Source organism: Bos indicus, unplaced genomic scaffold, assembly GCF_029378745.1.
Source record: "Bos indicus isolate NIAB-ARS_2022 breed Sahiwal x Tharparkar unplaced genomic scaffold, NIAB-ARS_B.indTharparkar_mat_pri_1.0 scaffold_63, whole genome shotgun sequence".
NCBI classification, from domain to species: Eukaryota; Metazoa; Chordata; class Mammalia; order Artiodactyla; family Bovidae; genus Bos; species Bos indicus.
This window is the reverse complement of record NW_027223726.1, coordinates 112,530-184,618: the sequence shown is the minus strand read 5'-3', so window position 1 is coordinate 184,618 and position 72,089 is coordinate 112,530.

The following is a 72,089-nucleotide window of genomic DNA, read 5'->3' as shown; positions in this document are numbered from 1 at the left end:
ACACTCCCCTCTCATAGCACTGCAACCCTTGCCACAGAGGAACAAGAAGAGCGTGTTCTGGTTAGAAAAATAACAAAAGGAGCAAATCTCCAGACTGGCTGCTTACAGAGATCCAGGCTACCTCCAATGTGCCATCTGTTCCATCACATTTAGTAGCGTCTCCTGCCCTGCTTAAACAGACCTTCTGGTCTGAGACCTCTTGGTCCCTCACAGCTGATCACTTCCCCCAGCTTATGTTATCCCTGCCCTGTTGAAGAGTGTGCTATTGGGCAGGTGAGGCCCTCATAGCCTCTGTGCACATACTGGGTCATCTGCTGTGGCAGTCTGGCCTCCATCATAGATCAGGATTTCTCCAGATACGCTGCCTATGTAAGTGCCCTCCATGAGCATGACCCCGGCTCTACCACCCACATGCCGCCCTGGGCCAGATGCACCTCTGTTGCCCACATCCCAACTGTCTGCCTGGTCATGGCAGCCCCTGCTCCAGTGCAGATCGACCACACGGAGTAAGCATGGCGTGTGTAAGTATGGGAAGTACTTTGGAAAACAGGTATCCACAAATGCGGTCTCAATCTGTCCTCTTCCTTGTGGTTGGGAGCAAGCTCCTGAGCACTAGCTCCTGGAGGGGGGATTCTGGGCTTCCCACAGACTTCCTGTTAGTCCACGTAGCCCTGCAACCATTAAGGGTGTTTCTCTTCCCTGTGTCAAGCCCCAGGACTTGTGTGTCCAATATATGGCTCGAACCACTCACACCCAGGGCATACCTCCAACCATGCATCTCCCTTATATTTTGAGTCCTCTCCCATGGGCACACGTCAGGACTTGAATCATCCTTTTCACTACATACCCTGCTCCCCGTCGATCTTATTTTGAAAGTAAGTTTGGGAATCTTTCTGCATTTTCCAATTAGATTTTTGAGCTAACTGTTCTACATGTTGATGAATTCTTTTTATTTTTTTTCATTCGAGTATATTTGATTTACCATGTTGTCTTTCAGGTGTCCAGCAAAGTGATTCAGCTTTACATATACATGTATTTGGCTTCCCACTTGGCTCAGTTGTTAAAGAATCACCCTGCAATGAAGGAGATTTGGGTTCAATCGCTGGGTTGGGAAGATATGCTGAGAGGGACAGGATGAGCCTCTCCAGTATTCTTGCCTGGAGAATCTCATGGACAGAGGAGCCAACAGGCTACAGTCCATAGGGTCACAAAGAGTAGGGCACATCTGAATCAACTGAGCTTGCACAGGCACACATATATATATCTATTCCTTTACAAATTCTTTTTCCATTTATGTTGTTACAGAATTTCTAGCAGAGTTGCCTGTGGTTTTTTAGTATTCCTTATTGATTATCTATTTTATACATAGTGGTGTCTATATAGATGTTAATCCCCAACTCCCAATTCATCCCCCCGCCCCAACTTGCCATTTGGTAACCATCAGCTTGGCTTCTATGTAGATGTGTTTTTGATATCCTTTGGGGGAGGCAGTTTAATCGTTTGATGCCGTCCTACTTTTCTATTTTTGCTTTTCTTGCCTATGCTTTCGGTGTCACATACATAAAATCACTTCTTAGGCCAATGTTTACAAGTTCTCCAAGATGTTTTCTTCTAGTTGATTTACTGTTTCAGATCTTGCATTTAAATCTTTAATGAGCTCTGAGTTTATTTTTTTATGTTGTATTTGGTAAGGTTCCTATTTCAATCTTTTGCATTCAGATTTCTAGTTGCCCACGGCAGTTAATTGAAGAGATGGTGAGGTGAAACTTAATCATGATCATCTCAAGGCAGTAATGAGTGACAAGCCTGTAGGAAAGGCACTGGAGTGAGGGACTTGGACAGGAGCATGTAAAGTTTGGGGACTCCCACTTGATTCCCGCTGATACGTGGATGTGATCCTGGGCAGATGCATTCTGACCCTAGGCACATAGACTTGCTCTTGACTTCTGCCAATCAAGAGAATCCTCAAGGCCAGCAGTATTGTGCGCTCATCGTGAGTCCATGGGCACTGCTTTGGCTTTTGCATTTGGTGTCATGCAAATGGGTGGTCTTAATACAAAGACATAGAGTTTCTCTTGACGACTGATAAAATAAGCTTCTCATTTACATTCCTTTGCCTTCTGATTCACTCTCTAGTTTATGGTTTTTACTATCTTTTCAAACAGATTCTTGGACATACTTGGGAGAATAGAGTGATTCTCTCCCTTACAGTCTTAGATAATACAACCTCTGATTATATTGTATATCACCACACTGTTGATTTCTAATGTGTTTACCCTTCTAGCATGCATTTCTGATAAGATACATACTCAAAAATCTATCCTACAAACTGCATGTAATGAACTGCAATTGATTAGAGAACGTGAAAATAGTAATACACAATAGAATCATTAAGAACATTTACTTGGGAGGTGACCATTAGGCTGGCCTCAGATTGTTGCTAGTTTCTGAGTCACAGAAGATAGGATGGACACAGGCATAGAGGAAAGTAGAAGGTCCTAGGTAAATCATTGTATCAATCAATAAAGGTTGTTATGGCCACAGCTAGAGGGGTCAGTTGGAATCTATTCATAGCGAACCTGTATAAATGGAAGTATAAAGAGTTTCTACTACTCTTTGTGAGTGCTAATGAGCAAACCCCCCACCCCCATAAACACAGCATTTGCAATAGGACTTGTGATGTTTGAATCACAATATACTGTCCTTTTCCAGGAGAGCTACAGGCGTCTGATTTTGATTTATTGTTGTTGATCTAAATGGATATACAGTTTCTCAACTCATGACTTAGTGTTTATGTTTTTCTCTGTTAACCCTAAGAGTCTTTGGATCCTTTTTAAACTCTATGCATCCTCAATTCTTTCTGCAAGGTGGCAGTATATCCATGGATATTAAAATATATACCAGCGCTACTTTAGGGAAACAAGGCCCTCTAACCTCCACTTTTGGTCCACCTCAGGAATTTCCTGATAGCTCAGTTGGGAAGATTCTGCCTGCAAAGCTGTAGACATCAGTTCCATTCCTGGGTAGGGAAGCTCTGCTGGAGAAGGGATAAGCTACCCACTCTACCATTCTTTGGCGTCCCTGGTGGCTCAGCTGTTGCAGAATCCACCTTCAATGTGGGATGACGGAGCTTGATCCCTGGTTTGGGAAGAACCCCTGGAGTAAGGAAAGGCTACCCACTCCATATTCTTGCCTGGAGAATTCCATGGACTGTATAGTCTATGCCGTCTCCAGCCATCTGACATGACTGAGCAACTTTCACTTTCAGCTCTTCAGGCCTAGTCATCTGTTACCTTCCCCTAGCAGCAAGTATTTCAATCAGTCCTACAACAAGGCATTAAAGTGTGATAGTGTTAAATGGTGATACTATATACAGATCTGGAATCACAGCACCCACCTATAAGGTCTCTCTGTCCATATCATCCTGGTAGCTGCTTACCTGACTAATTTTCAAAGGCAGAGTTGATATTTCTCCACTTCCTTTGAAAGGACAACAAACCCAGGGTCTCCTTCACTCTTAATGATTTTAAATCATATTCAGTGACTGACTTTGAATGATGAACTGTGTCTCTCAGGAGATAAAAATGCCAGAAGATTTAACTAGGGAGCTGCAATCCAGATAAAAGATACCATAGCATTGACATAAAATTTGAACCCAACTCTTTTGATGCTGATGGTGAAACTGTTTTTAGTGTTTCTAAAATGCTTTCTGAAAACACACGGGATTCCTGTGGTAGAGACTCTGCCTTATATATCTCCATATTTGATTGACTGCTCCTTGAAACTATTCAAACACTTCCAAATTAAAGTTAACACCGAATTAAATATTTGATACTCTTCTTTTTAAACCAAGAAAATTTGTAGAACTTGGACTCAAAAAAGAGTTTATTGCGGAATACTGTTTTACGACTGTAGTTATTTAGAAATACTAGGGGAAGGTGAAAAATATAAGACCAGCTTTTGCACAGTCTTATATTAATACTTTTATCAAAAGTCTCTGTCCTGATTTCTCTGGCTGTCCAGTGGTTAGGACTCCATGCTTTCACTAGAAGGGGAACCGGTTCAATCCCTGGTCAGGGAACTAAGATCCCACAAACTGCATGGTGTCCCACACCCAAAAACATTATCTGTGTGTCATGATCCTGTTAGTCATCTGCACCAGGATTGGGCCCCCTTCACTGCCCTGCGCTTGGGAACACACTGTGCCCACAAATTTCTTAGGATAACAGTGGCCTAATTGATATTTGGGCTGATCCCTCCAAATATTATTTTAATCTTTGGGAGTGCTAATTGTGGGTTTTAGTTGTATCAGCATTTTGTGCCTCCTGAGCACCTTTAGCTGACAGCATAGGTGAGTGATGCAACAAAGTCCGTTATGACGTAAGTGGCCAGGAGGTGATTTCTGCATGCCTCACTCAGGGGAAGTATGACATTCACCATCCCCATGTGAAACCCTCTTCCCATCTGGGTTCTGGCAATCTAGACCCTAATGTCACTCGACACCGCAAACAATGGCAGTAACATCACACCACTACTCCTTGCCACTGAGATCAATTGTTAAGCAGGGTTATTCACCTTCAGTGCAGACTCCTGACCCAGTTGAGACCTCTACTCTCTGGCTAACTGGGGACCTGAGGGTCTGTTCCCTCTGCTCTTGGGACACCACATCCCTCCCCATTCAGGTGCCCACGTCTTTGCATCCTTCCCTCCCTGCCCATCAGAAAACTCACACACACACAAGTATCATCTTTTCACCATTTGATGTGTATTTTATTTATTTTTTTTGTTTTTGTTTTGTTGTTTTTTTTTTAATTTTATTTTATTTTTAAACTTTACAATATTGCATTGGCTCTGCCAAACATCGAAATGAATCCACCACAGGCACACCCGTGCTCCCCATCCTGAACCCCACTATCCCCCCCGCCCATACCATCACTCCGGGTCGACCCAGTGCACCAGGCCCAAGCATCCAGTATTGTGCATCGAACCAGGACTGGCGACTCATTTCATACATGATATTATACATGTTTCAATGCCATATTTTAATCACAGACATCAGTTTACTATGTTCGTGTGAGAGTCAGTCTTTTCCTGGTTGGCCATTTCTAAGAAAGCAGACCTCTGCAGACACAATTCTAAATGGTCTGACTTTTTCTATTCAGTTACTGGCTGCCCAGGTTGTACTTCTGCAGGGTCTCTCAATCTGGGGTGGCTGAGCTTACCTTCTCTTTTGATTCTGCCTAATTCTTTGACTCTGCCTCATATTTTGGTACCCTTTTTGGCTTTGATTCAGTTTCTTACGTGCACAGGAACAGAAAAAAACAGTTTGGTTTTCTTGTTTTCTTCACCTTATTCGACTGAGTGGCATATGATCGGATTTTCGTTCTCAAGGTTCCTTTCAGAGGTCTTCTGACCCTCATGGTCTTATTCCGTACCTTGAAAGACAAGAGAAAGGTATTAGTTTTGAGGAAAGGATATAACATCTGAGTTGGGAGAGAGATTTCATGAAAAGGGATGTGGGCTGATGAGGGCTTTTGTGGCAGGCAAGGACAGTGTAGAGGTCTTGGGCAGCAAAGTCAATGGAGAACATGGGGAGCATAGATGGAATCATCTTACCTTCACACTGCCTCTGTATCTCTGTGGACAGAGGGTCTTCTTTCATCCTTTCAGCCTTGAAGCACACTGCATTGAAACTCTTCTTGGCTGCCGTGGCTTCAAGGTTACCTTATGATAATAGCATGAAAAGGCCTAACCCAGAATCTCTGCCTCCGACCTCCCTATATATACCTTCTTAGGACAATGAGGAGCCACAACCTTCAATCTGATTGGTCAGCTAGGCACTCCTCCAGCCAATGGCGGCTTTGGGCTCTTAGACACGACAATGTACCACTGTGCCCATCAACATGGGTTAGTGGGCGCTGAGGGAGGCCATGATACAACTTTCTCACCCCTGACCCCTCTGTGTGTCTGATTCTGGGGAGTGCTGATTCAGGGGCATGGTGTTTCTTCTCATGACCCTCCAACATTCCTTCAGTGCCCTTTATTCTTTGACTTATATGTCCCCCTTCAACACTCCTGCCTCCTCCATCCCTGTATGAATCTCTACCAAACACTTTCCAATCCAAATCTGTTCCTCAGAGTCGTCTAACCATTTCATCTTTCGACCACCCTCTTCCTAGTGGGGATTCTTGAGAGGCTTATGGAACTTAAGACCAAGCACTTAACATGGAAAAAGGTAATTAAGAACAGGTTGGATGTTTTTGCTACTCCAATGAGCTTTAGAGAACCCAAGACTTGGTGAACGCTCAGTCTGTTGCCCCAAGTTCTATACACCATCTCCCTAAATTTACACATCAGAACCAAGAAAGTCATAAATGTCTCCTCCACTAATATTGTTGGGGACACTTCAACTCTCATATTGAGTAGGGAAACTCAACTTGCACCATCTACCAGAAATACATTGCCGATTAAAAAAAAAAAAAAAAATTAAGGTGCCCAAAGGCAAGAGTCAGATGAACAATGCACCACTGTTTCTTGACTGAATCACTTCCCCAGTGGTCCCTCATTGACAGTTATCATCAGGTAGGGCCTAATGTGGAGCTGACCAATAGCTGAGGCGGAGAAATACCAGTAGGTATCTCACTGATAGTTGGTTGCTTATTGGCAGCACAGAGGGATGCACTGTCCAATCGCTGGGCAAGACCTGTTGCTTAGTAACAGGATGTGGAGTAATAGGGCAAAGCAATGACTACCTGCTAATGGCTGTGCTCATGCTGCTCTGTTCCATAAGGATACGTTGGGTCCAGTGTGCTAAAATCTTTTTGATTGACTCCTTTCCCACCTCAGATTTTGATTTCACATGCTTGTTTAACTTTTGTACAACATTCTTTTCATTGTATTCCCAGGCATGCCAGTCAGCAGTGCTTATCAGTATGCCCCTCCAGCAGCTGCTACATGATTGCACGTGCCACATATATTATAGCTAATATTTCAAAGCCAGCAAGAATGTCAACGCCAGCCCACCTTGAGAACTACTTTGATAAACCTTAACCTCACACTGATTCTTATTCTATTCACAATGTAACAGAGCAGAGTGAGCACAGCCCTATGCAGTTAGCCATTGATGTGCTTCATTTCAACCCACCCTGTTCCTAGGCAACAGGTGTAGCTCAGCCTTGCTTGGTGCCTCAGATGGCCCCATTCATAAGCAGCCAACTGTCAGTGAGTGACCATACGTTGTCCTGCTCAGCTATTGATCAGCAGCACAGTGGGTCCTGCACCCCAGTTACTGTCAAGAAGGGAGTATTGGGGAAGTGATTAAGGAAGGGTGGTATGATCGTCATCAGCCGGAAAGTGAGAGAAGAGGCAGATTCAGGCATTCTTTTGGAGGGCCTGGAGATCACCCAGCCTTGGGCCAGTGGGTGAGCTGGAGGTCCCAGGGAATAAACTGCGGACGACATCCTGTAGTTCTCCACAGCCCTCACTAAGGCCCTCCAGTAGCCTTGGCCCAGGCCTTGAGGAGCGGTGAGCCACTCCCCCATCCCTGTCTCTGCAACCTACTAGCAGTGGCCATCTTCCTGGACCTCAGTCTCTGAGAACTGGTCTCCTCACTTGGAAAGCCTAAGGAGACAGGACCTATTGGGTTGGGTGGCTGATTCCATCAAGGATGAGAGCTGGGCAGAATGTGGGAACTGTGCCCTGAAGGAGCTGCCAAATAAGATCTGTTTCTGCTTATCCAGGATGGGACATTTCAAAGTGAAAGTTGGGCCTTGAGACTTGGCCTCTCTTAAACAACAGCAGTGACTGGCCAAATGCTCACAGTCATCCATAATATACCCACTGACTATGCTTGGCTAAACGTTAGCTGTGCTTCTCTCCTCTGAACCTCAGCTTTCCCCCAAGCTTGAGCAAGTGCTAAGAGTCAGACATTTCTGACTCCTTTAACAGTTCATTCTAAGAATCAGCTCACTACAGAAAGAAACACTTCCTGTCAAACTGCTCCATCATGCTGTCTGTTCATCCATCCCCACCTCTTTCCCCATCTCACAAACACACACACACACACACACATAAAGAACTTACACACACACACACATAGTTGCTGCGCACCCTCCTTATCTTCCATGTTAACAATATATCTTTTTCTGTTCCATTTTGATACACGTTAAGAACTTGTGTTCAAAGCATTCTCCCTATTGCAATCAATTCATTTCATTTGTTCAGTTGCGTCAGACTGTGTGCAACCCCATGGACTACAGCACACCAGGATTTCTTGTCCATCACCAACTCCCAGAGCTTGCTGAAACTCAAGTCCTTCGAATCCCCGATGCCATCCAACCATCTAATCTTATCTCTTCCCCTTCTCCTTGGCCTTCATTCCTTCCTAGCATCAGGATCTTTTCCAATGAGACAGTTCATTGCATCAGGTTGACAAAGTACTGCTGTTGCAGCTTCAGTGTCAGCCCTTCTAGTGAACAATCAGGACTGATACCACACGTCCATGGAGTGGTGGCTGCATGGGCCCAGGAGGCACTAGAGGAGCTATTCCACGTTCAAGGTCAAGAGTGGTGGCAGTGAGGAGATATACCTCGTCCAAGGTAAGGAGCAGTGACTGTGCTTTGCTGGAGCAGCCGTGAAGATATACCCCACGTCCAAGGTAAGGGAGACCCACGTAAGATGGTAGGTGATGCAAGATGACATCAGAGGGCAGACACACTTAAACCAGAATCACAGAAATCTAGTCAATCTAATCACAATAGAACTGCAGCCTTGTCTAACTCAATGAAACTAAGCCAGGCCCTGTGGGGCCTCCCAAGTTGGGCAGGTCATGGTGGAGAGGTCTGACAGAATGTCATCCACTGGAGAAGGGAGGGGCAATCCACTTCAGTGTTTTTGCCTTGAGATCCACATGAACAGGATGAAAAGGCAAAATGATAGGATACTGAAAGAGGAGCTCCCCAGGTCAGTAGTTGCCCAATATGCTACTGGAGATCAGTGGAGAAAACTCCAGAAAGAATGAAGGGATTGAGCCCAACCAAAAACATTACCCAGTTGTGGATGTGACTGGTGACAGAAGAAAGGTCCACTGCTATAAAAAGCAATATAGCATAGGAACCTGGAATGTTAAGTCCAAGAATCAAAGCAAATTGGAAGTGGTCAAACAGGAGATGGCAAGAGTGAACATCAACGTTCTATGAATCAGTGAACTGAAATGGACTGCAATGTGTGAATTTAACTCACATGACCATTCTATCTACTACGGTGGGTATGAATCCCTCAGAAGAAATGGAGTAGCCATCATGGTCAACAAAAGAATCCAAAATACAGTAGCTGGATGCAATCTCAAAAACTATAGAATGATCTCTGTTCGTTTCCAAGGCAAAACATTCAATATCACAGTAATGCAAGTCCATGCCCCAACAAGTATGGATGAACAAGCTGAAGTTGAACAGTTCCATGAAGACTGTCAAGACATTTTAGAACTAACACCCCAAAATTTGTCCTTTATGTTATAGTGGACTGGAATGAAAAAGTAGGAAGTCAAGAAACACCTGGAGTAACAGGAAAATTTGGCTCTGTAGTATGGAATGAAGCAGGGCAAAGGCTAATAGAGTTTTGCAAAGAGAACATACTGGTCATAGCAAACACCCTCTTGCAACAACACAAGAAAAGACTCTACACATGGACATCATCAGATGGTCAACACTGAAATCAGATTGATTATACTGTTTGTGGCCAAAGATGGAGAAGCTCTATACAGTCAGCAAAACAAGACTGGGAGCTGACTGTGTCTCAGATCATGAGCTCCTTTTGCCAAATTCAGATTTAAATTGAAGAAAGTAGGGAAAACCACTAGACCATTCAGGTATGACGTAAATCCAATCCCTTATGATTATACAGTGGAAGTGAGAAATAGATTTAAGGGACTAGATCTGACAGACAGAGTGCCTGATGAACTATAGACGGAGATTCGTGAAATTGTACAGGAGACAGGGATCAAGACCATCCCTGTAGAAAAAAAAAAAGGCCAAAAAGCAAAAGGGCTGTCTGGGGAGGCCTTTCAAATAGTTGTGAAAAGAAGAGAAGCAAAAGGCACAGGAGAATAGAAAAGATATAAGCATCTGAATGCAGAGTTCCAAAGAATAGCAAGAAGAGATAAGAAAGCCTTCCTCAGTGATCAATGCAAAGAAATATAAGAAAACATTGGAATGGGAAAGACTAGACATCTTTTCAAGAAAATTCGAGATGCAAATGGAACATTTCATGAAAAGATGGGCTCGATAAAGGACAGAAAAGGTATGGACCTAAAAGAAGCAGAAGATATTAAGAAGAGGTGGTAAGGATACCCAGAAGAACTGTAAATAAAAAGTCTTCATGAACCAGATAATCATGATGGTGTGATCACACACCTATGGCCACACATCCTGGAATGTGAAGTCAAGTGGGCCTTAGAAAGCATCACTACGAACAAAGCTAGTGGAGGTGATGGAATTCCAGTTGAGCTATTTCACATCCTGAAAGATGATGCAGTGAAAGTGCTGCACTCAATATGCCAGCTAATTTAGAAAACTCAGAAGGGGCCACAGGACTGGAAAAGCTCAGTTTTCACTCCAATTCCCAAGAAAGGCAACAAAAAAGAATGCTCAAACTACCGCACAATTGAACTCATCTCATATGCCAGTAAAGTAATTCTCAAAATTCTCCAAAGCAGGCTTCAGCTAAATGTGAATCATGAACTTCCAGATGTTCAAGCTGGTTATAGAAAAGGCAGAGGGATTAGAGATCAAATTGCCAACATCCTCTGGATCATGGAAAAAGCAAGAGAGTTCATTAAAATGTCTATTTCTGATTTTTTGACTATGCCAAAGCCTTTGACATTGTGGAACACAGTAAACTGTGGAAAATTCTAAAAAAGATGGGAATAGCAGACCACCTGACCTGCCTCTTGAGAAAGCTCTATGCAGGTCAGGAAGCAACAGTTAGAACTGGACATGGAACAACAGATTGGTTCCAAGTAGAAAAAAGAGGACATCAAAGCTGTATATTGTCACTCTGCTTATGTAATTTATATGCAGCGTGCATCATGAGAAACGCTGGGCTGGAGGAAGCACAAGCTGGAATCAAGATTTCCGGGAGAAATATCAATAAGCTCAGATATACAGATGACACCACCGTTATGGCAGAAAGTGAAGAAGAACTAAAGAGCCTCTTGATGAAAGTGAAAGAAGAGAGTGAAAAAGTTGGCCTAAAGCTCAACATTCAGAAAGTGAAGACCATGGCATCTGGTCCCATCACTTCATGGAAACAGATGGGGAAACAGTGGAAACAGTGGCTGAGTTTATTTTTATGGGCTCAAAAATCACTGCAGATGGTGACTGCAGCCATGAAATTACAGGAAGCTTACTCCTTAGAAGTAGAGTAATGACTAACCTAGACAGCATATTAAAAAGCAAAGACTCTGTGGGAGAGGGTGGAGTGATTTGTGAGAATGTCATTGAAACATGTATAATATCATATATGAAACGAATCATCAGTCCAGGTGCAATGCATGATACAGTATGCTTGGGGCTGGTGCACACGGATGACCCAGAGGTATGGTATGGGGAGGAAGGTGGGAGGGGGGTACAGGATGGGGAACACAGGTACACCTGTGGCAGGTTCATGTTGATGTATGGCAAAACCAATACTATATGTAAAGTAATTAACCACCCATTAAAATAAATAAATTTATATTAAAAATAAAAACCAGAGACATTACTTTGGCAACAAAGGTCTGTCTAGCCAAGGCTATGGTTTGTCCAGTGGTCAGCTATGGATTGAGAGTTGGAGTATAAAAAAGCTGAGCACCAAAGAATTGATGCTTTTGAACTGTGGTGTTGAAGACTCTTGAGAGTCCCTTGGACTGCAAGGAGATCCAACCAGTCCATCCTAAAGGATATCAGTCCTGAGTGTCCACCTGATGTGAAGAGCTGACACACTGGTAAAGACCCTGATGCTGGGAAATATTGAGGGCAGGAGGAGAAGGGGACGACAGAGGAAGAGATGTTTAGATGGCATCACCAACTCAATGGACATGGGTTTGGGTGGACTCCGTGAGTTGGTGATGGACAGGGAGGCCTGGTGTGCACAAAAATCAGACACCACTGATAAAATGAACAGACTTCCTTTCAGTCTTTCAGTGGAGACCAGTCCTTCTGTCTTCTCATTTTTCTCTACCTCTCTGAATTTAAGTGAGTCAATTATCTATTATTGTCTTGAAGGGGTGATCTTGTGGGGGAGCATCACTGTAACATCTGTACCATCATCAGCGGGGGGGTGGTGGTGGGGGTGGGGCTGGATTTGATGGATCACATGTCATATCTTTCCTTAGGGTGTGCCGGCAGCTATGATGGGAAGTTCAGTGGTACCAGGTCTGAAGCCAGATGTGAGGCAGAGACTTCCTTTTCCTCAGTGGCTTTCACTGTCCTATTGGGGGCTGGTGGGATCCCAAGTTTCTGGAGCAGAAGTCCTGAATGTCAGAACAGATCTGGCTGTGTTCCCTCGAGTATGTACGCTCCCCTCTCCCCGCACTGCAACCCTTGCCACAGAGGGACAAGAGGAGCATGTTCTGATTAGAAAAATAACAAATGAGCAAATCTGCAGGCTGGCTGCTTACAGAGATCTGGGCTACCTCCAACGTGCCATCTGTGCCATCACCATTAGTAGCGTCTCCTTCCCTGCTTAAACATACCTTCTGGTCTGAGACCTCTTTGTCCCTCACAGCTGATCGCTTCCCCCAGCTTCTGCTATCCCTGCCCTGTTGAAGAGGGGTGCTATTTGGCAGGTGAGGCCCTCATGGTCTCTGGGCACATCCTGGGTCGTCTACTGTTGCAGTCTGGCCTCCCTCAGAGATCAGGACTTCTCCAGATGCACTGACTATGTAAGTGCCCTCCATGAGCATGACCCCGGCTCTTCCAACCGCATGCTGCCCTGGGCCAGATGCACCTCTGTTTCCCACATCCCAGCTGTCCGCCTGGTCATGGCAGCCCCTGCTCCAGTGCAGATAGGCCACAAGGAGTAAGCATGGCGTGTGTAAGTGTGGGCAGTTGTTGGGAAAACAGGCATCCACAAATGCGGTCTCAATCTGTCCTCTTCATTGTGGCTTGCTCCCAAGCCCCTGAGCACATGCTCCTGGAGGGGGGAGTCCATGCTTCCCACAGACCTCCTATTAGTCCACGTAGCCCTGCATCCATCTAAGGGTGTTTCTCTTCCCTGTGTCAAGCCCCAGGACTTGTGTGTCCAATATATGGCTCGAACCACTCACACCCAGGGCATATCTCCAACCGTGTAATCTCCCTTATATTCTGAGTCCTCTCCCATGGGCACACGTCAGGACTTGAATCATCCTTTTCCCTTTCTACCCTGTTCCCTGTGGATCTTTCTTTGAGAGTAAGTTTGGGAATCTTTGTGCATTTTCCTATTAGCTTTTTGAGCTATTTTTTCTACATGTTGATGGATTCTTTTTATATTCTTTCATTCACGTATATTTGATTTACTATGTTGGGTTTCAGCTGTTCAGCAAAGTGATTCAGCTTTACATATACATGTATTTGGGCTTCCCACTTGGCACAGTTGTTAAAGAATCACCCTGCAATGAAGAAGATTTGGTTTCAATCCCTGGGTTCAGAAGATATGCTCAGAGAGACATGACGAGCCTCTCCAGTATTCTTGACTGAGAATCTCATGGACAGAGGAGACTAACAGGCTACAGTCCATAGGGTCACAAAGAGTAGGGCGCATCTGAGTCAACTGAGCTTGCCCAGGCACACATCCATATATCTATTCCTTTGCAAATTCTTTTTCCATTTATGTTGTTACAGAATTTCTAGCAGAGTTGCCTGTGGTTTTTAGTACGTCCTCGTAGGTTATCTGTTTTATATATAGTGATGTCTTTATATATGTTAATCCCAAACTCCTAATTCCTGCCCACGCCCCAACTTGCCATTTGGTAACCATCAGCTTGACTTCCTTGTAGATGTGTTTTTGATGTTCATTGGGGGAGGCAGTTTAATCATTTGAAGTCGTCCTACTTTTCTATTTTTGCTTTTGTAGCCTATGCTTTTGGTGTCCCATACATAAAATCACTTCTTAGGCCAATGTTTACATCTTCTCCAAGATGTTTTCTTCTAGTTGATTTACCATTTACGATCTTGCATGTAAATCTTTAATCAACTGTAAGTTTAGTTTTTTACGTGGTATAAGGTAAGGGTCTTATTTCAATCTTTTGCATTCAGATTTCTAGGTGCACACAGCAGTTAATTGAAGAGATCGTGAGGTGAAACTTAATCATGATCATCGCAAGGCAGTAATGAGTGACAAGCCTGTAGGAAAGGCACTGGAGTGAGGGACTTGGACAAGAGCATGTAAACTTAGGGGATTCCGACTTGATTCCCGCTGATACGTGGATGTGATCCTGGGCAGATGCGTTCTGACCCTAGGCACATAGACTTGCTCTTGACCTCTGCCAATCAAGAGAAGCCTCTGGGCCAGCAGTATTGTGCACTAATCATGAGTCCATGGGCACTGCTTTGGCTTTTGCATTTGGTGTCATGCAAATGGGTGGTCTTAATACAAAGAGATAGAGTTCCTCTTGACGACTGATAAAATAAGCTTCTCATTTAAGTTCCTTTGACTTCTGAGCCACTCTCTAGTTTATGGGTTTTACTATCTTTTCGAACAGATTCTTGGACATACTTGGCAGAAGATAGTGATTCTCTCCCTTACAGTCTTAGATAATCCAACTCCTGATAATATTTTATATCACCACACTGTTGATTTCTAATCCATTTACCTCTCTGGCATGCATTTCTGATAAGATACATACTCAAAAATCTATCCTAAAAACTGCATGTAATGAACTGCAAGTGATTAGAGAACGTGAAAATAGTAATGCCAAGAGAATGATTAAGAATATTTCCTTGGGAGGTGACAATTAGGCTGGCCTCAGATGGTTGTTTGTTTCTGAGTCACAGAAGATAGGATGGACACAAGCATAGAGGAAAGTAGAAGGTCTTAGGGAAATCATTGTATCAGTCAATAGAGGTTGTTATGGCCATAGCTAGAGGGGTCAGTTGGAATCTATTCATAGCAAACCTGTATAAGTGGAAGTAAATGAGTATCTACTACTCTTTGTGAGTGCTAATGAGCAAACCCCCCACCCCCATAGAACACAGCGTTTGCAATAGGACTTGTCATGTTTGAATCACAATATACTTTCCTTTTCCAGGAGAGCTACAGGTGTCTGATATTGATTTATTGTTGTTGATCTAAATGGATAAACCCTTTCTCAACTCAGGACTTAGTGTTTCTGTTTTTCTCTTTTACCCTAAGAGTCTTTGGATTCTTTTTAAACTCTATGCATCCTCAATTCTTTCTGCAAGGTGGCAGTATATCCACGGATATTAAAATATATACCAGGGCTACTTTCGTTAAACAAGGCCCTCTAAACTCCACTTTTGGCCCACCTCAGGACTTTTCTGGTAGCTTAGTTGGGAAAGATTCTGCCTGCAAAGCTGAAGACATCAGTTCAATTCCTGGGTAGGAAACTCTGCTGGAGAATGGATAAGCTACCCACTCTAGCATTCTTTGGTTTCCCTAGAGGCTCAGCTGGTGAAGAATCCACCTTCAACGCGGGATGTCAGGGCTTGATCCCTGGGTTGGTAAGATCCCCTGGAGTAATGAAAGGCTATCCACTCCAGTATTCTGCCCTGGAGAATTCCATGGACTGTTTAGTCCATGGGGTCACCAACCGTAGGACAGGACTGAGCAACTTTCACTTTCAGCTCTTAGGCCTAGTAATCTGTTACCTTCCCCTAACAGCCAGTATTTCAGTCAGACCTACACCATGGCATTAAAGTGTGGTAGTGTTAAGTGGTGATAATATATACAGATCCGGAATCAAGCACCCACCTATCAGGGCTTTTTGTCTATATCATCCTGGTAGCTGCTTACCTGACTAATTTTCACAGGCAGAATTGATAGTTCTCCCAATTCCTTTTAAAGGACAACAAACCCAGGGTCTCCTTCACTCTTAATGATTTTAAAACACATTCAGTGACTGACTTTGAATCATCAACTGTGTCTCTCAGCAGTTAAAGTTCCAGAAAGATTTAACTAGGGACCTATAGTCCAGATAAAAGATACCATAGCATTGACTTAAAACCTGAAATCAACTCTTTTTATGCTGATGGTGAAACTCTGTTTTAATTGTTTCTAAAATGTTCTCTGAAATCAGATGGGATTCCTTTGATAGAGACTCTCCCTTATATATCTCCATATTTGATTGACTATTCCTTGAAACTATTCAAGCACTTCAAAACTAAAGTTATCACCAAATTAAATATTCGATACTCTTCTTTTTAAACCACAAAATCTTGTAGAACTTGGACTAACAAAAGAGATTATTAGGGAAGAATATTTTACGAGTGTAGTTATTTAGAAATACTAGGGGATGGTGATAAATATAAGACCAGCTTTTACACAGTCTTATATTAATACTTTTATCAAAAGTCTCTGTCCTGACTTCTCTGGCTGTCCAGTGGTTAGGACTCCATGATTTCAATAGGAGAGGAACCTGTTCAATCCCTGGTCAGGGAACTAAGATCCCACAAACTGCATGGTGCCCCCAAACAAAAGCAATATCTGTGTGTCGTGATCCTGTTAGTCATCTGCACCAGGATTGGGCCACCTCCACTGCCCTGCCCTTGGGAACACAGTGCTCCCACAAATTTCTTAGGATAACAGTGGCCTAATTGATATTTGGTCTGATCCCTCCAAACATTATTTTAATCTTTGGGAGTGCTAATTGTGGGTTTTAGTTGTATCAGCATTTTGTGCCTCCTGAGCATCTTTAGCTGACAGCATAGCTGAGTGAAGCAACAAAGCCCGATATTATGTAAGTGGCCAGGAGGTGATTTCTGCCTGCCTCACTCAGGGGAAGTATGACATTCACCATCCATACGTGAAGCCCTCTTCCCATCTGGGTTCTGGCAATCTAGACCCTAATGTCACTCCACACCCCAAACAATGGCAGTAACACCGCACAAGTACTCCTGGCCGCTGACATCAATTGTTAAGCAGGGTTATTCACCTTCAGAGCAGACTTGTGACCCAGTCGAGACCTCTACTGTCTGGCTAACTGGGGACCTGAGGGTCTGTTCCCTCAGCTCTTGGGACCCCACACGCCTCCCCACTCCGGTGCCCACCTCTTTGCTTCCTTCCCTCCCTGCCCATCAGAAAATTCACACACACACAAGTATCATCTTTTCACCATTTGATGTGTATTTTATTCGCAGCCATCAGTTTACTATGTTAGTGTGAGAGTCAGGCTTTTCCTGGTTGGCCATTTCTAAGAATGCAGACCTCTGGAGACACAATTCTAAACTGTCTGACCTTTTCCAATCAGTTACTGGCTGACCAGGTTGTACTTCTCCAGGGTCTCTCATTCTGGTGTGGCTGAGCTTATCTTCTCTTTTGATTCTGCCTCCTTCTTTAACTATGCCTCATATTTTGGTACCTTTTCGACTTTGATTCAGCTTCTTACGTGCACAGAAACAGAAAAAAAAAAAAAAAAAAAAACAGTTTGATTTTCTTGTTTCCTTCACCTTCTTCGACTGAGTGGCAGATGATCGGATTTTCATTCGCAAGGTTCCTTTTAGAGGCCTTCTGACCCTCATGGTTATTCCGAGTCTTGAAAGACAAGAGAACGGTATTAGTTTTGAGGAAAGTTTATAACATCTGAGTTGGAAGGGAGATTTCCTGAAAAGGGATGTAGGCTGATGAGGGCTTTTGTGGCATGCAAGGACAGTGTAGAGGTCTTGGGCAGCAAAGTCAATGGAGAATGCAGGGAGAATAGATGGAATCATCTTACCTTCACATTGCCTCTGTATCTTTGTGGACAAAGGGTCTTCTTTAGTCCATGCACCGTTGAAGCACACTGAATTGGAACTCTTCTTGGCTGCTGTGGCTTTCTGGTTACCTTATGATGATAGCATGAAATGGCCTAACCCATAATCTCTGCCTCTGACCTCCCTATATATACCTTCTCAGGACAATGAGGAGCCACACCCTTCAATCTGATTGGTCTGCTAGGCACTCCCCCAGCCAATGGTGTCTTTGGGCTCTTAGACATCACAATGTACCTCTTTGCCCATCAACATGGGTAAGTGGGTGCTTAGGGAGGCCATGATACAACTTTTTCACCCCTGACACCTCTGTGTGTCTGATTCTGGGGAGTGGTGATTCAGGGGCATGGTGTTTCTTCTCATGACCCTCAGACTTTCCTTCAGTGTCCTTTATTCTTTGACTTATATGTCCCCCTTCAACACTCCTGCCTCCTCCATCCCTAAATTAACCTCTACCAAACACTTTTCACTCCAAATCTGTTCCTCAGAGTCGTCTAGTCATTTAATCTTTCAACCACCCTCTTCCTAGTGGGGGTTCTTGAGGGGCTTAAGGAACTTAAGAGCAAGCACTTAATATGGAAAAAGGTAAATAAGAATAGGTTGGATGTTTTTGCTACACCAATGAGCTTTAGAGACCCCAAGACTTGGTGAATCCTCAGTCTGTTGCCCCAAGTTCTATACACCATCTCCATAAAATTACACATCAAACCAAAGAAAGTCATAAATGTCTCCTCCACTAATATTGATGGGGACACTTCAACTCTCATATTGAGTAGGGAAACTCACCTTGCCCCATCTACCAGATATATATACCCGATTAAAAAGAAAAAAAAAACAAAAGTAAGTGCACAAAGGCAAGAGTGAACTGACCAATGCACCACTGTCTCTTGACTGAATCACTTCCCCAGTGGTCCCTCACTGACAGATATCATCAGGTAGGGCCCAATGTGGAGCTGACCAATAGCTGAGCAGGAAAAGTATCAGTAGGTATCTCACTGATAGTTGGTTGCTTATTGGCAGGACCAAGCGATGCACTGTCAAATTGCTGGGCAAGACCTGTTGCTTAGTAACAGGATGTGGAGTAATACGGCAAAGCAATGGCTACCTGTTACTGGCTGTTCTCATGCTGCTGTGTTCCATAATTATACGTTGCATCCAGAGTGCTTTAAACTTTTTGACTGACTCCTTTCCCACCTCAGGTTTTGAATTCCCATGCTTGTTTAACTTTTGTACATCATTCTTTTCATTGTATTCCCAGGCATGCCAGTCAGCAGTGCTTATCTATATGCCCTCCAACAGACGCCAATTGATAGCATGTGCTACATATATTATAGCTAATATTTCAAGGCCAACAAGAATGTCAAAGCCAGTCCACCTTGAGAACTACTTTGCAAACCTTAACCTCACAGTGTTTCTTATTCTATTCACAATGTAACAGAGCAGAGTGAGCACAGCCCTATACAGTTAGACATTGATGTGCTTCATTTCAACCCACCCTGTTCCTAGGCAACAGGTGTAGCTCAGTCTTGCTTGGTGCCTCAGATGGCCCCATTCACAAGCAGCCAACTGTCAGTGAGTGACCATTCGTTGTCCTGCTCAGCTACTGATCAGCACCACACTGGGAACTGCCCCCAGTTACTCTCAAGAAGGGAGTATTAGGGAAGTGATTTAAGGAAGTGTGGTATGGTCGTCATCAGCTGGAAAGTGAGAGAAGAGGCAGATTCAGGCATTCTTTTAGGGGTCCTGGAGACACCCAGCCTTAGGCCAGTGGGTGAGCTGGAAGTCCCAGGGAATAGACTGGGGACGACATCCTGTAGTGCACCAGAGCCATCACTAAGGCCCTCCAGTGGCCTTGGCCCAGGCCTTGAGGAGCGGTGAGCCTCTCTGCCATACCTCTCTCTGCAACCTACTAGCAGGGGCCATCTTCCTGGGCCTCAGTCTCTGAGAACTGATCTGCTCACTTTGACAGCCTGAGGAGACAGGAACTTTTGGGTTGGGTGCCTGGCTCCATCAAGAATGAGAGCTGGGAAGAATGTGGGAACCTTGCCCTGAAGGAGCTGCCAAATGAGATCTGTTTCTGTTTATCAAGGATGGGACATTTCAAGGTGAAAGTTGTGCCTTGACACTTTGCCCTCTCTTGATGGGGCAAGAATGACAGAAAATAACATTCATCTGGTAGAGATAGATAGGAACATTATTACCTGACCATGACCTAACTTTAAGCACAAAGGATGTGACACCAAGAAGTCTGTAACAACTTACCAGAACTCTCTCTATCATTTGCTTTTAAATGTACTTAACTGAAAACGTTCAGTAACTTTGAGTTCTTAGGGCAAGAGCCACCCACATCCTTGTAGGAATCTATAATAAACCTTTCCCTGTTCCAAACTCTAAAATTTAGTTTTGATTGGCCTCATTCTGCATCAAGCACATGGATTTGCATGTTTAATAACAACCATACTGTCGAAGGGCTGACTTGGCCTCCCTTAAACAACAGCAGAGACTAGCCAAATGCTCACAGTCATCCATAACATACCCTCTGACTAGGCTTGGCTAAATTTTAGCCATGCTTCTCTCCTCTGAACTTCAGCTTTCCCCCATGATTGAGCAAGCGCTAAGAGTCAGACACTTCTGACTCCTTTAACAGCTCATTGTAAGAATCAGCTCACTACAGAAAGAAATACTTCCTGTCAAACTGCTCCATCATGCTGTCTGTTCATCCCGCCCCACCTCTTTCCCCATCTCACACACACACACACACACACACACACTCTCACACACAAAGGCAAACATACACAAACTTACACACACACATGTAGATGCTGTGCACCCTCTTTATCTTCCATGTTAATGAAAAATCTTTTTCTGTTCCATTTTGAGACACGATAAGAACTTGTGTTCAATGCATTCTCCCTATTGCAATCAGTTCCTTTCATTTGTTCAGTTGTGTCCGACTGTGTGCAACCCCATGGACTGCAGCATACCAGGATTCTTTGTCCATCACCAACTCCCAGAGCTTGCTGAAACTCAAGTCCATCGAATGCCCAATGCCATCCAACCATCTAATGCTCTCTCATCCCCTTCTCCTTGGCCTTCATTCCTTCCTAGCTTCAATATCTTTTCCACTGAGACATTTCTTTGCATCAGGTGGACAAAGTACTGGAGTTGCAGCTTCAGCGTCAGTCCTTCTTGTGAATAATCAGGACTGATACCACACATCCTGGAGTTGTGCCTGCATGGGCACAGGGGGGACTAGAGGAGCTACTCCACGTTCAAGTGAGGAGTGGTGGCAGTGAGGAGATATACCTCGTCCAAGGTAAGGAGCAGTGGCTCCGCTTTGCTGGAATAGCCGTGAAGAGAAAACCCACATCTAATGTAAGAGAAACCTACGTAAGAAGGTAGGTGTTGCAAGATGGCATCAGAGGGCATTCACACTGAAACCAGAGTCACAGAAATCTAGTCAATCGAATCACACTAGAACCACAGCCTTGTCTAACTCAATGAAACTAAGCCAGGACCTGTGGGGTCTCCCAAGTGGAGCGGGTCATGGTGGAGAGGTCTGACAGAATGTGGTGCACTGGAGAAGGGAAGGGCAAAGCATCTCAGTATCTTGCCTTGAGATCCGCATGAACAGTATGAAAAGGCAAAATGATAGGATACTGAAAGAGGAACTCCCCAGGTCAGTAGGTGCCCAATATGCTACTGGAGATCGGTGGAGAAATAACTCCAGAAAGAATGAAGGGATTGAGCCAAAGCAAAAACACTACCCAGTTGTGGATGTGACTGGTGACAGAAGAAAGGTCCAATGCTATAAAGAGCAATATAGCATAAGAACCTGGAATGTTAAGTCCATGAATCAAGGCAAATTGGAAGTGGTCAAACAGGAGATGGCAAGAGTGAACGTCAACATTCTAGGAATGAGTGAACTAAAATGGACTGGAATGGGTGAATTTAACTCAGATGACCATTATATCTACTACGTCGGGCAGGAATCCCTCAGAAGAAATGGAGTAGCCATCATGGTCAACAAAACAGTCCAAAATGCAGTAGCTGGGTTCAATCTCAAAAACTATAGTATGATCTCTGTTCGTTTCCACGGCAAACCATTCAATATCACAGTAATCCAAATCTATGCCCCAACAAGCAGCAATGAAGAAGCTGAAGTTGAACAATTCTATGAAGACCGACAAGACCTTTTAGAACTAACAGCTAAAAAAAAATGTCCTTTGCATTATAGTGGACTGGAATGCAAAAGTAAAAGTTCAAGAAACACCTAGAGTAACAGAAAAATTTGGCTCTGGAGTTTGGTATGAAGCAGGACAAATGCTAGTAGAGTTTTGCAAAGATAACACACTGGTCATAGCAAACACGCTCTTCAAAAAACACAAGAAAAACTCTACATATGGACATCAACAGATGGTCAACACTGAAATCAGATTGATTATATCATTTGCAGCCAAAGAATGAGAAGCTCTACACAGTTAGCAAAACAAGACTGGGAACTGACCCTTGCTAAGATCATGAGCTCCTTATTGACAAATTCAGATTTAAATTGAAGAAAGTAGGGAAAACCACTACATCATTCAGGTATGACATAAATCCAATCCCTTATGATTACACAGTGGAAGTGAGAAATAGATTTAAGGGACTAGACCTGACAGACAGAGCACCTGATGAAGTATGGAAGGAGGTTCATGACATTGTACAGGAGACAGGGATCAAGACCATCCCCATGGAAAAGAAATGCCAAAAAGCAAAAGGGCTGTCTGGGGAGGCCTTACAAATAGTTGTGAAAAGAAGAGAAGGAGCAAAGGAAAGACATAAGCTTCTGAATGCAGAGTTCCAAAGAATAGCAAGAAGAGATAAGAAAGCCTTCTTAAGTGATCAATGCAAAGAAATAGAGGAAAACAACGGAATGGGAGAGATTAGACATCTCTTCAAGAAAATTCGAGATACCCAGGGAACATTTCATGCAAAGATGGGCTCGATAAAGGACAGAAATGGTATGGACCTAACAGAAGCAGAAGATTTAAGAAGAGGTGGTAAGAATACCCAGAACTGTACAAAAAAAAAAAAATCTTCATGACCCAGATAATCATGATGGTGTGATCACACACCTAGGGCCAGACATCCTGGAATGTGAAGTCAAGTGGGGCTTAGAAAGCATCACTACCACCAAGGCTGGTGGAGGTGATGGGATTCCAGTTGAGCTATTTCAAATCCGGATAGATGATGAACTGAAAGTGCTGCATTCAATATACCAGCTAAATTTGAAAACTCAGCAGTGGCTACAAGACTGGAAAAGGTCAGTTTTCATTCCAATCCCCGAGAAAGGCAACCCAAATAATGCTCAAAATACCGCACAATTGCCCTCATCTCACATGCCAGTAAAGTAATTCTTAAAATTCTCCAAAGCAGTCTTCAGCAATATGTGAATCGTGAACTGCCAGATGTTCAAGCTGGTTATAGAAAAGGCAGAGGAATCAGAGATCAGATTGCCAACATCCGCTGGATCATGGAAAAAGCAAGAGAGTTCCATAAAAATATCTATTTCTGCTTTATTGACTATGCCGAAGCCTTTGACTGTGACGATCAAAGTAAACTGTGGAGAATTCTAAAAGGGATGGGAATACCAGACTGAGAAAGTCAGTTCCTAGGCAGGTTGATAGGAAGTCTAGGGGTCCCCAAAGAGAGAGGGGTCTGGAATTCTCAAGGAGGAAGAAAGGACAAACTTTTTTTCTTTCTCCACATTCCTTAGGATTATATAACAATAATGTATCCTGCCTGAGGACAGTCTCTGGATTAAGGACAGTCTTTGGATTAAACCTTCTGGCTAATTCTGTTATCTTAAAATGTAAATTATGGGAGTAGGTCTGATGAGGTCTTTACAACCTCCAGACATTCTTTGGATTCACTGGAGAGTATATAACTTCATTGTTAACACTAGCAAGCGGGTACTCTTTCTGCCCCCTTCTGATGCCTATGTCAGAAGCTTTCTCTATCTCCTTTATACTTTAATAAAACTTTACTACACAAAAGCTCTGAGCGATCAAGCCTTGTCTCTGGCCCCGGATTGAATTCTTCTCCTCCGGGGGCCAAGAATCCCGGTGTATTCGCGTGATTCAACAACAACCTTTCATCTTGGGGGCTCGTCCGGGATCCTTCAGGACAAGGTAAGGAAGCTTGGAGCTTTAGTTCTTTGTTCTCTTGGCGAACACGTTTTCTGCTGTGCTTTACTAACTCTACCGTGTGCTTGTGTGAATGAATGGCATGCCCTGCGTGAAACGAGTAAGGAGCTCTGCTCTGCGGTTCCACGGTGATCTCATAGGGCTTATGGCAGAAACCTGTCGGGGCGTTATACCGACCTGCCAATGCCAAGAGGCACCCAATGTCTCCTTCGAGAACCGACCAGAAATGGGCAAAGCGTGTGGACCGAACTCTCCTTTCTCGGTCAAACTTTTCGGTCTCTTTGACCATTTCATAACTCCTTGGGAATTAGAAGTACTAACCTAATCTATCGGATCATAGACTTTCAAGGGACTTGTGATCTATACTGTTACTGTGTACTGTGGCTTAGGTCCCAAACTTGGATTCGTAGTCAAGAAAGTGTCTAGCCTCGCTAGGAATCGAAAGTTCGGAAGCTAGATGGAGCTCTAGCTCCCAGAACATCTCTGAGGTTAAAGGTTACTCAGATTGGGACTGCGATGGGTTTTTTTTTTTTTTTGGTAATGCTGGCTCTTAGTGGATCAGAGGAGGCTGTTATACTGGTGTGGTGATGCTTGGAAAGAACATCTCAGTTTTATGTTCGTGTCGGTCTTATTGTGGTCAGGAAATACTCAGGGTCGTGCACAGGCACTCAGGTGACGAATGTTTCCCCTAGTAGTCTTAGCTTGGGAGGCATTCCGGAAGGTTACTCTGATTCACCCCGGGTGACATCAGAGGCAAGCAAGGTTAAGGGTGAAGAGCTGGACGTCAAGTAGGGATGCTATCAAGTCTACCCCTGGTACATCCCCACCCCATCTCGGTGGTAGAACCGGGAGGGACGAGTACGGCGCCTGCGTCGGTAAGGGACAGACTAAGTCCGACCAGGAAGGAAAAGCTTTTGGTGTAACGTCTGTCTACACCCCCATCTAGAGCAGGGAGGGACGCCTCCGGTAGAAAAAATGGCGCTGGTCGCTTTTTTTTCTCTCTTACAGATGGGAGCTAACAATTCCAGCCTCACTCCTTTGAACTGTATCCTGAAAAACTGGGATAGATTTTAATCCCCAGGGCTTAAAGAAGACACACCTGGTCTTCCTATGTGATACTGCATGGCCAAGGTATCCATTGGAGGACGGCGAACGGTGGCCAGTTGGAGGGTCTCTTAAGTATAACACTGTTCTACAATTAGACCGGTTCTGTAAGGAACAAGGGAAATGGGTAGAAGTAGCATATGTGTTGCCCTTTTTATCTCTGCGAAATATGCCAGACTTATGTCCTAAGGGTATAGATTTGGGTGTGAAACCTTCAGCTCCCCCCTATCCTCTTACTTTGCCCCCGTACCAGGGACTCCAAACTGGGATTCAAACTGCCCACATGGAGGTCCAAACAACTCCTGTCTCAGTACGACCTCAGACTACTCTGGTTTCAGTAGAAACTCAGACCATCGAAGTAAGAGATGAGATGGAGGACAGGAGACAAAGAGAAGAGGAAAAACAGGTTTCTCCAATCTATCCCTGGGATCATATGCGCAGAGCAGCCAGAGAGACTGAGGAACAGCCACACAAGCTGTTGCCTCTTTATGAAACACCCACCGGGAGAAATAATCAGTCTGTGAGAGTTAATAAGCCTTTTCTTATCAAGAAATACAAAGAATCAAGGAGGATCTGGGAGACTATTTAGAGGACCCAGAAAAATATATTAGATCTTTTAAAGGTGTTACTCTGATTTATGACCTCACTTGGAAGGATGTGATGTATATCTTGGGACAAACGCTGACTCCCGAGTCAAAGACTCGAGTTTTGGGAAAAGCGGTTGCTTATGGAGATGAATGGCTTGGTAATGAATCAGTAGGGAAGAGGGAGAACGAGATAGCGGCCCTCCCCACTGGGAATCAGGTGGTCCCAACTATAGAACCAGACTGGGACTACAACACAGCTAAAGGAAGATGGGATCAGAGTCATTTTGTTAGATGTATTCTTGAGGGACTTAGGCTGGCACGTTCTAAGCCTTTAAACGATGGCAAATTGGCAGACACAGAACAGGAGAAAGAAGCTCCTGGTAAATTCCTAGATAGACTGAGAGAAGGCCTTCGCAGATTCACTGAGATTGATCCCGAAAGTGAAGAGGGAAAAGTGATCTTAAAGGATAGATTTCTCAGTCGGCTCCAGATATCCGCCGTAAGCTATTAAAACAGGCGTATGGACCAAATCAGAACTGGCTCAGACAGTATATTATGGTAGGGAATATGAGGAAAAGAAAGAAAGGCAAAAAAAAAAGACAAAGGAAAAGGCAGAAGCCTTCGCCAAGGCTATGAAAAACGTTCTTAAACAGCCTGAGAAAAATGCCCAGAGGGGCCCAGGTGAAAAGGGATGGGCTTGCTACTGCTGTGGAAAGGAGGGGCACCTCAAGCGGGATTGCCCTCAGGCATCTAAGCCGCCCCCGGCTCCATGTCTGGTCTGCAAAGGACCACACTGGAAGAGAGACTGTCCCCAGAGGCGTAGGTCTCCGGGGTCAGACTCTCAAGACAATCAGGACTGAAGGTGCCCGGGGGTCCCCACACAAGCTCCCGTCCTAATTACACCTGAGGAACCCCGGGTATTAATAGTTGTGGGGGGCCAATCCGTCGATTTCCTTTTAGATACTGGGGCAACTTATTCTGTGCTTACTGAAGCCCCTGGCCCACTTTCTTCCCGATCCGCTTCCGTAATGGGACTGTCTGGACGAGCCAAAAGGTATTATTTCAGGTATTCTTTATCTTGCAACTGGGATTCTGTGCTGTTTTCACACGAGTTTCTGATTGTGCCAGAATCTCCCTCACCCCTTTTGGGAAGGGATATACTGAGCAAGGTCCATGCCTCTGTTTTCATGAATATGGAGCCCTCCCTTTCTCTCCCTTTAGTTGAACAAAATGTAAATCCTAGAGTATGGGCTGATGGAAAATCTGTGGGTCGAGCACAAAATGCTATTCCTGTAGTTGTTAAGCTCAAAGACCCACACATATTTCCACATAAGAAGCAGTATCCACTGAAACCTGAAGTTAAGAAAGGATTAAAACCCATCATCGAAAATTTAAAGGAACAGGGACTATTAATTCCCTGTAACAGTCCTTGCAACACTCCTATTTTGGGTATAAAGAAATCGAATGGTAAATGGAGACTAGTTCAAGATTTACGAATAATAAATGAGGCTGTAGTTCCTTTACACCCCGTGGTGCCTAATCCTTATACTCTATTGTCTGAAATTCCTGAACGGGCCAAATATTTCTCAGTAATTGATTTAAAGGATGCCTTCTATTCAGTGCCTTTGGCGGAAGAAAGTCAATTCCTATTTGCCTTTGAAGACCCTACGCAGCCAGCTTCTCAGTTAACCTGGACAGTTTTGCCCCAGGGATTTCGTGACAGTCCTCACTTATTCGGACAAAGTTTGTCACGAGATTTACAAAACTTTAATAGCTCTGAAGCAGTGGTGTTACAATATGTAGATGATATTTTGCTCTGTGCTGAGACAGAGGAAGCTTGTTCGCGAGCCTCAGAAGATTTCTTAAACTTTCTGGCAGGCTGTGGTTACAAGGCATCAAGAAAAGGCTCAGCTTTGTCAACAATCGGTTAGATATCTGGGCCTAATCATATCAGAAGGGACTGGGGCCATAGGCCCTGAGAGAATTAAACCTATACTAAATCACCCCTTACCTATGACTTTAAGACAATTGAGAGGATTTTTGGGAATCACAGGTTACTGTCGCATTTGGATTCCGGGTTACGGGGAACTTGCCCGGCCTTTATATAAACATAGCTGAAACTCAGCAGGCCCAAACCGACAAACTGGTTTCGTCTCCAGAAACTCAAAAGGCTATTAAGGTTCTTCAGACTGCTCTCCTGCAAGCTCCAGCTCTGAGCTTGGCCACAGGGTCAGAATTTAATTTGTTTGTCACTGAAAGAAAAGGTGTGACATTGGGAGTTTTGACACAACCCCGAGGGCCTCACCAGCAACCTATTGCTTATCTAAGCAGAGAATTAGATGTAGTTTCATGTGGATGGCCCCACTGCCTAAGAGTAATTGGGGCAGCGGCTTTATTAGCACCTGAAACTTTAAAAATAATTAATGGACGAAACCTTACTGTACTGACTTCTCATGATGTGAGTGGAATCTTAAATTCTAAGGTTAATATTTGGATGACAGACAGTAGGCTTCTTAAGTATCAGTCATTGTTGTTAGAGGGACCAGTAACTAAGCTTAAAGTTTGTGGAAATTTAAATCCTGCCACTTTCCTTCCTGAGAAAGAAAATGAAACACCTGATCACGATTGTTCTCAATTTCCTAACTTTAAACTATGCAGCTCGGGAGGATCTAAAGGATATCCCATTAGACAATCCTGACATGGAAATATTTACAGATGGCAGTTCTTTTGTTCAGGATGGAAAGCGTAAAGCAGGTTATGCCGTGGTGACTGCTGAACAGGTTTTAGAAGCAAAATCTCTCCCCCAGGGAACTAGTGCTCAGTTAGCGGAGCTCGTGGCCCTGACCCGAGCTCTAGAATTAAGCAAAGGGCAGCGGATGGGCCTGATAATCTATATGAGTCTACTTCTGCTGACTCCAAATATCCTGAGTCTGCCCTTGGATCCTCAAGACAATGTCTTCCTGTCCTGGGCTCACTCCTATGCTGCATTCCACAATCAGTCTAACTGCTGGGTCTGCAGAGAGCTCCCCTCTTCGTCAGTGGAAGGCTTCCTGTGGTGGATATCCCCACTTCAAGAAAAAGACTTTCTCCAAGTCTGTGAATACCTTCGACAACAATCACATGCGATGCCTCTTCTTCATCTGATGACATCTACCAACCCTAAAATGGACTGGTGCAACACTTTGTACTCTAACTATGGACATAATGTGACTTTTAATTTTGATTATACATTGTCTCGGTTCAATGACTATTTTGCTACATATAAGGAAAATAGGTCTAGATCTAATGGTTTTTTACCTGACGTTTATCAAATATGGGATGAGGTTACATGGCTAACTCCTGAAAAAGGACATTTAATATCTACTGCCTCTATATGCTGGGAACAAACAGAGCCGGCCCCAAAAGTTAGCCAACAACTTATTTACAATGATTGGAAACAAATGGGATATTTGTCTCAGGAAACATGCAATGTAATCATTCCCGTGTTTTCCAATCCCAGTTCAGGTTCTCCCTTTGTCTGGCCAGGCACGAATTGGGACTGGATATCTCAGTTGCGCTGGCTTGCTCCAAACGGGACTTATTGGATATGTGGCTCTTACCTATGGGCATGGCTCCCCCCTGGTTGGATAGGGAGATGCACCCTGGGTCTAGCCTTTACTCGTGGCTTTATATTTTCAGAGCTTCCAGAAAAGCCTGCTAATTTACCCCACCTTAAAACTCAGTGGGCAAGGTCTGTATTTTATTGGTATGATTATTTGGCTGCAGCGTTTGTTCCCTCTTTGGGAACTACAGATGTTATGTTACGAGTGGATGCTTTGACTAATTTTACTCAACAGGCATTACAAGATTCTCAAAAGGCTATTTCAGCTCTTAATGCTGAACAAGCACAAATTAGAAAGGTGGTTTTACAAAACAGATTGGCTCTAGATATTCTGACAGCTGCACAAGGAGGAACTTGTGCCATTATTCATACCCAATGCTGTACATATATACCTGATATGAGCACGAACGTCACTCATTTTACTAACCACATGAACAAGATGATTAGGGCCATGGACACTCCTGAAGCCTCAATTGCTTCACTTTGGAAAACGTTAACTAATTCCCCATGGTGGACAACTATCTTAATTTCAATAATTCTGGTTGTTTTGTTCTTGCTGTTTGCTCCCTGCATCTGTAATTGTATAACTGGATTTGTTTCTAGCCGCATGAAAGCTTTTAAGTTACAAATGGTTGCTCAAACTCCTGCTACTGCTGTAGCTTCCTCCAGCTACTATTTGGGGCCCCTGGATCAGATATCCTCAATATGAGGATTAGGAGAATATGTTGCCTCACCAATTTAGGGACAACGCCCCTTGTCAGCTTGGAAGCAGTTATGGAACGAGGACGACGCCCCTTTTCCCTAGGCAACATAATTCTCCTAAGAGAAAAGGGGGGAATGAGAGAGTCAGTTCCTAGGCAGGTTGATAGGAAGTCTAGGGGTCCCCAAAGAGAGAGGGGTCTGGAATTCTCAAGGAGGAAGAAAGGACAAACTTTTTTTCTTTCTCCACATTCCTTAGGATTATATAACAATAATGTATCCTGCCTGAGGACAGTCTCTGGATTAAGGACAGTCTTTGGATTAAACCTTCTGGCTAATTCTGTTATCTTAAAATGTAAATTATGGGAGTAGGTCTGATGAGGTCTTTACAACCTCCAGACATTCTTTGGATTCACTGGAGAGTATATAACTTCATTGTTAACACTAGCAAGCGGGTACTCTTTCTGCCCCCTTCTGATGCCTATGTCAGAAGCTTTCTCTATCTCCTTTATACTTTAATAAAACTTTACTACACAAAAGCTCTGAGCGATCAAGCCTTGTCTCTGGCCCCGGATTGAATTCTTCTCCTCCGGGGGCCAAGAATCCCGGTGTATTCGCGTGATTCAACAACAACCTTTCAAGACCACCAGACCTGCTTCTTGAGAAACCTCTATGCAGGTCAGGAAGCAACAGTTAGAACTGGACATGAAACAACAGACTGCTTCCAAGTAGGAAAAAGAGTACATCAAGGCTGTATATTGTCACTCTGCTTATGTAATTTATATGCAGAGTGCATCATGAGAAATGCTGGGCTGGAGAAAGCACAAGCTGGAATCAAGATTGCCGGGAGAAATATCAATAAGCTCAGATATGCAGATGACACCACCTTTATTGCAGAAAGTGAAGAAGAACTAAAGAGCCTCTTGATGAAAGTGAAAGAAGAGAGTGAATAAGTTGGCTTAAAGCTCAACATTCAGAAAGTGAAGATCATGGCATCTGGTCCCATCACTCCATGGGAAGTAGATGGGGAAACGGTGGAAACAGTGGCTGAGTTTATTTTTCTGAGCTCGAAAATCACTGAAGATGGTGACTGCAGCCATGAAATTAAAGGAAGCATACTCCTTGGAAGTAGAGTTATGACTAACCTAGACAGCATATTAAAAAGCAGAGAGTCTGTAGGAGAGGGTGGGGTGATTTGGTAGAACGGCATTGAAACATGTATAATATCATATATGAAAGGAATCGCCAGTCCATGTTCGATGCATGATACAAGATGCTTGGGGCTGGTGCACTGGGATGACCCAGAGGGATGATAAATGGAGGGAGGTGGGAGTGGGGACAAGATGGGGAACACATGTACACCTGTGGCAGGTTCATGCTGATGCATGGCAAAACCAATACCATATGAGAAGTAAATAACCTCCCATTAAAATAAATAATTTTATATAAAAAATAAAAAGCAGAGACATTACTTTGGCGACAAAGGTCTCTCTAGTCAAGGCTATAGTTTTTCAGTGGTCAGGTATGGATTGAAAGTTGGACTATAAAAAAGCTGAGTGCCAAAGAACTGATGCTTTTGAACAGTGGTGCTGGAGAAGACTCTTGAGAGTCCCTTGGACTGCAAGGAGATCCAACCAGTCCATCCTAAAGGATATCAGTCCTGAGTGTTCACTGGAAAGACTGATGTTGAAACTGAAACTCCAATATTTTGGCCATCTGATGCGAAGAGCTGACTCATTGGTAAAGACCCTGATGCTGGGAAGTATTTAGGGCAGGAGGAGAAGGGGACTACAGAGGAAAAGATGGTTAGATTGCATCACCAACTCAATGGACATGGGTTTGAGGGACTCCGCGAGTTGGTGATCGAAATGGAGGCCTGGTGTGCTGCAGTTCATGGTGTCGCAAAAATCAGACACAACTGACAAACTGAACTGACTTCCTCTCAGTCTTTCAGTGGATACCAGTCCTTCTGTCTTCCCATTTGTCACTGCCTCTCTGTATTTAAGTGCATCAATTATGTATTATGGTCTTGAAGGGGTGATCTTGTGGTGGAGCATCACTGTACAGACTGTACCATAGTCAGCGGGGGGTGGGGGTGGGGATGGGGCTGGATTTGATGGACCACAAGTCACATCTTTCTTTAGGGTGTGCCAGCACCTATGGCTTGGAAGTTCAGTGGTACCAGGTCTGAAGCCAGATGTGAGGAAGAGACTTCCTTTTCCTCAGGGGCTTTCACTGTCCTATTGGGGGCAGGGTGGGATCCCAAGTTTCTGGAGCAGAAGCCCTGAATATCAGGCCAGATCTGGCTATGTTCCCTCAAGTATGATCGCTCCCTTCTCATAGCACTGCAACCCTTGCCACAGAGGGACAAGAGGAGCATGTTCTGGTTAGAAAAATAACAAAAGGAGCAAATCTCCTGGCTGGCTGCCTACAGAGATCCAGGCTAGCTCCAAAGTGCCATCTGTGCCATCACCATCAGTAGCGTCTCCTGACCTGCTTAAACATACCTTCTGGTCTGAGACCTCTTGGTCCCTCACTGCTGATCACTTCCCAAAGCTTATGTTATCCCTGCCCTGTTGAAGAGTGTGCTATTGGGCAGGTGAGGCCCTCATAGCCTCTGGGCACATACTGGGTCATCTGCTGTGGCAGTCTGGCCTCCATCAGAGATCAGGACTTCTCCTGATACGCTGCCTATGTAAGTGCCCTCCATGAGCATGACCCCGGCTCTTCCACCCACATGCCGCCCTGGGCCAGATGCACCTCTGTTTCCCACATCCCAACTGTCTGCCTGGTCATGGTAGCCCCTGCTCCAGTGCAAATCGGCCACACAGAGTAAGCAGGGCGTGTGTAAGCATGGGCAGTTCTTTTGAAAACAGACATCCACAAATGCGGTCTCAATCTGTCCTCTTCATTGTGGTTGGGAGCAAGCTCCTGAGCACTAGCTCCTGGAGGGGGGAGTATGGGCTTCCCACAGACCTCCTGTTAGTCCACATAGCCCTGCAACCATCTAAGGGTGTTTCTCTTCCCTGTGTCAGACCCCAGGACTTCTGTGTTCAATATTTGGCTCGAACCACTCACACCCAGAGCTTACCTCCAACCGTGCAATCTCTCTTATATTCTGAGTCCTCTCCCATGGGCACATGTTAGGACTTGAATCATCCTTTTCTCTACATACCCTGCTCCCTATCAATCTTATTTTGAGAGTAAGTTTGGGAATCTTTCTGCATTTTCCAATTAGATTTTTGAGCTAATTGTTCTACATGTTGATGAATTCTTTTTATTTTTTTTCATTTGAGGATATTTGATTTACCATGTTGTGTTTCAGCTGTCCAGCAAAGTGATTCAGCTTTGGATATACATGTATTTGGGCTTTCCACTTGGCTCAGTTGTTAAAGAATCACCCTGCAATGAAGGAGATTTGGGTTCAATCCCTGGGTAGGGAAGATATGCTCAGAGGGACAGGACGAGCCTCTCCAGTATTCTTGCCTGTAGAATCTCATGGACTAAGGAACCAACAGGCTACAGTCCATAGGGTCACAAAGAGTAGGGCACATCTGAGTCAACTGAGCTTGCACAGGCACACATACATATATCTATTCCTTTACAAATTCTTTTTCCATTTATGTTGTTACAGATTTTCTAGCAGAGTTGCCTGTGGTTTTGAAGTATTCCTTGTTCGTTATCTATTTTATACATAGTGGTGTCTATATATATGTTAATCCCCAACTCCGAATTCATCCCCCCGCCCTAACTTGCCATTTGGTAACCATCAGCTTGGCTTCTATGTAGATGTGTTTTTGATGTTCTCTCAGGGAGGCAGTTTAATCGTTTGAAGTCGTCCTACTTTTCTATTTTTTTCTTTTCTTGCCTATGCTTTCGGTGTCAATACATGAAATCACTTCTGAGACCAATGTTTACAACTTCTCCAGCATGTTTTCTTCTAGTTGATTTATAGTTTCAGATCTTGCATTTAAATCTTTAATCAACTCTGAGTTTAGATTTTTATGTTGTATAAGGTAAAGGTCCTATTTCAATCTTTTGCATTCAGATTTCTAGTTGCCCATGGCAGTTAGTTGAAGAGATGGTGAGGTGAAACTTAGTCATGATCATCTCAAGACAGGAATGAGTGAAAGGCCTGTAGAAAAGGCACTGGAGTGAGGCACTTGGCCAGGAGCATGTAAACTTTGGGGGCTCCGAATTGATTGCCGCTGATACGTGGATGTGATCCAGGGCAGATGCGTTCTGACCCTAGGCACATAGACTTGCTCTTGACCTCTGTGCATCAAGATAAGCCTCTGGGCCAGCAGTATTGTGCCCTCATCATGAGCCCATGGGAACTGCTTTGGCTTTTGCATTTGGTGTCATGCAAATGGGTGGTCTTAATACAAAGACATAAAGTTCCTCTTGATGACTGATAAAATAAGCTTCTCATTTAAGTTCCTTTAATTTCTGATCCACTCCCTAGTTTATGGCTTTTACTATATTTTCAAAAAGATTCTTGGGCATACTTGGCAGAAGAGAGTGATTCTCTTCCTTACAGTCTTAGATAATCCAACCTCTGATAATATTTTATATCACCACACTGTTGATTTCTAATCCGTTTACATCTCTGGCATATATTCCTGATAAATACATACTCAAGAATCTATTCCAGGATGGACAGGAAGATAGGATGGACACAGGCATAGAGGAAAGTAGAAGGTCTTAGGGAAATCATTGTATCAGTCAATAGAGGTAGTTATGGCCACAGCTAGAGGGGTCAGTTGGAATCTATCATGGCGAACCTGTATAAGTGGAAGTATAAAGAGTTTCTACTACTCTTTGTGAGTGCTAATGAGCAAACCCCCCACCCCCATAAGACACAGCGTTTGCAATAGGACTTGTGATGTTTGAATCACAATATACTGTCCTTTTCCAGGAGAGCTACAGGCGTCTGATTTTCATTTATTGTTGTTGATCTAAATGGATATACCCTTTCTCAACTCATGACTTAGTGTTTATGTTTTTCTCTGTTAACCCTAAGAGTCTTTGGATCCTTTTTAAACTCTATGCATCCTCAACTCTTTCTGCAAGGTGGCAGTATATCCATGGATATTAAAATATATACCAGCGCTACTTTAGGGAAACAAGGCCCTCTAACCTCCACTTTTGGTCCACCTCAGGAATTTCCTGATAGCTCAGTTGGGAAAGATTCTGCCTTCAAAGCTGTAGACATCAGTTCAATTCCTGGGTAGGGAAGCTGTGCTGGAGAAGGGATAAGCTACCCACTCTAGCATTCTTTGGCTTCCCTTGTGGCTCAGCTGGTGCAGAATCCACCTTCAATGTGGGATGCCTGGGCTTGATCCATGGGTTGGGAAGAACCCCTGGAGGAAGGAAAGGCTACCAACTCCAGTATTTTAACATGGAGAATTCCATGGACTGTATAGTCCATGGGGGTTTCCAGCCGTCGGACACGACTGAGCAACTTTCACTTTCAGCTCTTCAGGCCTAGGCTTCTGTTACCTTCCCGTAACAGCAAGTATTTCAGTCAGTCCTACAACAGGGCATTAAAGTGTGATAGTGTTAAATGGTGATAATATATACAGATCTGGAATCAAAGCACACACCTATAAGGTCTCTCTGTCCATATCATCCTGGTAGATGCTTATCTGACTAATTTTCAAAGGCAGGGTTGATATTTCTCCCACTTCCTTTGAAAGGACAACAAACCCAGGGTCGCCTTCACTCTTAATGATTTTAAGTCAAATTCAGTGACTGACTTTGAATCATCAACTGTCTCTCAGGAGTTAAAGTGCCAGAGATTTAACTATGGTGCTGCAATACATATAAAAGATACCGCAGTTTTGACTTAAAATCTGAATTCAACTCTTTTGATGCTGATGGTGAAACTCCGTTTTAATTGTTTCTAAAATGTTTTCTGAAAACACACATGATTCCTCTGGTAGAGACTCTGCCTTAAATATCTCCATATTTGATTGATTTCTCCTTGAAACTAGTCAAACACTTCAAAACTAAAGTTGACATCAAATTAAATATTTGATACTCTTCTTTTTAAATCACGAAAACTTGTAGAAATTGGACTAAAAAGAATTTATTGGGGAAGAATGTTTTTTGACTGTAGTTAATTAGAAATACTAGGGAATGGAGATAAGTATAAAACCAGGTTTTACACAACATACATTAATACATTTATCAAAAGTCTCTATCCTGACTTCTCTGGCTGCCCTGTGGTTAGGATTCCATGTGTTCACTAGAAGGGGAACCGGTTCAATCCCTGGTCAGGGAACTAAGATCCCACAAACTACTTGGTGCCCCACCCCGAAAATATTATCTGTGTGTCGTTATCCTGTTAGTCATCTGTACCAAGATTGGGCCACCTCCATTGCCCTGCCCTTGGGAAAACACTGCTCCCACAAATATTTTAGGATAACAGTGGCCTAATTGTTATTTGGTCTGATCCGTCCAAACATTATTTTAATCTTTGGGAGTGCTAATGTGGGTTTTAGTTGTTTCTGCATTTTGTGCCTCCTGAGCACCTTTAGCTGACAGCATAGGGGAGTGATGCAACAAAGCCCATTATGAAGTAAGTGGCCAGGAGGTGATTTCTGCCTGCCTCACTCAGGGGAGAAATGACATTCACCATCCCCATGTGAAGCCCTCTTCCCTTCTGGATTCTGGCAATCTAGACCCTAATGTCACTCCACACCCCAAACAATGGCAGTAACACTGCACACTACTCCTTGCCGCTGAGATCAGTTGTTAAGCAGGGTTATTCACCTTCAGTGCAGACTCCTGACCCAGTCGAGACCTCTACTCTGTGGCTACCTGGGGATCTGAGGGTCTGTTCCCTCAGCTCTTGGGACCCCACATCCCTCCCCACTCAGGTGCCCACCTCTTTGCTTCCTTCCCTCCCTGCCCATCAGAAAATTCACACACACACACAAATATCATCTTTTCACCATTTGATGTGTATTTTAATCGCAGCCATCATTTACTATTTTAGTGTGAGAGTCAGTCTTTTCCTGGTTGGCCATTTCTAAGAAAGCAGACCTCTGGAGACACAATTCTAAAGAGTCTGACCTTTTCTATTCAGTTACTGGCTGCCCAGCTTGTACTTCTCCAGGGTCTTTCATTCTAGGGTGGCTGAGCTTACCTTCTCTTTTGATTCTGCCTCCTTCTTTGAATCTGCCTCATATTTTGGTACCCTTTTCAGCTTTATCAGTTTCTTAGGTGCACAGGAACAGAAAAAACAGTTTGATTTTCTTGTTGTCTTCACCTTCTTCGACTGCATGGCATATGATCGGATTTTCTTTCTCAAGGTTCCTTTCATTTGTTTTTAATTTTATTTTATATTTAAACTTTACAATATTGTATTGTATTGTTTTTGCCAAATATCAAAATGAATCCATCACAGGTATACCTGTGTTCCCCATCCTGAACCCTCCTGCCTCCTCCCTCCCTATACCATCCCTCTGGGTCGTCCCAGTGCACCAGCCCCAAGCATCCAGTATCATGTATCGAACCTAGACTAGTGACTCATTTCATACATGATAGTATACATGTTTCAATGCCATTCTCCCAAATCTTCCCACCCTCTCTCTCTCCCACAGCGTCCATAAGACTGTTCTATACATCAGTGTCTCTTTTGCTGTCTCGTACACAGGGTTATTGTTACCATCTTTCTAAATTCCATATATATGTGTTAGTATACCGTATTGGTGTTTTTCTTTCTGGCTTACTTCACTCTGTATAATAGGCTCCAGTTTCATCCATCTCATTAGAACTGATTCAAATGATTCTTTTTAATGGCTGAGTAATACTCCATTGTGTATATGTACCACTGCTTTCTTATCCATTCATCTGCTGATGGACACCTGTGTTGCTTCCATGTTCTGGCTATTATAAACAGAGCTGCAGTGAACATAGGGGTACACGTGTCTCTTTCCCTTCTGGTTTCCTCAGTGTGTATGCCCAGCAGTGGGATTGCTGGATCATAAGGCAGTTCTACTTCCAGTTTTTAAAGAAATCTCCACACTGTTCTCCATAGTGGCTGTACTAGTTTGCATTCCCACCAGCAGTGTAAGAGGGTTCCCATTTCTCCACACCCTCTCCAGCATTTATTGCTTGTAGACTTATGGATCGCAGACATTCTGACTGGCATGAAATGGTACCTCATAGTTCTTTTGATTTGCATTTCTCTGATAATGAGTGATGTTGAGCATCTTTTCATGTGTTTGTTAGCCATCTTCATGTCTTCTTTGGAGAAGTGTCTATTTAGTTGTTTGGCCCATTTTTTGATTGGGTCATTTATTTTTCTGTAATTGAGCTGTGGGAGTTGCTTGTATATTTTTGAGATTAGTTGTTTGTCAGTTGCTTCATTTGCTATTATTTTCTCCCATTCTGAAGGCTGTCTTATAGTTTCCTTGTTGTGCAGAAGCTTTTAAGTTTAATTAGGTCCCATTTGTTTATTTTTGCTTTTATTTCCAATATTCTTGGAAGTGGGTCATACAGGATCCTGCTGTGATGTATGTCGGAGAGTGTTTGCCTATGTTCTCCTCTAGGAGTTTTATAGTTTCTGGTCTTATGTTGAGATCTTTAATCCATTTTGAGTTTATTTTTGTGTATGGTGTTAGAAAGTGTTCTAGTTTCATTCTTTTACAAGTGGTTGACCAGATTTCCCAGCACCACTTGTTTAAGAGATTGTCTTTAATCCGTTGTATATTCTTGCCTCCTTTGTCAAAGATAAGGTGTCCATATGTGCGTGGATTTTTCTCTGGGCTTTCTATTTTGTTTCATTGAGCTATATTTCTGTCTTTGTACCAGTACCATACTGTCTTGATGACTGTTGCTTTGTAGTAGAGCCTGAAGTCAGGTAGGTTGATTCCTCCAGTTCCATTCTTCTTTCTCAAAATAGCTTTGGCTATTCGAGGTTTTCTGTATTTCCATACAAATTGTGAAATTATTTGTTCTAGCTCTGTGAAGAATACTGTTGGTAGCTTGATAGGGATTGCATTGAATCTATAAATTGCTTTGGGTAGTATACTCATTTTCATTATACTGATTCTTCCAATCCATGAACATGGTATATTTCTCCATCTATTAGTGTCCTCTTTGATTTCTTTCACCAGTGTTTTATAGTTTTCTATATATAGTTCTTTAGTTTCTTTAGGTAGATATATTCCTAAGTATTTTATTCTTTCCATTGCAATGGTGAATGGAATTGTTTCCTTAATTTCTCTTTCTGTTTTCTCATTATTAGTGTATAGGAATGCAAGGGATTTCTGTGTGTTGATTTTATATCCTGCACCTTTTCTATAGTCATTGATTAGTTCTAGTAATTTTCTGGTGGAGTCTTTAGGGTTTTCTATGCACAGGATCATGTCATCTGCAAACAGTGAGAGTTTTACTTCTTCTTTTCCAATTTGGATTCCATTTATTTCTTTTTCTGCTCTGATTGCTGTGGCCAAAACTTCCAAAACTATGTTGAATAGTAATGGTGAAAGTGGGCACCCTTGTCTTGTTCCTGACTTCAGAGGAAATGCTTTCAGTTTTTCACCACTGAGGATAATGTTTGCTGTGGGTTTGTCATATATAGCTTTTATTATGTTGAGGTATATTCCTTCTATTCCTGCTTTCTGGAGACTTTTTATCATAAATGGATGTTGAATTTTGTCAAAGGCTTTCTCTGCATCTATTGAGATAATCATATGGTTTTTATTTTTCAATTTGTTAATGTGGTGTATTATATTGATTGATTTGCAGATATTGAAGAATCCTTGCATCCCTGGGATAAAGCCCACTTGGTCATGGTGTATGATCTTTTTAATGTGTTGTTGGATTCTGATTGCTAGAATTTTGTTAAGGATTTTTGTATCTATGTTCATCAGTGATATTGGCCTGTAGTTTTCTTTTTTTGTGGGATCTTTGTCAGGTTTTGGTATTAGGGTGATGATGGCCTCATAGAATGAGTTTGGAAGTTTACCTTCCTCTGCAATTTTCTGGAAGAGTTTGAGCAGGATAGGTGTTAGCTCTTCTCTAAATTTTTGGTAGAATTCAGCTGTGAAGCCGTCTGGACCTGGGCTTTTGTTTGCTGGAAGATTTTTGATTACAGTTTCCATTTCCGTGCTTGTGATGGGTCTGTTAAGATTTTCTATTTCTTCCCGGTCCAGTTTTGGAAAGTTGTACTTTTCTAAGAATTTGTCCATTTCTTCCACGTTGTCCATTTTATTGGCATATAATTGTTGATAGTAGTCTCTTATGATCCTTTGTATTTCTGTGTTGTCTGTTGTGATCTCTTCATTTTCATTTCTAATTTTATTGATTTGATTTTTCTGCCTTTGTTTCTTTTTTTAAATTTTATTTTATTTTTAAACTTTACATAATTGTATTAGTTTTGCCAAATATCAAAATGAATCTGCCACAGGTATACATGTGTTCCCCATCCTGAACCCTCCTCCCTCCTCCCTCCCCATACCATCCCTCTGGGTCGTCCCAGTGCACTAGCCCCAAGCATCCAGTATCCTGCATCTGTCTAATGCTTTGTCAATTTTATTTATCCTTTCAAAGAACCAGCTTTTGACTTTGTTGATTTTTGCTGTGGTCTCTTTTGTTTCTTTTGCATTTATTTCTGCCCTAATTTTTAAGATTTCTTTCCTTCTACTAACCCTGGGGTTCTTCATTTCTTCCTTTTCTAGTTGCTTCAGGTGTAGAGTTAGGTTATTTGCTTGACTTTTTTCTTGTTTCTTGAGGTATGCCTGTATTGCTATGAACTGCTTAGGACCCTTAGGACTGCTTTTACAGTGTCCCACAGGTTTGGGGTTGTTGTGTTTTCATTTTCATTCGTTTCTATGCAAATTTTGATTTCTTTTTTGATATCTTGGTTATTCAGCAGTGTGTTGTTCATCCTCCATATGTTGGAGTTTTTAATAGTTTTTCTCCTGTAATTGTGATCTCATCTTACTGCATTGTGGTCAGAAAAGATGCTCGGAATGATTTCTATTTTTTTTTTGAATTTACCAAGGCTAGATTTATGGCCGAGGATGTGATCTATCCTGGAGAAGTTTCCATGTGTGCTTGAGAAAAAGGTGAAATTCATTGTTTTGGGATGAAATGTCCTATAGATGTCAGTTAGGTCTAACTGGTCTATTGTATCGTTTAAAGTTTGTGTTTCCTTGTTAATTTTCTGTTTAGTTGATCTATCCATAGGTGTGAGTGGGGTATTAAAGTCTCCCACTATTATTGTGTTATTGTTAATTTCTCCTTTCATACTTGTTAGCATTTGTCTTACATATTGCGGTGCTCCCATGTTGGGTACATATATATTTATAATTGTTATATCTTCTTCTTGGATTGATCCTTTGATCATTATGTAGTGACCGTCTTTGTCTCTTTTCACAACCTTTGTTTTAAAATCTTTTTAGCTTTTTGGTATTTGTTATCAATCTTGTACCTATATACTTTTTTAAAATAATTTTTGTGACTTTTTTCCCTCTCTCTTTCTCTTCTTCTTTTTTTATAACATTTTATACCTGAAATTCCAAACTGAACTCTAGATTTTTAATTTATGCTTTTTGGGATTTGTTATCAATTTTGTACCTATATTTTCTTTATAATTTTTGCGACTTTGTTTATTTTTGCTTGTTTGTTTGTTTTTTTTTTTTTTTTTCTCTTTCTTTTTCTTCTTCTTTTTTTTTAACATTGTATTTTTGAAATTCCAAACTCTACTCTAGAATTTTAACTTTTGCTTTTTGGTATTTGTTATCAATTTTATACCTCTCTTTTCTTTATAATTTTTGCAACTTTGTTTTTGTTTTCCTCTCTCTTTCTTTTCCTTCTTCTTTTCTTTAACATTGTATTTTTGAAATTCCAAACTCTACTCTAGATTTTTAATTTTTGCTTTTATGTATTTGTTACCAATTTTGTACCTTTAAGAACCCAATCTTCAGTACCCATTTTTCACTAGGGAGCGAGATTACTGGCTTGACTGCTCTCTCTCCCTTTGGACTCTCCTTTTTCTCCACGAGGTCGTCTGTGTCTCCTCCCTAACCCCTCTCTACTCTACCCAACTATGTGAATTTCTGTATGTTCCAGACGGTGGAGAACACTTAGGGAACTGATTACTGGCTGGATCTGTCTCCCTCCTTTTCATTCCCCCCTTTTATCCTTTTGGCCACCTCTGCCTCCTTCCTCCTTATTCTCTTCTCTGTATAATTCTGTGAACATCTCTGAGTGGTCCAGTTGTGGAGTGCACATAAGGAAGTAATTACTGGCTAGCCCAATTTCTCCTCTATTGATTCCACCTCATCTCATCCGGGTCACCTTAACTCCCTCCTCCCTCTTCTATTCTCCATGTAACGCTGTGAACCTCTCTGGGTGACCTGGATGGGCAGAGAAACTTTTCATCTTTAATGTAGATGTTTTATCAATGGTGCTGTATAGAAGAAGAAGTTCTGAAACTACTGTAAAAAAGACCGATAACTGGAAGCAGAAAGCTTAAGTCCAAACCCTGACTTCAGGGAACTCCTGACTCCAGGGAACATTAATTGACAGGAGCTCATCAAACACCTCCATACCTACACTGAAACCGAGAACCACACAAGGGCCAAGAAGTTCCAGGGCAAGACATACCAAACAAATTCTCCAGCAACAAAGGAACACAGCCCTGAGCTCCAAGATACAGGCTGCCCAAAGTCACTCCAAAACCAGAGACATCTCATAACTCATTACTGGACACTTCATTGCACTCCAGAGAGAAGAAATACAGCTCCACCCACCAGAGCACCGACACAAGCTTCCCTAACCAAGAAACCTTAACAAGTCACCTGTACAAACCCACACACAGTGAGGAAATGCCAAAATAAACAGAACTCCACAAACTGTCAGAATACAGAAAGGACACCCCAAACTCAGCAATTTAAACAAGATGAAGAGACGGAGGAATACCCAGCAGATAAAGGAACAGGATAAATGCCCACCAAACCAAACAAAAGAAGAAGAGATAGGGAATCTACCTGATAAAGAATTCCGAATAATGATAGTGAAATTGATCCAAAATCTTGAAATCAAAATGGAATCACAGATAAATAGCCTGGAGACAAGGATTGAGAAGATGCAAGAAAGATTTAACAAGGACTTGGAAGAAATAAAAAAGAGTTAATATATAATGAGTAATGCAATAAATGAAATTAAAAACACTCTGGAGGCAACAAATAGTAGAATAACAGAGGCAGAAGATAGGATTAGTGAATTAGAAGATAGGATGGTAGAAATAAATGAATCAGAGAGGAAAAAAGAAAAACGAATTAAAAGAAATGAGGACAATCTCAGAGACCTCCAGGACAATATTAAACGCTACAACATTTGAATCATAGGGGTCCCAGAAGAAGAAGACAAAAAGAAAGACCATGAGAAAATACTTGAGATAATAGTTGAAAACTTCCCTAAAATGGGGAAGGAAATAATCACTCAAGTCCAAGAAACCCAGAGAGTCCCAAACAGGATAAACCCAAGGCGAAACACCATAAGACATATATTAATCAAATTAACAAAGATCAAAGACAAAGCACAAATATTGAAAGCAGCAAGGGAAAAACAACAAATAACACACAAGGGGATTCCCATAAGGATAACAGCTGATTTTTCAATAGAAACTCTTCAAGCCAGGAGGGAATGGCAAGACATACTTAAAGTGATGAAAGAAAATAACCTACAGCCCAGATTATTGTACCCAGCAAGGATCTCTTCAAATATGAAGGAGAAATCAAAACCTTTACAGACAAGCCAAAGCTGAGAGAATTCAGCACCACCAAACCAGCTCCCCAACAAATACTAAAAGACATTCTCTAGACAGGAAACACAAAAATGGTCTATAAATTCGAACCCAAAACAATAAGGTAAATGGCAACGGGATCATACTTATCAGTAATTACCTTAAACGAAAATGGGTTGAATGCCCCAACCAAAAGACAAAGACTGGCTGAATGGATAAAAAAAACTCAAGGTTCCTTTCAGAGGTCTTCTAACCCTCATGGTCATATTCCGTGCCTTGAAAGACAAGAGAAGGGTATTAATTTTGAGGAAAGGGTATAACATCTGAGTTGGAAGGGAGATTTCATGAAAAGGGATGTGGGCTGATGAGGGCTTTTGTGGCAGGCAAGGGCAGTGTAGAGGTCTTGGGCAGCAAAGTCAATGGAGAAAGTGGGGAGCATAGATGGAATCATCTTACCTTCACACTGCCGCTGTATCTCTGTGGACAAAGGGTCTTCTTTCGCCCTTTAACCCTTGAAGCATACTGCATTGGAACTCTTCTTGGCTGCCGTGGCTTCCTGGTTACCTTATGATAACAGCATGAAATGGCCTAACCCAGAATCTCTGCCTGTGACCTATCTATATATACCTTCTTAGGACAATGAGGAGCCACACGGTTCAATCTGATTGGTCAGCTAGGCACTCCCCCAGCCAATGGTGGCTTTGGGGTCTTAGACATCACAATGTACCACTGTGCCCATCAATATAGGTTAGTGGGTGCTGAGGGAGCCCACGATACAACTTTCTCACCCCTGACGCCTCTGTGTGTCTGAATCTGGGGAGTGCTGATTCAGGGGCATGGTGTTTCTTCTCATGATCCTCAGACTTTCCTTCAGTGTCCTTTATTCTTTGACTTATATGTCCCCCTTCAACACTCCTGCCTCCTCCATCCCTGCATGAAACTCTACCAAACACTTTTCACTCCAAATCTGTTCCTCAGAGTCGTCTAGTCGTTTCCTCTTTCGACCACTCTCTTTCTAGTGGGGGTTCTTGAGGGGCTTAAGGAACTTAAGAGCAAGCACTTAACATGGAAAAAGGTAATTAAGAACAGGTTTGATATTTTTGCTACTCCAATGAGCTTTAGAGACCACAATAGTTGGTAAATCCTCAGTCTGTTGCCCCAAGGTCTGTACACTGTCTCCATAAAATTACACATCAGAGCCAAGAAAGTCATAAATGTTTCTTTCACTAATATTGTTGGAGACACTTCAACTCTCATATTGAGTAGGGAAACTCAATTTGCCCCATCTACCAAAAATACATTGCCGATTAAAAAAAAAAAAAAAGTAAGGTGCCCAAAGGCAAGAGTCAGATGACCAATGCACCACTGTCTCTTGACTGAATCACTTCCCCAGTGGTCCCTCATTGACAGTTATCATCAGATATGGCCCAATCTGGAGCTGACCAATAGCTGAGCAGGAGAAGTACCAGTAGGTATCTCCCTGATACTTGGCTGCTTATTGGCAGGACCAAGCGATGCACTGTCCAATTGCTGGGCAAGACCTGTTGCTTAGTAACAGGATGTTGAGTAATTCATCAAAGCAATGGCTACCTGCCAATGGCTCTTCTCATGCTGCTCTGTTCCATAAGGATACATTGGGTCCAGTGTGCTTTAATCTTTTTAACTGACTCCTTTTCCACTTCAGATTTTCATTTCACATGCTTGTTTAACATTTGTACATCATTCTTTTCATTGTATTCCCAGGCATACCTGTCAGCAGTACTTATCTATACGCCCCTCCAACAGCTGCCACATGATTGCATGTGCTTCATATACTACAGCTAATATTTCAAATCCAACAAGAATATCAAAGCCAGCCCACTTGAGAAGGACTTTGCCAAACTTTAACCTCACAGTGATTCTTATTCTATTCATCATGTAACAAAGCAGAGTGAGCACAGCCCTATGCAGTTAGCCATTGATGTGCTTCATTTCAACCCACCCTGCTCTGAGGCAACAGGTGTAGCTCAGGCCTTGCTTGGTGACTCAGATGGCCCAATTCACAAGCAGCCAAGTGTCAATGAGTGACCATTTATTGTCCTCCTCAGCTATTGATCAGCACCACAGTGGGCTCTGCCCCCCAGTTACTGTCAAGAAGGGAGTACTGGGGAAGTGATTAAGGAAGGGTGGTGTGGTGGTCATCAGCTGGAAATTGAGAGAAGAAGTAGTTTCAGGCATTCTTTTGGAGGGCCTAGAGATCACCCAGCCTTGGCCAGTGGGTGAACTGGATGTCCCAGGGAATAGACTGGGGACGACATCTTGTAGTGCTTCACAGCCCTCACTAAGGCCCTCCAATAACCTTGGCACAGGTGTTGAGGAGCAGTGAACCTCTCCCTCATCCCTGTCTGTTCAAACTACTAGCAGTGGCCCTTTTTCTGGGCATCAGTCACTGAGAACTGGTCTCCTCACCTGAACAGCCTGAGGATACAGGACCTGTTGTGTTGGGTGCCTGGCTCCATCAAGGATGAGAGCTGGGCAGAATGTGGGAACCTTGACCTGAAGGAGCTGCCAAATGAGATCTGTTTCTGCTTAACCAGGATTTCAAGATGAAAGTTGTGCCTTGAGACTTTGCCCTCTCTTGACAGGGAAAGAATGACAGAAAATAACATTAATCTCATAGAGATATATAGGAACATTATTACTTGACCATGACCTAACTTTAAGCACAAAGGATGTGACACCAAGAAGTCTGTAAACTTACCTCAAATCTCTCTGACATTTGCTTTTAAATGTACTTAACTGAAAACTTTGGGTTCTTAGGGCAAGAGCCGCCCACATCCTTCTATGAACCTGTAATAAACCTTTCCCTGTTCCAAACTGTAACATTTAGTTTTGATGTTCCTCATTCTGCATCCAGCACATGGATTTGCAATTTTGATAACAACCATACTGTCGAAGGGCTGACTTGGCCTCTCTTAAACAACAGCAGAGACTAGCCAAGTGCTCACAGTCATCCATAATATACCCACTGACTAGGCTTGGCTAAACTTTAGCCATGCTTCTCTCCTCTGAACTTCAGCTTTCCCACACGCTTTAGCAAGCGCTAAGAGTCAGACATTTCTGACTCCTTTAATAGCTCATTGTAAGAATCAGCTCACTTCAGAAAGAAAAACTTCCTGTCAAACTGTTCCATCATGCTGTCTGTTCATCCATCCCCAACTCTTTCCCCATCTCACACACACACACACACACACACACACACACATGTAGTTGCTGCACACCCTCTTTATCTTCCATGTTAATGAAATATCTTTTTCTGTTCCTTTTTGAGACACGTTAAGAACTTGTGTCCAAAGCATTCTCCCTACTGCAATCAGTTCATTTCATTTGTTCAGTTGTGTCCGACAGTGTGCAACCACATGGACTGCATGACACCATGATTCCTTGTCCATCACCAACTCCCAGAGCTCTCTGAAACTCAAGTCAATCGAATCCCTGATGCCATCCAACCATCTCATCCTCTCTCATCCCCTTCTCCTTGAAATTCATTCCTTCCTAGCATCAGGATCTTTTCCAATGAGACAGTTGATTGCATCAGGTGGACAAAGTACTGGAGTTACAGCTTCAGCATCAGTCCTTCTAGTGAATTATAGGACTGATAACACACGTCCATGGAGTGGTGGCTGCATGGGCACAGGAGGGATGAGAGGAGCTACTCCACGTTCAAGGTCAGCAGTGGTGGCAGTGAGGAGATATACCTCGTCCAAGATAAGGAGCAGTGGCTGCGCTTTGCTGGAGCAGCCCTGAAGAGATACCCCATGTCCAAGGAAAGAGAAACCCATGTAACATTGTAGGTGTTGCAAGACGGCATCAGAGGGCAGATACACTGAAACCAGAATCACAGAAATCTAGTCAATTTAATCACACTAGAACCACAGCCTTGTCTAACTCAATGAAACTAAGCCAGACCCTGTGGGGCCTTCCAAGTTGGGCGGCTCATGGTGTAGAGGTCTGACAGAATGTGGTCCACTGGAGAAGCGAAGGGCAAACCACTTCAGTATTCTTGCCTTGAGATCCGCATGAACAGGATGAAAAGGCAAAATGATAGGACACTGAAAGAGGAGCTCCCCAGGTCAGTAGGTGCCCAATATGCTACTGGAGATTGGTGGAGAAATAACTCCAGAAAGAATGAAGGGATTGAGCCAAAGCAAAAACAATACCCAGTTGTGGATGTGACTGGTGACATCAGAAAGATCCAATGCTATAAAGAGCAATACAGCATAGGACCCTGGAATGTTAAGTCCATGAATCAAGGCAAATTGGAAGTGGTCAAACACGAGATGGCAAGAGTGAACATCAACCTTCGAGGAATCAGTGAACTAAAATGGAATGGAGTGGGTGAATTTAATTCAGATGACCATTATTTCTACTACAGCGGGCAGGAATCCCTCAGAAGGAATGGAGTAGCCATCATGATCAACAAAACAGTCCAAAATGCAGTAGCTGGATGCATTCTCAAAAACTATAGAATGATCTCTGTTCGTGTCCAAGGCAAACCATTCAATATCAAAATAATCCAAGTCTATTCCCCAACAAGTAACCATGAAGAAGCTGAACTTGAACGGTTCTAGGAAGACCGACAAGACCTTTTATAACTAACACCCAAAAAAGATGTCCTTTACGTTATAGTGCACTAGAATGCAAAAGTAGGAAGTCAAGAAACACCTGGAGTAACAGGAAAATATGGATCTGAAGTATGGAATGAAGCAGGGCAAAGGCTAATAGTGTTTTGCAAAGAGAACACACTGGTCATAGCAAACACCCTCTTCCAACAACACAAGAAAAGACTCTACACATGAATATCACCAGATAGTCAAGACTGAAATCAGATTGATTATATCCTTTGCAGCCAAAGATGGAGAAGCTCTATACCGTCAGCAAAACAAGACTGGGAGCTGACTGTGCCTCAGATCATGAGCTCCTTATTGCCAAATTCAGATTTAAATTGAAGAAAGTAGGGAAAACCACTAGACCATTCAGAGATGATGTAAATCCAATCCCTTAGGATTATACAGAAGAAGTCAAAAACAGATTTAAGGGACTAGACCTGACAGATACAGTGCCTGATGATCTATGGACGAAGGTTCGTGACATTGTACAGGAGACAGGGATCAAGACCATCCCCATGGAAAATAAATGCCAAAAAGCAAAAGGGCTGTCTGGGGAGGCCTTACAAATAGTTGTGAAAAGAAGAGAAGCTATAAGCAAAGGAGAAAAAGAAAGATATAAGCATCTGAATGCAGAGTTCCAAAGAATAGCAAGAAGGGAAAAGAAAGCCTTCTTCAGTGATCAATGCAAAGAAATAGAAGAAAACAATGGAATGGGAAAGACGAGAGATCTCTTCAAGAAAATTAGAGATACAAAGGGAACATTTCATGCAAAGATGGGATCGATAAAGGACAGAAATGGTATGGACCTAACAGAAGCAGAAGATTTAAGAAGAGGTGGTAAGAACACCCAGAAGAACTCTACAAAAAAAAAACTTTCATGACCCAGATAATCATGATGATGTGATCACACATTTAGGGCCAGACATCCAGGAATGTGAAGTCAAGTGGGCCTTAGAAAGCATCACTTCCAACAAGGCTAGTGGAGGGGATGGAATTCCAGTTGAGCTATTTCAAATCCTAAAAGATGATGCAATGAAAGTGCTGAACTCAATATGCCAGCTAATTGGGAAAACTCAGCAGTGGCCACAGGACAGCAAAAGATCAGTTTTCACTCCAATCCCCAAGAAAGGCAACGCCAAAGAATGCTCAAACTACTGCACAATTGCACTCATCTCACATGCCAGTAAAGTAATTCTTAACATTCTCCAAAGCAGGCTTCAGCAACATGTGAATCGTGAACTTCCAGATGTTCAAGCTGGTTATAGAAAAGGCAGAGGAATCAGAGATCAAATTGCCAACATCTTCTGGATCATGGAAAAAGCAAGAGAGTTTCACAAAAATATCTATTTCTACTTTTTTGACTATGCCAAAGCCTTTGACTGTGAGAATCACAGTAAACTATTGAAAATTCTGAAAGAGATGGGAATACCAGACCACCTGACCTGCCTCTTGAGAAACCTCTATGCAGGTCAGGAAGCAACAGTTAGAACTGGACATGGAACAACAGACTCTTTCCAAGTAAGAAAAAGAGTACATCAAGGCTGTATATTGTCACTCTGCTTGTGTAATTTATATGCAGAGTGCATCATGAGAAACACTGGCCTGGAGGAAGCACAAGCTGGAATCAAGATTTCCGGGAGAAATAACAGTAAGCTCAGATATGCAGATGACACCACCGTTATGGCAGAAAGTGAAGAAGAACTAAAGAGCCTCTTGATGAAAGTGAAAGAAGAGAGTGAAAAAGTTGGCTTAAAGCTCAACATTCAGAAAGCGAAGATCATGTCATCTGGTCCCATCACTTCATGGGAAGTAGATGGGGAACAGTGGAAACAGTGGCTGAGTTTATTTTTCTGGGCTCCAAAATCACTGCAGATGGTGACCGCAGCCATGAAATTAAAGGAAGCTTACTCCTTAGAAGTAGAGTTATGACTAACCTAGACAGCATATTAAAAACCAGAGACTCTGTGGGAGACGGTGGGGTGATTTGCGAGAATGGCATTGAAACATGTATAATATCATATATGAAACAAATCGCCAGTCCAGGTTCGATGCATGATACAGGATGTTTGGGGCTGGTGAACTGGGATGACCCAGAGGGATGGTACGGATAGGGAGGTGGGAGGGTGGTACAGGATGGGGAACACATGTGCACCTGTGGCAGATTCAGGTTGATGTATGGCAAAACCACTACCATATGAGAAGTAATTAACCTCCATTAAAGTAAATAAATTTATATTAAAAATAAAAATAAGAAGCAGAGACATTACTTTGGAAACAAAGGTCTGTCTAGTTAAGGCTATGGTTTTTCCAGTGGTCAGCTATGGATTGAGAGTTGGACTATAAAAAAGCAGAGTGCCAAAGAATTGATGCTTTTGAACTGTGGTGTTGGAGAAGACTCTTGAGAGTCCCTTGGACTGCAAGGAGATCCAACCAGTTAATCCTAATGGATATGTCTTGAATGTTCATTGGAAAGACTGATGTTGAAACTGAAACTCCAATATTTTGGCCACCTGATGCGAAGAGCTGACTCATTGGTAAAGACCCTGATGCTGGGAAAAATTGAGGGCAGGAGGAGAAGGGGACGACAGAGGAAGAGATGTTTAGATGGTATCGCCAACTCAATGGACATGGGTTTGGGTGGACTCCACGAGTTGATGATGGACAGGGAGTCCTGGTGTGCTGCTCTTCATGGTGTCGCAGAGAATCAGACACGACTGACAAACTGAACTGACTTCCTCTGAGTCTTTCAGTGGAGACCAGTCCTTCTGTCTTCCCATTTGTCTCTGCCTCTCTGAATTTAACTGCATCATTTATCTATTATGGCCTTGAAGGGGTGATCTTGTGGGGGAGCATCACTGTACAGTCTGTACCATAGTCAGCAGGGGGTGGGGGTGGGCGTGGGGCTGGATTTGATGGACCACAAGTCACATCTTTCTTTAGCGTGTGGCAGCACGTATGGCTGGGAAGTTCAGTGGTACCAGGTCTGAAGCCAGATGTGAGGCCGAGACTTCCTTTTCCTCAGTGGCTTTCACTGTCTTATTGGGGCCAGGGTGGGATCCCAAGTTTCTGGAGCAGAAGCCCTGAATGTCAGGCCAGATCTGGCTGTGTTCCCTCAAGTATGTACCCTCCACTCTCCCAGCACTGCAACCTTTGCCAGAGAGAGACAAGAGGAGCATTTTCTGGTTATAAAATTAACAAAAGGAGCAAATCTCCAGACAGGCTGCTTACAGAGATCCAGGCTACCTCCAATGTGCCATCTGTGCCATTACCATCAGTAGCGTCTCCTGCCTTGCATAAACATACCTTCTGGTCTGAGACTCTTGGTCCCTCACAGCTGATCACTTCTCCCAGCTTCTGATATCCCTGACCTGTTCAAGAGGTGTGCTATTGGGCAGGTGAGGCCCTCATGGCTCTGGGCACATACTGGGTCATCTGCTGTGGCAGTCGGCCTCCATCAGAGATCAGGACTTCTCCTGATACGCTGCCTATGTAAGTGCCCTCCATGAGCATGATCCCGGCTCTTCCACCCACATGCTGCCCTGGGCCAGATGCACCTCTGTTTCCCACATCCCAGCTGTCTGCCTGGTCATGGCAGCCCCTGCTCCAGTGTAGATCAGCCACAGGGAGTAAGCATGGTGGGCAGTTGTTGCAAAATCAGGCATCCACAAATGTGGTCTCAATCTGTCCTCTTCATTGTGGCTTGAGAGCAAGACCCTGAGCACATGCTCCTGGAGGGGGAGTCCAGGCTTCCCACAGACCTCCTGTTAGTCCACATAACCCTGCAACCATCTAAGGGTGTTTCTCTTCCCTATGTCAGACCCCAGGACTTGTGTGTCCGATATATGGCTTGAACCACTCACACCCAGGGCATATCTCCAACCGTGTAATCTCCCTTATATTCTGAGTCCTCTCCCATGGGAAAACGTCAGGACTTGAATCATCATTTTCCCTTCATACCCTGTTCCCTGTGGATCTTTCTTTGAAAGTAAGTTTGGAAATCTTTCTGCATTTTCCAATTAGTTTTTTGAGCTAATTGTTCTACATGTTGATGGATTCTTTTTATTTTTTTTTTTCATTTGAGTATATTTGATTTACCATGTTGTGTTTCAGGTGTCCAGCAAAGTGACTCAGCTTTACATATACATGTATTTGGGCTTCCCACTTGGCTCAGTTGTTCAAGAGTCACCCTGCAATGAAGGAGATTTGGGTTCAATCCCTGGGTTGGGAAATATGCTCATAGGGACATGATGAGCCTCTCCAGTATTCTTGCCTGCAGAATCTCATGGACAGAGGAGACTAGCAGGCTACAGTCCATAGGGTCACAAAGAATAGGGCACATCTGAATCAACTGAGCTTGCACAGGCACACAAACATATATCTATTCCTTTACAAATTCTTTTTCCATTTATGTTGTTACAGATTTTCTAGCAGAGTTGCCTGTGGTTTTGTAGTAACTCCTTGTTGGTTATCTACTTTATATATAGTGGTGTCTATATATATGTTAATCCCCAACTCCCAATTCGTCCCCTCGCCCCAACTTGCCATTTGGTAACCATCAGCTTGGCTTCTCTGTAGATGTGTTTTTGATGTTCTTTGGGGGAGGAAGTTTAATCATTTGAAGTCATCTTCCTTTTCTAATTTTGCTTTTGTTACCTATGTTTATGGTGTCACATACATAAAATCACTTCTAAGACCAATGTTTACAACTTCTCCAGGATGTTTTCTTCTAGTTGATGTATAGTTTCAGATCTTGCATTTAAATCTTAAATCAACTCTGAGTTTAGTTTTTTGTGTGGTATAAGGTAAGGCTCCTATTTCAATCTTTTGCATTCAGATTTTTAGTTGCCCATGGCAGTTAATTGAACAGATGGTGAGGTGAAACTTAATCATGATCATCTCAAGGCAGAAATGAGTGACAAGCCTGTACGAAAGGCACTGGAGTGAGGGACTTGGCCAGGAGCATGTACAGTTTGGGGACTCCCACTTGATTCCCCCTGATACATGGATGTGATCCTGGGCAACTGCGTTCTGACCCTAGGCACATAGACTTCCTGTAGACCTCTGCCAATCAAGAGAAGCCTCTGCAACAGCATTATTGTACACTCCTCATGAGTCCATGGGCACTGCCTTGGCTTTGCATTTGGTGTCATGCAAATGGGTGGTCTTAATACAACGACATAGAGCTCCTTTTGAGTACTGATAAAATGAGCTTCCTTTTAAGTTCCTTTGACTTCTGATCCACTCTCTAGTTTATGGTTTTTACTATATTTTCAGATTTTTGGACATCCTTGGCAGAAGAGACTGATTCTCCCCCTTACAGTCTTAGATAATCCAACTTCTGATCATAATGTATACCACCACACTGTTGATTTTTAATCCGTTTACCTCTCTGGCATGCATTTCTCATAAGATACACACTCAAAAATCTATCCTGCAAACTACATGTTATGAACTGCAAGTGATTAGAGTATGTGAACATATTAATACACAAGAGAATGATTAAGAACATTACCTTGGGAGGTGACCATTAGGCTGGCCTCAGATGGTTGCTAGTTTCTGAGTCACAGAAGATAGGATGGACACAGGCATAGAGGAACGTAGAAGGTCTTAGGGAAATCATTGTATCAGTCAATAGAAGTTGTTATGACCACAGCTAGAGAGGTCAGTTGGAATCTATTCCTAGCGACCCTGTATAAGTGGAAGTATAAAGAATTTCTACTACTCTTTGTGAGTGCTAATGAGCAAACCCCCACACCCATATAACACAGCGTTTGCAATAGGACTTGTCATGTTTGAATCACCATATACTGTCCTTTTCCAGGAGAGCTACAGGCGTCTGATATTGATTTATTGTTGTTGATCTAAATGGATATGCCCTTTCTCAACTCATGACTTTTTTTTTATGTTTTTCTCTTTTAACCCTAAGAGTCTTTGGTCCTTTTTAAACTCTATGCATCCTCAATTCTTTCTTCAAGGTGGCAGCATATCCAAGGATATTAAAATATATACCAGCTCTTCTTTTGGAAACAAGGCCCTCTAACCTCCACTTTTGGTCCACCTCAGGATTTTCCAGATAACTCAGTTGGGAAAGATTCTGCCTGCAAAGCTGTAGACATCAGTTCAATTCCTGGGTAGGGAAGCTCTGCTGGAGAAGGGATAAGCTACCCACTCTAGAACTGTTTGGCTTCCCTGGTGGCTCAGCTGGTGCAGAATCTGCCTTCAATGTGGGATACCTGGGCTTGATCCCTGGGTTGGGAAGATCCCCTGGAGTAAGGAAATGCTACCCACTCCAGTATTCTGGCCTGGAGAATTCCATGGACTGTAGAGTCCATGGGGTCACCAACCTTTGGACATGACTGAGCAACTTTCACATTCAGCTCTCCAGGCCTAGCAATCTGTTACCTTCCCCTAAGAGCAAGTATTTCAGTCAGTCCTGCAACAGGGAATTAAAGTGTGATAGTGTTAAATGGTGATAATATATACAGATCTGGAATCACAGCACCCACCTATAAGGTCTCTCTGTCCATATCATCCTGGTAGATGCTTACCTGACTAATTTTAACAGGCAGGGTTGATAGTGCTCCCACTTCCTTTGAAAGGACAACAAACCTAGGGTCTCCTTCACTCTTAATGATTTTAAATCACATTCAGTGACTGACTTTGAATCATCAACTGTGTCTCTCAGTATTTAAAGTGCCAGAAAGATTTAACTAGGGAGCTGCAGTCCAGATAAAAGATACCTTAGCATTGACTTAAAATCTGAACTCAACTCTTTTGATGCTGATGGTGAAACTCTGTTTTAATTCTTTCTAAAATGTTTTCTGAAAAAACACAGGATTCCTCTGGTAGAGACTCTGCATTATATATCTCCATATTTGATTGACTAGCCCTTAAAACTATTCAAACACTTCAAAATTAAAGTTAACACCATATAAAATATTCAATACTCTTCTTTTTAAACCCTGAAAACTGGTAGAACTTGGACTAACAAAAGAGTTTATTGGGGAAGAATATTTTATGACTTTATTTATTCAGAAATACTAGGCGATGGTGATAAATATAAGACCAGCTTTTACACATTCTTATATTAATATTTTACCAAAAGTCTCTGTGCTGACTTCTCTGGCTGTCCAGTGGTTAGGACTCCATGCTTTCACTAGAAGGGGAACCGGTTCAATCCCTGGTCAGGGAACTAAGATCCCACAAACTGCATGGTGTCCCACACCCAAAAACATTATCTGTGTGTCATGATCCTGTTAGTCATCTGCACCAGGATTGGGCCCCCTTCACTGCCCTGCCCTTGGGAACACACTGCTCCCACAAATTTCTTAGGATAACAGTGGCCTAATTGATATTTGGTCTCATCACTCCAAACATAATTTTAATCTTTGGGAGTGCCAATTGTAGGTTTTAGTTGTATCCGCATTTTGTGCCTCCTGAGCACCTTTAGCTGAAAGCATAGGGGAGTGATGCAACAAAGCCAGTTCTGACGTAAGTGGCCAGGAGGTGATTTCTGCCTTCCTCCTTTAGGGGAAATATGACATTCACCATCCCCATGTGAGCTGTCTTCCCATCTATGTTCTGGCAATCTAGACCCTAATGTCACTCGACACCTGAAACAGTGGCCGTAACACCGCACCACTACTCCTTGCCACTGAAATCAATTATTAAGCAGGGTTATTCACCTTCAGTGCAGACTCCTGACACAGTCGAAACCTCTACTCTGTGGCTAACTGGGGATCTGAGGGTCTGTTCCCTCAGCTCTTGGGACCGCACATCCCTCCCGACTCAGGTGCTCATCTCTTTGCTTCCTTCCCTCCCTTCCCATCAGAAAATTCACACACACACAAATATCATCTTTTCACCATTTGATGTGTATTTTAATTGCAGCCATCAGTTTAGTATGTTAGTGTGAAAGTCAGTCTTTTCCTGGTTGGCCATTTCTAAGAAAGCAGACCTCTAGAGACACATTTTAAACTGACTTTTTCTGTTCAGTTACTGGCTGCCCAGCTTGTACTTCTTCAGGGTCTCTCATTCTGCGGTGGCTGAGCTTACCTTCTCTTTTGATTCTGCCTCCTTCTTTGACTCTGCCTCATATTTTGGTACCCTTTTCGGCTTTGATTCAGTTTCTTACGTGCACAGGAACAGAAAAAACAGTTTGGTTTTCTTGTTTTCTTCACCTTCTTAGACTGAGTGGCATATGATTGGATTTTCTTTCCCAAGGTTCCTTTCAGAGGTCTTCTGACCCTCATGGACATATTCCGTCCCTTGAAAGACAAGAGAAGTGTATTAGTTTTGAGGAAAGGGTATAATGTCTGAGTTGGAAGGGAGATTTCATGAAAAGGGAAGTGGGTTGATGAGGGCTTTTTTGGCAGGGAAGGGCAGTGTAGAGGTCTTGGGAAGCAAAGTCAATGGAGAACGTGGGGAGCATAGATGGAATCATCTTACCTTCACACTGCCTCTGTACCTCTGCGGACAAAGGCTCTTCTTTCGTCCTTTCACCCTTGAAGCACACTGCATTGGACCTCTTATTGGCTGCCGTGGCTTCCTGGTTACCTTATGATGATAGCATGAAATGGCCTAACCCAGAATCTCTGCCTCTGACCTCTCTATATATACCTCCTCAGGACAATGAGGAGCCACACGGTTCAATCTGATTGGTCAGCTAGGCACTCCCCCAGCCAATGGTGGCTTTGGGGTCTTAGACATCACAATGTACCACTGTGCCTATCAACATGGGTTAGTGGGTGCTGAGGGAGGCCATGATACAACTTTCTCACCCCTGACACCTCTGTGTGTCTGACTCTGGAGAGTGGTGATTCAGGGGCATGTTGTTTCTTCTCATGACCCTCAGACTTTCGTTCAGTGACCTTTATTCTTGGACTTATATGTCCCCCTTCAACACTCCTCCTTCCTCCATCCCTGTATGAACTTCTACCAAACACTTTTCACTCCAAATCTGTTCCTCAGAGTCATCTAGTTATTTCAACTTTCGACCACCCCCTTCCTAGTGGGGGTTCTTGAGGGGCTTAAGGAAATTAAGAGCAAGCACTTAACAGGGAAAAAGGTAATTAAGAACAGGTTGGATGTTTTTGCTATTCCAATGAGCTTTAGAGACCCAAAGACTTGATGAATCCTCAGTCTGTTGCCCCAAAGTCTATACACCGTCTCCACAAAATTACACATCAGAGCAAAGAAAGACATAAATGTCTACTCCACTAATATTGTTTGGGACACTTCAACTCTCATATTGAGTAGGGAAACTCAACTTGACCCATCTACTAGAAATACATTTCCGATTAAATAAAAAAAGAAAGGTGATCTAAGACAAAAGTCAGATGACCAATGCACCACTGTCTCTTGACTGAATCACTTCCCCAGTGGTCCCTCATTCACAGTTATCATCAGGTAGGGCCCAATGTGGAGCTGACCAATAGCTGAGCAGGAGAAATACCAGTAGGTATCTCACTGATAGTTGGTTGCTTATTGGCAGGGCCGAGCGATGTACTGTCCAATTGCTGGGTATGACCTGTTGCTTAGTAACAGACTGTGGAGTAATACAGCAAAGCCATGGCTACCTGCTTATGGTTGTGCTCATGCTTCTCTGTTCCTAAGGATACGTTGGGTTCAGTGTGCTGTAATCTTTTTGACTGACTCCTTTCCACCGCACATTTTGATTTCACATGCTTTTTTAACTTTTGTACATCATTCTTTTCTTTATATTCCCAGGCATGCCAGTAAGCAGTGCTTATCTATATGCCCCTCTAACTTCTGCCACATGATTGCATGTGCCACATATATTATATCTAATATTTCAAAGCCAACAAGAATGTCAAAGCCAGCCCACCTTGAGAACTACTTTGACAAACCTTAAGCTCACAGTGATTCTTATTCTATTAACAATGTAACAGAGCAGCATGAGCACAGCCCTATGCAGTTAGCTATTGATGTGCTTTATTTCAACCCATGCTGTTCCTAGGCAACAGGTGTAGCTCAGCCTTGCTTGGTGCCTCAGATGGCCCCATTGGCAAGCAGCCAACTGTCAATGAGTGACCATTCGTTGTCCTGCTCAGCTATTGGTCAGCAAAACCATTGGCCCTGCCCCCCAGTTACTGTCAAGAAGGGAGTAATGGGGAAGTGATTAAGGAAGGGTGGTGTGGTGGTCATCAGCTGGAAAGTGAGAGAAGAGGCAGATTCAGGCATTCTTTTGGAGGGCTTGGAGATCACCCAGCCTTGGGCCAGTGGGTGAGCTGGAGGTCCCAGGGAATAGACTGGGGACAACATCCTGTAGTGCTTCAGAGCCTTCACTAAGGCCCTCAAGTAGCCTTGGCCCAGGCCTTGAGGAGTGGTGAACCTCTTCAACATCCCTGTCTCTGCAACCTACTAGCAGTGGCCATATTCCTGGGCCTCAGTCTCTGAGAACTGTTCTCCTTACTTGGACAGCCTGAGGAGACAGGACCTATTGGGTTGGGTGCCTGGCTCCATCAAGGATGAGAGCTGGGCAGAATGTGGGAACCTTGCCCTGAAGGAGCTCCCAAATGAGATCTGTTTCTGTTTATCCAGGATGGGACATTTTAAGGTGAAAGTTGTGCTTGAGACTTTGCCCTCCCTTGACAGGGCAAGAATGACAGAAAATAACATTCATCTGGTAGAGATATATAGAACATTATTACCTGACCATGACCTAACTTTAAGCACAAAGGATGTGACACCAAGAAGTCTATAACAACTTACCACAACTCTCTGTGACATTTGCTTTTAAATATACTTAACTGAAAACGTTCAGTAACTTTGAGTTCTTAGGAAAAGAGCCACCCACATCCTTGTATGAATCTGTAATAAACTTTTCCCTGTTGAAAACTCTAATATTTAGATTTGATGGGCCTCATTCTGCATCAAGCATGTGGATTTGCAATTTTGATAACAACCATACTGTCGAAGGGCTGACTTAGCCTCTCTTAAACAACAGCAGAGACTGGCCAAGTGCTCAGAGTCATCCATAAGACAGCCACTGACTAGGCTTGGCTAAACTTTAGCCATGCTTCTCTCCACTGAACTTCAGATTTCCCCCACGCTTGAGCAAGCACTAAAAGTCAGACATTTCTGACTCCTTTAACAGCCCCTTCTAAGAATCAGCTCGCTACAGAAAGAAACACTTCCTGTCAAACTGCTCCACCATGCTGTCTGTTCATCCATCCCCACCTCTTTCCCTATCTAACACACACACACACAAACACACACACAGACACACACAAACTGACACCCACACACATAGTTGCTGCGCACCCTCCTTATCTTCCATGTTAATGAAATATCTTTTTCTGTTCCTTTTTGAGACACGTTAAGAACTTGTGTCCAAAGCATTCTCCCTATTGCAATCAGTTCATTTCCTTTGTTCAGTTGTGTCTGACTGTGTGCAACCCCATGGACTGCAGCACACCAGGACTCCTTGTCCATCAACAACTCGCAGAGCTTGCTGAAACTCAAGTGCATTGAATCCCTGATGCCATCCAACCATCTCATCCTCTCTCATACCCTTTTCCTTGTCCTTCATTCCTTCTTAGCATAAGGATCTTTTCCAATGTTACAGTTCTTTTCATCAGGTGGACAAAGTACTGGAGTTGCAGCTTCAGCATCAGTCCTTCTAGTGAATAATCAGGACTGATACCACACGTCCATGGAGTGGTGGCTGCATGGGCACAGGAGGAACTAGAGGAGCTACTGTACGTTCAAGGTCAGGAGTGGTGGCAGTTAGGAGATATACCTCATCGAAGGTAAGGAGCAGTGGCTGAGCTTTGTTGGATCAGCCGTGAAGAGATACTCTACGTCCAAGATAAGAGAAACCCACGTAAGACGGTAGGTGTTGCAAGACGGCATCAGAGGGCAGACACACTGAAACCAGAATCACAGAAATCTAGTCAATCTAATCACACTAGAACCACAGCCTTGTCTAACTCCATGAAACTAAGCCAGGCCCTGTAGGGCCTCCCAAGTTGGGCAGGTCATGGTGGAGAGTTCTGATAGAATGTGGTCCACTGGAGAAGGGAAAGGCAAAGCACTTCAGTATTCTTGCCTTGAGATATGCATGAACAGTATGAAAAGGCAAAATGGTAGGATACTGAAAGAAGAACTCCCCAGGTCGGTAGGTGCCCAATATGCTACTGGAGACTGGTGGAGAAATAACTCCAGAAAGAATGAAGGGATTGAGCCAAAACAAAAACAATACCCAGTTGTGGATGTGACTGGTGACGGAAGAAAGATTCAGTGCTATAAAGATCAACATAGCATAGGACCCTGGAATGTTAAGTCCATGAATCAAGGCAATTGGAAGTGGTCAAACAGGAGATGGCAAGAGTGAATGTCAACATTCTAGTAATCAGTGAACTAAAATGGACTTGAATGGGTGAACTTAAGTCAAATGTCCATTCTATCTACTACGGCAGACAGTAATCCCTCAGAAAAAATGGAGTAGCCATCATGGTCAACAAAAGAGTCCAAAATGCCGTAGCTGGATGCAATCTCAAAAACTATAGAATTATCCCTGTTTGTTTCTAAGGCAAACCATTCAATATCACAGTAATCCAAGTCTATGCCCCAACAAGTAACAATGAAGAAGCTGAAGTTGAACGGTTCTATGAAGACGGACATGGCTTTTTAAACCAACACCCAAAAAAGTTGTTCTTTTCATTATAGTGGCCTGGAATGCAAAAGTAGAAAGTCAAGAAACACCTGTAGTAAGAGGAAAATTTGGCTCTGGAGTATGGAAGGAAGCAGGGCAAAGGCTAATAGAGTTTTGCAAAGAGAACACACTGGTAAAAGCAAACACCCTCTTCCAAAAACATAAGAAAAGACTCTACACATGGACTTCACCAGATGGTCAACACTGAAGTCAGATTGATTATATCGTTAGCAGGTAAAGATGGAGAAGCTCTATACAGTCAGAAAAACAACTGGAAGCTGACTGTGATCCTGAGCTCCTTACTGCTATATTCAGATTTAAACTGAAGAAAGTAGGGAATACCAGTAGACCATTCAGGTGTGACTTAAATCCAATCCCTTATGATTATACAGTGGAAGTGAGAAATAGATTTAAGGGACAAGACCTGACAGAGTGCCTGATAAAGTATGGATGGAGGTTCGTGACATTGTACAGGAGACAGGGATCAAGAACATCCCCATGGAAATGAAATGCCAAAAAGCAAAAGGGCTGTCTGGGGAGGCCTTACAAATAGTTGTGAAAAGAAGAGAAATGAAAAGCACAGGAGAAAAGGAAAGATATAAGCATCTGAATGCAGAGTTCCAAAGAATAGCAAGAAGAGATAAGAAAGCCTTCCTCAGTTTTCAATGCAAAGAAATAGAGGAAAACAACGGAATGGAAAAGACTAGACATCTCTTCAAAAAATTCGAGATACCCAGGGAACATTTCATACAAAGATGGGCTCGATAAAGAACATAAATGGTATGGACCTAACAGAAGCAGAAGATACTAAGAAGAGGTGGTAAGGATACTCAGAAGAACTGTACAAAAAAAAATCTTCATGACCCAGATAATCATGATGGTGTTATCACACACTAGAGCCAGACATCCTGGAATGTGAAGTCAAGTGGGCCTTAGAAAGCATCACTACCCACAAGGCTAGTGGAGGTGATGGAATTTCAGTTGAGCTATTTCAAATCCTGAAAGATGATGCAGTGAAAGTGATGCACTCAATATGCCAGCTAATTTGAAAAACTCAGCAGTGGCCACAGGAATGCAAAAGGTCAGTTTTCACTCCATTCCCCAGGAAAGGCAATGCCAAAGAATGCTCAAACTACTGCACAATTGCACTCATCTCACATGCCAGTAAAGTAATTCTTAAAATTCTCCAAAGCAGGCTTCAGCATATGTCAATCATGAACTTCCAGATGTTCAAGCTGGTTATAGAAAAGGCAGAGGAATCAGAGATCAAATTGCCAACATCCGCTGGATCATAGAAAAAGCAAGAGAGTTCCATAAAAATATCTATTTCTGCTTTATTGACTTTGCCAAAGACATTGACTGTGTGGATTAGAGTAAACTGCGGAAAATTCTGAAAGAAATGGGAATAGCAGACCACATGACCTGCCTCTTGAGAAACCTCTATGCGGGTCAGGAAGCAACAGTTAGAACTGGACATGGAACAACAGACTGGTTCCAAGTAGGAAAAAGAGTACATCAAGGCTGTATATTGACACTCTGCTTATGTAATTTATATGCAGAGTACATCATGAGAAATGCTGGCCTGGAGGAAGCACAAGCTGGAATCCAGATTCCTGGGAGAAATATCAATAAGCTCAGATATGCAGATGACACCACCGTTATGACAGAAAGTGAAGAACTAAAGAGCCTCTTGATGAAAGTGAAAGAAGAGTGAAAAAGTTGGCTTAAAGCTCAACATTCAGAAAGCGAAGATCATTGCATCTGGTCCCATCACTTCATGGGAAGTAGATGGGGAAACAGTGGAAACAGTGGCTGAGTTTATTTTTCTAGGCTCCAAAATCACTGCAGTTGGTGACTGCAGACATGAAATTAAAGGAAGCTTACTCCTTAGAAGTAGAGTTATGACTAACCTAGACAGCATACTAAAAAGCAGAGACTCTGTGGGAGAGGGTGGGGTGATTTGGGAGAATGGCATTGAAAGATGTATAATATCATATATGAAAAGAATCGCCAGTCCAGGTTTGATGCATGAAACAGGATGCTTGGGGCTGATGCACTGCGATGACCCAGAGGGATGATACGGGGAGGAAGGTGGGAGGGGGGTACAGGATGGGGAACAAATGTACACGTGTGGCAGGTTCATGTTGATGTATGGCAAAACCAATACCATATGTAAAGTAATTAACCTTCCATTAAATTAAATAAATTTATATTAAAAATTAAAAGCAGAGACATTACTTTGGCAACAAAGGTCTGTCTAGTCAAGGCTATGGTTTTTCCAGTGGTCAGGGATGGATTCAGATTTGGACTATAAAAAAGCTGAGCGCCAAAGAATTGATGCTTTTGAACTGTGGTGTTGGAGAAGACACTTGAGAGTCCCTTGTACTGCAAGGAGATCCAACCAGTCCATACTAATGGATATCCGTCCTGAGTGTTCATTGGAAAGACTGATGTTGAAACTGAAACTCCAATATTTTGGCCACCTGATGCGAAGAGCTGACACATTGGTAAAGACCCTGATGCTGGGAAATATTGAGGGCAGGAGGAGAAGGGGATGATAGAGGAAGAGATGGTGAGATGGCATCACCAACTCAATGGACATGGGTTTGGGTGGACTCCGCGAGTTGGTGATGGACAGGGAGGCCTGGTGTGCTGCGGTTCATGGTGTCGCAAAGAATCAGACGTGACTGACAAACTGAAGTGACTTCCTCTGAGTCTTTCAGTGGAGACCAGTCCTTCTGTCTTCCCATTTGTCTCTGCCTCTCTGAATTTAAGTGCGTCAATTATGTATTATGGTCTTCAAGGGGTGATCTTCAGGGGGAGCAGGACTGTACAGTCTGTACCATAGTCAGCGGGTGGTGAGTGTGGGGTTGGGGCTGATTTGATGGACCGATAAGTCACATCTTTCCTAAGGCTGTGGCCAGCACCGTATGGCTGGGAAGTTCAGTGGTACCAGGTCTGAAGCCAGATGTGAGGCAGAGACTTCCTTTTCCTCAGTGGCTTTCACTGTCCTATTGGGGGCAGGGTGGGATCCCAAGTTCCTGGAGCAGAAGCCCTGAATGTCAGGCCAGATCTGGCTGTGTTCCCTCAAGTATGTACGCTCCCCTATCCCAGCACTGCAACCCTTGCCACAGAGGGCCAAGAGGAGCATGTTCTGGTTAGAAAAATTACAAAAGGAGGAAACCTACAGGCTGGCTGGTTACAGAGATCCAGGCTACCTCCAATGTGCCATCTGTGCCATTACCATCAGTAGCGTCTACTGTCCTGCTTAAACATACCTTCTGGTCTGCGACCACTTTGTCCCTCACAGCTGATTACTTCCCCCAGCTTCTGATATACCTGCCCTTTTGAAGAGGGATGCTATTGGGCAGGTGAGGCCCTCATGGGCTCTGGGCACATACTGGGTCATCTGCTGTGGCAGTCTGACCTCCATGAGAAATCAGGACTTCTCCTGATACGCTGCCTATATAAGTGCCCTCCATGAGCATCCCCCGACTCTTCCACCGGCATGATGGGGCTCATTCTGCATCAAGCACATGGATTTGCAATTTTGGTAACAACCATACTGTCGAAGGGCTGACTTGGCCTCTCTTAAACAACAGCAGAGACTGGCCAAGTGCTCAGAGTCATCCATAAGACAGCCACTGACTAGGCTTGGCTAAACTTTAGCCATGCTTCTCTCCACTGAACTTCAGATTTCCCCCACGCTTGAGCAAGAGCTAACAGACAGACATTTCTGACTCTTTTAACAGCTCATTCTAGAATCACCTCACAACCGAAAGAAACACTTCCTGTCAAACTGCTCCATCATGCTGTCTGTTCATCCATCCCCACGTTTTTCCCCATCAAACACACACACACACATACAGAAACTTACACACACACACATAGTTGCTGCGCACCCTCCTTATCTTCCATGTTAATGAAATATCTTTTTCTGTTCCATTTTGAGACACTTTAAGAACTTGTGTTCAAAACATTCTCCCTATTGCAATCAGTTCATTTCATTTGTTCAGTTGTGTCCGACTCTGTGCAACCCCATGTGTGACTGCAGCACATCAGGATTCCTTGTCCATCACCAACTCCCAGAGCTTGCTGAAACTCAAGTCCATGGAATCCCCAATGCCATCCAACCATCTAATCCTCTCTCATCCCCTTCTCCTTGGCCTTCATTCCTTCCTAGCATCAGGATCTTTTCCAGTGAGACAGTTGATTGCATCAGGTGGACAAAGTACTGGAGTTGCAGCTTCATCATCAGTCCTTCTAATGAATAATGAGGACTGATAAACACGTACATGGAGTGGTGGCTGCATGGGCAGAGGAGGGACTAGAGGAGCTGCTCCACTTTCAAGTCAGGAGTGGTGGCAGTGAGGAGATATACCTCGTCCAAGGTAAGGAGCAGTGGTTGTGCTTTGCTGGACCAGCCGTGAAGAGATACCCCAAGTCTAAGGTAAGAGAAACCAACGTAAGCTGGTATTTGTTGCAAGACAGCATCAGAGGGCAGAAACACTGAAACCATAATCACAGAAAGCTAGACAATTTAATCACACTAGAACCGCAGCCTTGTCTAACTCAATGAAACTAAGCCAGGCCCTGTGGGGCCTCCCAAGTTGGGCGGGTCATGGTGGAGAGGTCTGACAGAATGTGGTCCACTGGAGAAGGGAAGGGCAATCCACTTCAGTATTCTTGCCTTGAGATCTGCATGAACAGTATGAAAAGGCAAAATAATAGGTACTGAAAGAGCAACTCCACAGGTCAGTAGGTGCCCAATTATGCTACTGGAGATCGGTGGAGAAATAACTCCAGAAAGAATGAAGGGATTGAGCCAAAGCAAAAACAATACCCAGTTGTGGATGTGACTGGTGACAGAAGAAAGGTCCAATGCTATAAAGATCAATATAGCATAGGAACCTGGAATGTTAAGTCCATGAATCAAGGCAAATTGGAAGTGGTCAAACAGGAGATGTCAAGAGTGAACATCAACATTCTAGGAATCAGTGAACTAAAATGGCCTGGAATGAGTGAATTTAACTCAGATGAAGATTCTATCTACTACCGCGGGCAGGAATCCCTCAGAAGAAATGGAGTAGCCATCATGGTCAACAGAAGAGTCCAAAATGCAGTAGCTGGATGCAATCTGAAAAACTATAGAATCATCTCGGTTCATTTCCATGGCAAACCGTTCAATATCACAGTAATCCAAGTCTATGCCCCAACAAGTAACGATGAAGAAGCTGAAGTTGAACGGTTTATGAAGACCGACAAGACCTTTTAGAACTAACACCCTAAAAAGATATCCTTTGCATAGTGGACCGGAATGCAAAAGTAGAAAGTCAAGAAACACCTGGAGTAACAGGAATATTTGGCTCTAAAGTATGGAATGAAGCAGGGCAAAGGCTAATAGCATTTTGCAAAGAGAACACATGGTCATAGCAAACACCCTCTTCCAACAACACAAGAAAAGACTACATATGGACATCACCAGATGGTCAACACTGAAATAAGATTGATTATATCATTTGCAGCCATAGATGGAGAAGCTCTATACAGTCAGCAAAACAAGACTGGGAGCTGACTGTAGCTCAGATCATGAGCTCCTTATTGCCAAATTCAGATTTAAATTGAAGAAAGTAGGGAAAACCACTAGACGATTCAGGTATGATGTAAATCCAATCCCTTATGATTATACAGTGGAAGGGGGAAATAGATTTAAGGGACTAGACCTGACAGATAGAATGCCTGAATTCTATGGATGGAGATTCTTGACATTGTACAGGAGACAGGGATCAAGAGCATCCACATGGAATAGAAATGCCAAAAAGCAAAAGGGCTGACTGGGGAGGCCGTTCAAATAGTTGTGAAAAGAAGAGAAGTGAAAAGCACAGGAGAAAAGGAAAGATATAAGCATCTGAATGCAGAGTTCCAAAGAATAGCAAGAAGAGATAAGAAAGCCTTCCTCAGTGATCAATGCAAAGAAATAGAGGAAAACAATGGAATGGGAAAGACTAGACATCTTTTGAAAAAATTTGAGATACCAAGGGAACATTTCATTCAAAGATGGGATCGATAAAGGACAGATGTTATGGACCTAACAGAAGCAGAAGATATTAAGAAGAGGTGGTAAGAATACCCAGAAGAACTGTACAAAACAAATCTTCATGACCCAGATAATCTTGATGGTGTGATCATGCACCTAGGGCCAGATATCCTGGAATGTGAAGTCCAGTTGACCATAGAAAGCATCACTACCCACAATGCTAGTGGAGGTGATGGAATTCCAGTTGAGCTATTTCAAATCCTGAAAGATGATGCAGTGAAAGTGTTGCACTCAATATGCCAGCTAATTTGGAAAGCCCAGCAGTGACCACAGGACTGGAAAAGGTCAGTTTTCACTCCAATCCCCAAGAAAGGCAACGCCAAAGAGTGCTCAAAGTACCGCACAATTGCACTCATCTCACATGCCAGTAAAGTAATTCTTAAAATTATCCAAAGCAGACTTCAGCAATATGTGTATCAGGAACTTCCAGATATTCAAGGTGGTTATAGAAAAGGCAGAGGAATCAGAGATCAAATTGCCAACATCTGCCGGAACAAGGAAAAAGCAAGAGAGTTCCATAAAAATATCTATTTCTGCTTTATTGACTATGCCAACGCCTTTGACGGTGTGGATCACAGTAAACTGTGGAATATTCTGAAAGACATGGGAATACCAAACCACCTGACGTGCCTCTTGAGAATCTTCTATGCAGGTCAGGAAGCAACAGTTAGAACTGGACATGGAACAACAGACTGGTTCCAAGTAGGAAACAGAGTACATCAAGGCTGTATATTGTCACTCTGCTTATGTAATTTATATGCAGAGTGCATGATAAGAAACGCTGGGTTGGAGGAAGCACAAGCTGGAATCAAGATTCCTGGGAGAAATATCAATAAGCTCAGATATGCAGATGACACCACCGTTATGGCAGAAAGTGAAGAACTAAAGAGCCTGTTGATGAAAGTGAAAGAAGAGAGTAAAAAGTTGGCTTAAATCTCAACATTCAGAAAGCGAAGGTCAGGGCAACTGGTCCCACCACTTCATGGGAAGTAGAAGGGGAAAGAGTGGAAACAGTGGCTGAGTTTATTTTTCGTGATCCAAAATCACTGCAGATGGTGACTGCAGCCATGAAATTAAAGGAAGCTTACTCCTTGGAAGTAGAGTTATGACTAACCTAGACAGCATATTAAAAAGCAGAGCGTCTGTGGGAGAGGGTGGGGTGATTTGGGAGAATGGCATTGAAAAATGTATAATATCATATATGAAACGAATCACCAGTACAGGTTCGATACATGATACAGGAAGCTTGGGGCTGGTGCATGGGGATGACCCAGAGGGATTGTACGGGGAGGGAGGTGGGAGGGGTGTACAGGATGGGGAACTCATGTACACCTGTGACAGGTTCATATTGATGTATGGCAAAACCAATACCAAAGGTAAAGTAATTAACGTCCCATTAAAATAAATAAATTTATATTAAAAATAAAAAATAAAAAGCAGAAACATTACTTTGGCAACAAAGGTCTGTCTAGTCAAGGCTATGGTTTTTCCAGTGGTCAGCTATGGATTGAGAATTGGACTATAAAAAAGCTGAGCACCAAAGAATTGATATTTTTGAACTGTGGTGTTGGAGAAGACTCTTGAGAGTCCCTTGGACTGCAAGGAGAGCCAACCAATCTATCCTAAAGGATATCAGTCCTGAGTGATCACTGGAAAGACTGATGTTGAAACTGAAACTCCAATATTTTGGCCACCTGATGCGAAGAGCTGACTCATTGGTAAAGACCCTGATGCTGGGAAATATTGAAGGCAGGAGGAGAAGGGGACGACAGAGGAATAGATGTTTAGATGGTATCGCCAACTCAATGGACATGGGTTTGGGTGGACTCCGCAGGTTGGTGACGGACAGGGAGGCATGATGTGCTGCAGTTCATGGTGTCCCAAAGAATCAGACACGACTGACAAACTGAACTGACTTCCTCTCAGTCTTTCAGTGGAGACCAGTCCTTCTGTCTTCCTATTTTTCTCTGCCTCTCTGAATTTAAGTGCATCAATTATGTATTATGGTCTTCAAGGGGTGATCTCCAGGGGGAGCAGGACTGTACAGTCTGTACCATAGTCAGCGGGTGGTGAGTGTGGGGTTGGGCTGAATCTGATGGACGATAAGTCACATCTTTCCTTAGGGTGTGGCAGCACGTATGGCTGGGAAGTTCAGTGGTACCAGGTCTGAAGCCAGATGTGAGGCAGAGACTTCCTTTTCCTCAGTGGCTTTCACTGTCCTATTGGGGGCAGGGTCGGATCCCAAGTTTCTGGAGTAGAAGCCCTAAATGTCAGGCCAGATCTGGCTGTGTTCCCTCAAGTATGTACGCTCCCTTCTCCCAGCACTGCAACCCTTGCCACAGAGGGACAAGAGGAGCATGTTCAGGTTAGAAAAATAACAAAAGCAGCAAATCTTAAGGCTGGCTGCTTACAGAGATCCAGGCTAGCTCCAAAGTGCCATCTGTGCCATCACCATCAGTAGCGTCTCCTGCCCTGCTTAAACATAGCTTCCGGTCTGAGACCACTTGGTCCCTCACAGCTGATCAATTCCCGCAGTTTCTGCTATCCCTGCCCTGTTGAAGAGGGGTGCAATTCGGCAGGTGAGGCCCTCATAGCCTCTGGGCACATACTGGGTCATCTGCTGTGGCAGTCTGGCCTCCATCAGAGATCAGGACTTCTCCTGATATGCTGCCTATGTACGTGCCCTCCATGAGCATGACTCCGGCTCTTCCACCTGCAGGCCGCACTGGTCCAGATGCACTTCTATTTCACACATTCCAGCTGTCTGCCTGATGATGACAGCCCCTGCTCCAGTGCAGATCAGCCACAAAGAGTAAGCAGGGCGTGTGTAAGTGTGGGCAGTTGTCGGGAAAACAGGCATCCACAAATGTGGTCTCAATCTGTCTTCTTCACTGTGGCTTGGGAGCAAGCCCCTGAGCACATGCTCCTGGAGGGGGGAGTCCGGGGTTCCCACAGACCTCCTGTTACTCCACATAGCCCTGCAACCATATAAGGGTGTTTCTCTTCCCTGTGTCAGACCCCAGGATTTGTGTGTCCAATATATGGCTCGAACCACTCACACCCAGGGCATATCTCCAACCGTGTCATCTCCCTTATATTCTGAGTCCTCTCCCATGGGCACACGTCAGGACTTGAATCATCCTTTTCCTTTCATACACTTTTCGCTGTGTATCTTTCTTTGAGAGTAAGTTTGGGAATCTTACTGCATTTTCCAATTAGTGTTTTGAGCTAATTTTTCTACACGTTGATGGATTCTTTTTATTTTTTTTTCATTTGAGTATATTTGATTTACCATGTTGTGTTTCAGGTGTCCAACAAAGTGATTAACCTTTACATATACATGTATTTGGGCTTCCTACTTGGCTCAGTTGTTCAAGAGTCACCCTGCAATGAAGGATATTCGGGTTCAATCCCTGGGTTGGGAAGATATGCTCAGAGTGACATGACGAGCCTCTACAGTATTCTTGCCTGGAGAATCTCATCGACAGAGGAGCCTAGCAGGCTACAGTCCATAGGGTCACAAAGAGTAGGGCACATCTGAATCAACTGAGCTTGCACAGGCACACATACACATATCTATTCCTTTACAAATTATTTTTCCATTTATGTTGTTACAGAATTTCTGGCAGAGTTGCCTGTGGTTTTGTAGTAGGCCCTTGTGGTTATTTATTTTAGATATAGTGGTGTCTATATATATATATGATAATCCCCATCTCCCAATTCATCCCCCCTCCCCAACTTGAGATTTGGTAACCATCAGCTTACCTTCTATGTAAATGTGTTTTTGATGTTCTTTGAAGGAGGCAGTTTAATCGTTTGAAGTCGTCCTACTTTTCTATTTTTGTTTTGGTTGCCTATGCTTTTGGTGTCACATACATAAAATCACTTCTAAGACCATTGTTTATAACTTCTCCAGGATGTTTTCTTCTAGTTGATTTATAGTTTCAAATCTTGCATTTAATCTTTAATCCACTCTGAGTTTAGTTTTTTATGTGGTATAAGATAAGGGTCCTATTTCAATCTTTTACATTCATATTTCTAGTTGCCCACAGCAGTTAATTGAAGAGATGGTGAAGTGAAACTTAATCATGATCATCTCAAGGCAGAAATGAGTGACAAGCCTGTAGGAAAGGCACTGGAGTGAGGGACTTGGCCAGGAGTATGTACAGTTCGGGGATTCCCAATTGATTCCCGCTGATATGTGGATGTGATCTTGGGCAGATCGTTCTGACCCTAGGCACATAGACTTGCTCTTGACCTCTGCCCATCAAGAGAAGCCTCTGGGCCAGCAGTATTGTGCACTCATCATGAGTCCATGGGAACTGCTTTGGCTTTTGCATTTGGTGTCTTGCAAATGGGAGGTCTTAATAAAAAGACATAGAGTTCCTCTTGACTACTGATAAAATAAGCTTCTCATTTAGGTTCCTTTAACTTCTGATCCACTCTCTACTTTATTGTTTTTACTATATTTTCAAACAGATTCTTGGATTTACTTGTCAGAAGTGAGTGATTCTCTCCCTTACAGTCTTAGATAATCCAATTTCTGATAATATTTTATATCACCACACTGTTGATTTCTACTCCTTTTTCATCTCTGGCATGCATTTCTGATAAGACAAGTACTCAAAAATCTATTCTACAAACTGCATGTAATGAACTGCAAGTGATTAGAGAACGTGAAAATATTAATACACAAGAGAATGATTAAGAACATTTCCTTAGGAGGTGACCATTAGGCTGGCCTCAAATGGTTGCTAGTTTCTGAGTCACAGAAG